The sequence below is a fragment of the Heliconius melpomene genome, chromosome 7, assembly GCF_056956725.1.
Source record: "Heliconius melpomene rosina isolate 202511_hmr_F chromosome 7, ASM5695672v1, whole genome shotgun sequence".
In the NCBI taxonomy this organism is placed as follows: Eukaryota; Metazoa; Arthropoda; class Insecta; order Lepidoptera; family Nymphalidae; genus Heliconius; species Heliconius melpomene.
This window is the reverse complement of record NC_140395.1, coordinates 13123878-13185957: the sequence shown is the minus strand read 5'-3', so window position 1 is coordinate 13185957 and position 62080 is coordinate 13123878. Positions and strand designations below refer to the sequence as shown.

Here is a 62080-nt window from a genome sequence, read left to right as displayed (position 1 = left end):
TTATTAGGGCTTCCTAGTAAAAGTCTAATTGTAATGGCATAAAAATAATTTTAGGAGTTAAGTTATTTATAGTCCTTACGTACTGTAAAGATTGGTCATTGTGGCAAGCGATGTGATAGTTGTGGATCCAATTTAACTAAAGAAATATAGATTTTTTGGCTTCCGCTGTATCCCGCATATAGCAAGGTAGGCAGGCGGAACTGGGATCTTAGTGTTAAGACACAATGTGGGGAACATTATTAAAATATTTCCGTTCCCCACTTTCCACGTAATTCTGCATTCAGCAAGTAAATGGAAATATTAAATACTGATTTCATTTCCCCGAGTAAAAATCTGAACCATAACTTGTCGCGTTTACAGTCGATTTTTAAGATCAAAAATACCCACAATTCGTAATTCAAATATTAGTTAATATACTTAATTATTCTAGGCCAGGCCGCGTTGTAGCCCAGGGGCACAAGTGTGACTGTTAATGCGACTAGTTGTGGGTTAGATCCTCATTCGAGGAAATAAACATTTTATATTGACATTTCTTTGCTCTGGGGTAGAGGGAAAGCAAGGTGTTGAGTTCCGCTATTCAACTTCCAATACCTCCCGATTTCGGCGGAAGATGGGGAACGGAGTGTCTTAACACTACGCTCCTTTTACCTATCCTGCTGTTTGCGGGATACAGCGTGAAACTGAAAAAAAAAACACTTCCAGAATTAGTCTATGAAATTAAGCGATTTTCCGTATTAGCGTTGACACGCATTTATAATTAACTTTTCCTCGGTTGTAAATAATTTAGAACGAAAGGAAGGCCGAGTCCCATAGAGGCCGTCATGGCTCAGGGGCATTAGCGTGCGACTGTGATCACAATGGTCGTGGGTTGAAATTCCACTGGGGAGAAGGAAAAATCTATGTTTCATTTCCTCGCTCTGATAAAGAAGCAAAGGGCGGCGTAGAGTTTTGCCACTCAACGCACAATATCTCGAATTTGGACCGTGAATAAAGAACAGAATGTATTGACTCTAAATTCGCACTTAGAAGTCTGCTATTCAGTAAAAAAAAGAAAAATGATAAAATTAATAAATAAATAATATTAGTGATTTATAAATAAATGTAAGTCGTTTTAGTTCTACTTTTAGTTTGTATCTTTAGAATATTGTCATTTCCTTATTAGTGCCATTTGCAATCCTTTTATATTAAGACGCTTAGTGAACTGGAGCAGATTTACGTTCTAGTTACAAATGTAATAAATGTAATGTAATTTGCTTCTTTGTTTAGATTCTCACAGTATCCCGCATATAGCGGGGTAGGCCGTGGAAACCTAGTTTTAAGTTAACCCACTCTGATCCCTATTTTTCTTATCTCTGTTGAGAGAGGGTAATCAACGCCGTGCTTTGTCTCGACTCAGAGCGAAACATTAAAATTTTAAATACTTATCGATTGGGACTCTAACATAACCTGTCGCGTTTATAGTTATACTCCTGCACCATGGCTGACCTGTTTAATTCTTATAATTAGTTTATTTTGTTATATATTTTTTATTTCCCGTTCATTTTAAAATATATGAAGATGAAATCGTAAGTAGGAGGTATATCATATTATATAATATCAATTTACATTATAATATTAATGATAATAAACCTTTTCTTGGTATTATTAACTTAATTTTCCTTATTTACTGGCAAAACGTGACAAAACACGTGTTTTAAGATTACTATTTTTTTTAATACATATGGATTCCCATACCATAACCAAAACTTAGATAAGTTTACAAAAATAATTAGAAAATTTAGATAAATTTCAATTATGCTATTTTTATAGAATTCTTTTATAAAAAATAAATATTTAAAATTAAATTATTAAATATTTGCAAATTTATATGCATTAAAGAATACATATATTTAAAAACATGACTACAACGTCTGGCTCCGTCCTCTCTGACTATCCCTCTAAGGATAAATGCCTGAAATATGAAAATCAGAAAATCTTAACACAGAATTTCTTCTTTCATCCCGATATAAATACGATATCAGAGACTATTAAAGTATCACGATAAATGTAAGCAGCACGTGTCTCACTGTAGCGCAACGATCGCCTATAAATTTAATTGCGATCGACACGTGCGTCACTAGCGTCAGTGTGATTTAAACCTACAATAATAGATTTTTAACCTTTCGCTCTACCTTTCATATTGCAGAGTAGGCAGAGTGTTAAGACACTTCAGTTACAGTTACTACAGTTTTGGCTTTAATCAACACATTCTTGATTCTCGAGACATTTAATCAACACATATGACTCTATGTTACATTTTTAAAATATTTACTTTATTGAATATTATGCAGCTTTGATTTCGAGAAATAAGTTTTCGAATTAAATATAAATATTTTGTTAAAAGCTACGTAACATTCTTAATCTGCATCCGTATTTATTATTTTATTTGGAGTTCAAGTAGGTGTATCTTTAACACAATGAATAACGTCCAGTCGTCATTTGTATTTAATTTTATTTATTTTTTAATGTCAGATTTTATTAGAATAATACAATAAATAAAAATGTATTTAATTTAAATAAAGCTTTTTCAAAGAGAAACAGAAATACGAAACGTATAAATAGTTATTAAAAAATAACTAGATAATTTATGTTTTTCCTTACTTCTTGTAGAATATAATAAAATTAATTATGTAGGAACACTCACTAATTACTACACCTGTTTTTTTGCCTTACTTAGGCAATATATGCGAATCAGAAAGGGATGTTCTACATTTAACTTAAAAATGTCCCTCTTAGTTAAACGTGGTTAACTATCTATACATGAAAATGCATACAATATTTTATTTATTATAGTAATAATTTGTATAAATTTTAATACATGATAAATGCTACAAGATTTAAGGTTATCAAAAATTATTGAAAGATAACCTAAGATAGTACTTGATGTAACCTCCCGGCTTTTATAAGTATATGCTCAATGCTCATTATAGATATATGGATAGGTAATTTAATATTAGTGTCTAATGGGAATGGAATTTCTTAACACTAATTCCCCAGGTTCCCTCTGCTTACCCTGCTGTGTGCTTAGTAGAATAATTATACACAACTTAAGACTTTAAAAAAATATGTAAAAAAACCTTTAGATAAAATATACTTTTATGCTCAAATTTGAATTAATTTAATTCGAATTTTTATTTTTATGAATTTTCGTTTTGTACGAGTATAGTTTAGTAATGACTATAAATAACATATTCTTAAGTTTTATTATGGAAAAATTACGTTCAAGACGTTAAAAACACATTAAGCATTTTTTTACAATATCATATATATTTACATACATACTTTCTATTTCAACGTGAAATAAAAATAGCGTTTTATAATATAAGTAAATAATTTTGTATAAAGTGGAGAAATAAGTGATTAGTACTGGTCATTTATCAATATATTTTTTTAAACTATCACGGTTTGAAATATGTCTTTTTTATGAATAAAAGAAATGGTAATAAAAGAAATAAAACAAACATCCTTTCGATATATTTTATTCCAATTAAAACTTAACATTACGTTTGGGGCCGCCACTCTCTAGTTACACACTATTACAATAATTATCAAGATGGCATTATAATATCAGTCAACATCACAACTGTTTAACTATCTTTACATTATGTTCATACTATTTTTTAATGATAAAATTAAAAATTATAATATGTAACAGAATATTCATATTTTATAATATAATGTAATATAGATTATGCAATTGATTTATATAGATAAAATAAAAACATGTAAACATATTTTGTTCAAAATTAAAATTTATATGAAATTAAATGTATGAAAAGTCTAAATTAAGCAAATTTTCGTTAGTATTTTCTAATTTTTAATTTAATATTTCTTTTTCTATCTAATTGGTTGACTTATACAGGAATGATTTCTTTATATCTGCTAATTTTGTATCAAAAGCATACTCCACGACACATATTATAAGATGATAATAAAAAGGATATATAATTAAAATTTCAAAATAAAAATATCATAATATGACCATTTGGCAAAAAGCAAATGAGTGTGTGGTATATATATGTATATACCACACACTAACAGTCGACAAGTCATGGCCGCCCTGAAGTCAGGCCTCAATCCTAAGACTAAATCTCTCATTATCTATAGCTCACTTCGTGGCATCCAAGACTCGTCGATTACAGTCTACTTTAGTTTCTCAATAAAAAATAAATAATATGTGCTAAAAATAATAAGTGACAATAAAATATGTATAATAAATTTAATAATATATATGTATGTACGTACATTTCTAACAATAATTCGTTTTCACGTTCAGGTTCTTTCCGCGGCAAGATCTATACTAAGTTGTTAAAGCTGTTCAATTAATAACTAAATAAATTTACACACAGGGCTTCCCTCCGTTGTCGTCTAATATATAGTATGATCGACGAGTCGTGGCCGCATTGAATTTAGGCCTTCTAAACTTTTGCGCACTGTGCCCTCAGGAATAAAATTATTGTAAATTATGAAAATTCCTAAAGCCAATCAACTCCGCGTAGCCATCTAAAGCTAACTTCAGGGCGACCACGATTCGTCAACATTACTGTATTCCTGTTAATTTATTTGACTCTGTAACTCTATCTTTCTGTTTGATATTAAAAGAAAAAGACTTGTCAAGCAAGATATCAAGAACTTATTAGACAGTAAAGCATTGCCAACATATATAGCAAAATGTATTTATCTAAATATTTAATCTGTAATTTTTTACTAATTTATGATCTATGTCAATTGAAAAGTGTATCAAATTTCTGTTAACTAACTTGACAGTTCTAAACTACGCTGTTTATTTTTCATATACATAACTGTAAATTTATTTAAGAGAAATTTGAGTCTAATATTTTTAAAAAACGTACATAAATTTCAAAGTAGCGGGTATCATCTCTTGGAAATCATCTAAGCGCTTAGATCACTAAGCTATACATTCATATCCAAAATAAATAAAGCAGGGTACGCAGAGGGAACCTACTTAATTCATATCCAGGTACGTCGAAATTCTTATACATTTGTTACAACTTATTTAACCCGGTTTCTAATACCGCTACTTTAAGTTTTTTATAAGTTTTCTAAAATTCTCCTATACTTAGTGTGAAAATAACACTTTAAAAATGTCAAAAATAATAACTCAATTAGACAGTACTAAAACAGATCATTAATTTAAAAAAAAAGTACAGATAAATAAACTTTGATATATATAGAATAAAATGATTCTTAATAAATATCTATTATATTATTATTATAAAAGAGACTGCAATAAGTCTTCGTAAACTAACTATTAGGCCGGTGTTACTACTCGTTGTTTTCACACATTAATAATAACATACATTATTTAATTGACAATTTATATAGGAATAATATTTACATTATGTACATTCACTGAATTATTTAAATTTAAATATATTTAATTAAAATATGAAGAGCCGATATTAAGTTTATATAAAAGATAAACGAAAATCGCAATGAATCTATTAATTTCATAATAAAAAATAAACTTGACAGTACTATATAAAAAAAATCTATATTATACTAAAAAAAAAACTAAACAATTATCTACAAAAATTGCAACATAGTGCCTATGATATGTCAATGCCATACTGAATTATATCAGTCACTTTAAAACACTTTAAAATCTAAAATATTTACATATTTTCTTTAAATTCCTGGCAAATACAAAGGAATATACGACTAACGACCAAATATCTTAAACTTTAATATATTTAAAAAATCGAACCTGTACTGACAAAAAAGTCAATGACAGATATAATATTATATAGATATATAGGGGATTAACATTTAAATATTATTTTTATATTTACAATAGTAATGTTAGAACCACATATAAATAAGCTTATTTAAAATTGATAGACCTGATGAACCTTTTGTAAATCAATTTTATTAAAAAATAAAAGCTCTATATAGATCCATACTTATAGAAACAGAGTTTATATTTTATGGTGAAATCAATTGATTGAATAAAAAAAACTAAACTCCTCATTTCAATTCAATTTCTAATAAGCCTAATACAAATACAATAATAATAAATATTTATACAATTATAATTAAGAACCTACATACATAATATAGATTATAGACACAGATTACATAAAATTATTTAGAGATAATTTAATTGGTTAATTTATGTTAATTATTATTTTTTATATTAAATCTCTTCATAATAAGAGAAAGTTCACAACAAGTAAATACTATAAGAATTGTATTTAATGTATTTTTTATTTAATTTGAAAAAATATTATGTATTGTATATTCGGAGAAATTTCATTTCTTATTTGACTATAAATGATATAAGATCGAGACTCAAAAAAGTTTAAGGATATTATTAATTATATTATATCCATATTACTTATATACATTCCATAGTATTTTTAAGAGGTAAAAGACAAGATTTACTATTCATAATTTTAACATCGATTGATTGATTGATTTCTTCATATATGGCATTTCGAGCGTGCCAGTTGAACACAATTCATTTCGCCAATGTCATGTTGTATGGAAAAAACACATGAAGGAAGTTGACCGGTAAATTTTTACACCATTTATAGTTTAATATTAAATTTTCATTCATCTACTTTTATTTAAATATCAACCTCCACTTTTCAGTTCACATTCATATACAGTTTGGATCTTTATTTATTTAATAGAACCAGACAAAATATTCAAATAGAAAATTATAAAAAAAAAATTGATTCCAATTATATATTTTTTGAATGTCAATATATTATTCTTTCTCTTTTTGATCAGTGCATAAAAGTCCTGTATTCAAATCAATTTCAACAAAAAACAAAACTGTAATGTGACTATTTACTGGACTGTGTCTCAAATTTTCTAATATACATACTAATATCATTTGTTTCAGATTGATTCGTTTAATATTTTTTTCGTATCACTTTTAAGCAAAGATTAATATTATACAAGAAGGATAAGTATTAGTTAGGTATATAATATTATATTTCAGATCTTTATTATAACTATTTCTATATAACACAGGTTATTTAGACAAGCTTCAATGATGGTGGATGTAGGTGTAATTATTGATTTTTAATATTGAATTTATTATATGGAATTAAATAAAAAATATATAGTTGATTTCAATTTCTTTAAGTATTGAGTGTTTCTAATTATATTATATGCATTAAGAACAGTCTTAATTTCGAGCACTAAACCATAATGAGAGATACTTAGTAAGTGCTATTCCCAGTTGATAAGCACTGCATTTTTTTACAAAAAATATATAAATTGATACAATTTTATAAATTAATAAATACACAATTAAAAACTAAAATTATTTGCAATTTAAAAAAAAAGAAATTTTCATCACTTTCATGCCCTATATACCAAATCTCCTATAACCGAGCTTACAAAATGTATATCATAACCTGATAGTGATATCGTCATCCAAACTGTTTTCCACCGGGCAGCAGGAGACCAGCTCCTCGAAGGACATGCCGTCCAGGGTCATGGAGACAGAGGAGATGCTTCTGAAGAGTGCTTCCGGGTCCAGGTCCTCGGGCAGCTTGGTAAGGAACTGTGCCGCTGATATAAAATCCATGTCCTTGAGCTCATCTTGGTAGAGGTGAAGGATGCCTGTACAATATATTAAATATTAGTTATTTGGCAATCGTGATTGTTCTTTATTAATTTAAGTTTGTCAAATTTGCTAAGTATTTTTCCCAAAAAGAATATGTTGTTATTCAATAACTTTATTTTTTTATTAATTTATTGAGCTGTTTGTTACAACTGTTGTTAATTTTACCAAAATTAACAAATTGTTTAAATAGATGTATTTTTCTCTCTAAATAAATCCTAAAAAAAATTGAGGTAAATTGTCTATTTTTCTTCATAAAATTTCCTAATTTTATAGTTTGTCTATTAGCAAAAAAATATTATTTTTTAGCTAAATGAAAGTTATATGAGTAAATGGCAAATAAGAGACGTAAGTTTTTGAGTAATAAAAAACTAATAAATTGTAAATGCTACATTTCAAACAAATCGTATTATGACATAACAAATAAAGATGTCACATTACCCAAAGCAGCGTTGAATAGGAAGGTGTCCCCATCCCGCAGGAACACGTCCCACACGCGGCAGGCGGCGTCCAGCGGCATGGCTTTGGCGAAGGCGGTGTAGAGCCACTCTAGCAAGTACAGTTCCGGCGCCAGCGCGTCTGCCAGTGCCGGCAGGTGCCGCTCCAGCAGTCGCGCGTACGCCTTCCACAGCCGCTGTAAGTATAACAATCTTAACTAACATCTGCGACGCTACATGGAACTCGAGATACTGTCCAAAAACACAGACAAAGTCTGTTATCATATTGCTCATATCATACATAACAAGGACTGTACTTTTGCCACTGTAGTGTAGAGCTGTAACAGCTGTATACAGTGCTTTGAAAATTCGACAGGAAGTGGACAATAGAGGTATCTTAATGGGAACGGAGCGTCCTAACACAAAATTCCCAGGTTACCTCTGTCTACCCTCTTTTGTGCCGGACACAGGGAGTGAAGCTATAAAAAAGTCTTATTTTTATAATAAGGCATCGACTTCATAATCCACAAAAACCTGACTGACATTCCCAACGTACATAAGTACTCTCCTGCAGAAACTAGAGACAGGGACTTTGGAACTTTCCTTAGCTTCCTTCCTTAACGAAAGTTATACTGGACTCGACCATGATCAAACGCTGACTGCTATTGATATGATAGATATTGAAGTTTTCAAAACAACAGGCAACTAGGCTAAACATGATAAAATATAAAACAAACCTGCATAGTAGCACCATCCCTAGTGAATGCCGCTCGTAGTACAGGACCGTCTAATAAATTGGCGAAACAAACGAACGCTTGTGGCGCCTCCATATTCAGTATCAACACTGCTGCTATGAATGACATACCCTGGAAATATAATTTTTAGGGTTATTTACGTTAAAATTATTTAAGGTTAATAGTACAGTTGCAGATAATATGCAATGAGTTATTATGCAGAAGGAATCTCTTGATACGGCATTACATGTTGAGTGACGGAATTTAACGTATCGCTTTGTCGTGTTACCAGAGTGAGGAAATAAATAAAACATTCCCCCGAGGCAGAAGCCGGTGCCGAGCGGCACGACGAAATATATATTTATTATGAATTTACTTTCTTATTTATGTTGTATCTGTAAATTCTTACCTGTATATATCCAATGTCTGGTCGGTAACAAACGTACGCCGCCAACAATTCGTGTAGCACATCAAAATAAGGCCCGCTGGGTTGAAATATACACAAATGTGGAAACGTCCGCGCTATGTCCAATTGTATTAATTCCATAGAACATTCGTCACTATAATCTAACAAATTGGGATTAGATTTTGAACAACACTTTTTTGGTCCTGGATCTACATTCAGGGTTTTCAAATTCTGCTCGCTAAAATTCCTTGGCATGCCCAGTCTTGGTTTTTCTGTCTTTTCTTCCAACCGCTCATCAGTATTTGATGCTTTTTCTGATCTTTTGGACGATCTTTCATCGGTTTTAACGAACTCTCCGTTAGTAAGGCCATCTTCTTTGTCATCTTTGGGTTTCTCGTTTTTACAATCACATGTGTTTTTGTTGTTTATTTTTAACCTTTTTCGTCTCAGTTGTGCTTCGTGTAATTTCTGCTTTGCTTTTGCAACGTAGTCCTGGTACATTTCGTGTGTTATTTTTAGCTTGTTTTCAATGGCGAGTTGCCAGACTCGACCTCTAATGGCTGGTGGGAGCCCGCTCCACCAAAGTTCTAGAGTACGCTTTGCATTTTTCCTGTAAATAAAATAATCGAAATAAACCTAAATATCTAATAAATATAAATAATTATTGATCTTGTTGTGGTGCCTAAAATTATCATTTGACTGTACTGCACGATTGTGGCTTTGATACCCATCCGGAGCAATGATTATGTTTAAAAGGATATATGGATATCCGAGAAGGATTATACATACATTATTTTCATTTAAATCATAAACATAGAGTTATATATTAAGAGAACATTTAATAGTTATTATCACAAAACATATTTAACTTCAGATTTAGATGAGCGAATTGTTTGAAAGTATGCCGCTCTCATAACCAGAATAAAGCAAAAAATCATCGATTCATAACGGTTATACAAAGCTAATTCCATGGAATACAACAATAGGTTTTAAGAAGAAAACAACAAAAACAATGGTTTTGTCATATACAATGCATAACTGCCCTCATTACCATTTAGCGGATGGAGTATTGACTGTCTGTCACAGATAAAAATATGTAAAATACGTATATATATTAACACATTATAAATAATTCCAATCATTGAGGCCAGTCGTGGCGCAGGGGCACAAGGTTTGATTGGTTGTGGGTTTGAATCCCAATCTAGGGAATGAAATATTTATTTTTCTCAGTAATAACTAAAAACGAAATAAGTCGCGAAGAGGTCGCTAGTACTCACATGTTCTGCCAGTCAGGCAATATATTCTGGGTCCACTCCCTGGCGTGCCTCGCGAGCCTCTCCTCCATGCGTATGGACTCCTGGAGGCGCGCGTGCCTCGCGGCAGCCTCGCGCTCCACGCGCCGCCTCGCCTCCTCGACCATGCGCGCGTGCTCCGCCTTGTGGCGCAGGGCTTCTTCTGTGCACTTCGCTGGGAGGTTTGATGGTCTGGAATTAACATTTGCATGAAAAATATACTAAAATACAATTAGAATGTATGATAAGGGGGGACCCTTTAGTGGGAAGCCTGTTTAGGTAACTTAACCTTAAATTTATAGTTAACTAGCAATATTTTAAAATGTTATAAGATAAAATAATAATAATGGTATAGATAGAGTCGAATATTTGTCTGTAGTGTTATCAGTTTTAAAATATAAAAATATGCTTTGAAACACAATATACATCATTGTAATTAGTTATTAAGTCTTGGTATATATGTCAACTACCTATTTAACAGCGAAACTTAACGCCGTACTTTGTCATTGTGAACCCATAACCATCGCGACAGCTGCGCCACGATGATATCATGCTGGATCTTTACTGACATTTCAAACCAACCACAACATTAAAATTAAAGTGATTTTTAATACTACATGAACGGCAGTTTAATTAGCGAAACCATTCAGACATTAGCGAGAATACCGATATAATTAACGAGTTGCGAATCGACTGATTGTTCATTAATTTTCATGTGTTAATTAAAGACCTTGTCGACGTAACAACTAATAATACATTTTATAAGGTATCGTATTCTACATAAAGCCATTATTTTGTATTTATAAGTAATTAAATACTTGCATTATTTTCTATTTGACAACCACCAAATGGCTTTAAATAAATTTACTTATATTTTTTATCTAGGAAAGGGTATTTTAATTAAAATTTTATTTGTCCGTTCTATAAGCGCGACGGTTGTCGATTCTATTAAAACTCGGGTAAGGAAATGAATTTAGCAGCGTTTAGTTTCGCCACCCACCACGCAATCTCAAAAAGTTGGGCGGAAAATGGGAGGAAAAGAAGTGTCCTTAACACTAGGTTTCCCGTTCCTTACGATTTGCCTTTACACCAGAGTGGGGATCGAACCCACAACCTATCACGTTTAGTCACACTTTGTGCCCAGGTTATTTTATTATTATTATTATAAGTGGATCGTACTATAATACTCCCTTAAATTTGCTTGGGTAACTCTTATTGAGCTCTTGACCTTTACGATCAATTTGGTGGAGTAATAAGTTCAATCAATTTCACGTCAAGCAATCTGAGTAATGGTGCGTCGTGATGATCTATAGATTATAGGCAAACGTGGGTTATGTGTGTATGACTTTTTTATACGTTTTTAGTATATTGTAGTGTAGTTTTTAGTATATGGTATTTTTATTGACATTACTATTTTAATTAAATGATTTCTAATGTTTTCTTATTTTTCATAGAATTTTGAATTATTAATATAGCCAGCTTCATAAAAAGCGAGCATTTCTCGAACACTTTTCAGAAGTACGTAATACGAATTACTTGTGATAATACAAAACAAAAACGAAGTAAGCACTACGAACTCGAGTGCATATAACCATCGAGGTAATTGTAGGAAATTCCCAACTAACTGCCAACTGCAGCGTTGCTATACTTCGTGACTCGCCTTGCGTTGGACGATTAGGGCCCTAATGGGAATTGAACCTGTAACCCTATGGTTTTAGAGGTCATAATACATTATTTTGACGCTGACAGGGCATCGTAATAATTCAATACTTGATGATGCTTTTACGTATAACGTGAGCTTAGGGTGTCTGTATGTAAGTGTGTAAAATATGATGCATTTGAAAATCCATTTTAATACAGCTTTATAATATGAAATATCGACTATAATAATATTGTTATTTTATTAGTAGCACGTAGCATTATTTAAAACATCACTAAGCACTATGGTCACCTATGGCACCTTAGAAAAAAAATAGTGTTTTTTAGTTTTTTTTAATCACGTTGTAAGAAAACACGTCCATACTAAACTAATTTTCCTGAATAAATTTACTACTACCGTCTTTCCTAATACGTGTCCAATTTTTTAAAACCTTATTTATTCATTTGATATTTTAGCTCTTCTAAAGTAACAATTTATAATAGACCCCTAGAAAATAATGTATATAAATATTCTAGTAGATGGTACGTGAAAAGCTCGAATTGAGATAATAAAAGCTCGGCTTCGTACTGAAAGAGAATTATGAAGTCGAGGTCAGACGATAGAAAGCTGTGCAATTTTCTTTTGAAAACGATAACAAACAATTTCCGTTTTGCTTTCAGGAGAAAAATTCGCACTAAAGCCTTTTTATTATTAAAAAGAAATAAATAAAAGGAGAGGCAAGAACCAGAATTAAGAAAAGATTGCTTTTTATTTTCAAGCATCTTCTTTATTTGACAGTAAATTACGTTATTTTTTTTTTTAAAAAAGTAATGAAATATTTTGTTAATGTACGCGGAAATATTATTTAAAAACTTCAATTGTGGCTCCGGAAATATTTCGAAAATTTAAATATAAAAACTATCAAAACCCGATCAGTAGTTTCTACGTAAAAGTGGAACAAACATGCACATTTATAATATTAGTAGCATTGCGCCAAATGAGGTATACACCAGTCCCATTATCAACAATACCATTTCAGTTAGTTGAAATACAAAAGTAAGTAGTCCAATGCAATACTATAAACAATAAACTTAACGCAAACGCACACCAATACCTACAGGTAGTTTGTCAATATAATGCATTCAAATAAGGCCAATGACACGACACTCAGGCGGGTATTTACGCGCTAATGTCAGCGTATTAAGGAAAGACAACTTGGTCATTTTTCATTTCACAAATCGAAATTTACAGAAAAACTAAAATAATGTTTACAAATATGTATTACTAGCGGCCCGCTCGCGGTTTCACCCGCGTGAACTATGTTATTATTAATTTCTGTCTCCATGACTACGTCCTAGTGACGTCTATGCAAAATTTGAGACTCCTAGCATTTGTAGAAACGAAGTTTCATACAAACTTTCGACCCCAAAAACAATCCCTTAGAAATCGAATATTGCAAATTCCCGTCTTAGCGAGCACCTACGTCCTGTAACTGTTATGCAAAATTTGAGATTCCTAGCACTTGTAGTTTTTGAGATTTCATGATGAGTGAGTGACCTTTCGATTTTATATATATAGATAGATATGTTACGAAATTTGAGTCGTCGTTTTTTGTTATCCTTTACAAATATCATGTACTTATAGGTTATTGTATTACATATTTCATTCAATAATTTTAATCATGGAAGGCAATCAAATCTCTGTTAATACAATAAAGAATTGATTAAATTGATAGATTATCTACTTCTATGAAGTGGACTTTTAAGTGCTTAAATAAAAAACAATGATTTCTTCATACTCTCTCTATGGATTCATCTAAAATGGACTTAAAGTCAAATTACGTCGAGACTTAATGCTAGATTTTCTACAAAAAACAATAAATAACAAAAAACAAAAGAATTTTATATTTAATGGTAATTAAATGCAAAATATCCCAACGGGGATTAGGTAAGCGCAACAATGGTTACAAAGTACAGCTAGAGACTTGTAATTTCATACAAAAGTGTCAGGAACGGAAACGAGCTATAGTAGCTGGTATGCAATTTGTTCAACCGTTTATAGGGCACAATTTGCGTTTCTTGCGCTCGCCTTATACGCTAATGCTAATGCACCTGACATTCACTGCTATTAATATTGAATTAAGTTTTCAAGTCGTAGTAATTGCTTTAATGACTTTAGTATTTTGAATATATAATTAATTCGTAGTTAAATGTAGCTTGTGGTTATGTATTAGTTGACATTTTTAAAATATAGAAGCAATATATGAATAAAACTGATGGGTAATTATCGATGAAAAATGAAAGCTGTAATAATCGTTTATATTAGAGGAAACCTACTAATAAAACACCTCGTTCTCCTCGCACCTCGTAATTAGAAACGAAACATGCAACGGGATATTTCGTGTTGTGTGGAGAAACTCAACGCCGCGTTTTATCTACAAGAGTGAGAAAAAAATTATAATTTAAACATAGGCACAGAGATTTAATCCAGAACCATCACGTTTACTGTCAACGATGTTCCAACTCCCACTGCGCTACAACCTATCGAGCCTTTCTATTAAAATCTTTCTTTAGCTGAGTAAAAAAATACTTTGCTATATTACTCCAACTCAGTATTTTGTAATATACATGTAATGTATTACAAACTAAATTAAACGCTGACCTCGAAAACATTCAATAGTTATACAATTTATTCTTTACATCTTATCAATTAAAGCCTTCACCTAATAATTGCAACTAGACATAAAAAATAAACTATCGTATATACTAAAGTAAAGGTACTATCAATGGAATAAAATAAATATATCTATTTATTAATATCACAATCGACATTGAAAATATTAGTATAAAATCATATTTTAATATAGTATAACCTATATTTGTTCTTATATAAGTTTCCTCTGTTTATTTTGTATCTTCAGTACTTCAGTTCAGACCGTAGTCTATATGTTTCAAACACAAATATCGCTCCAAGTCGAAATTGAACCCGCAACACTCTCGTATAATGAGTTATAACATACATACATGAAGATACAAACTGCACGAAATATCTATCTATATATATAAAAGGACTTGTCCTCACTGACTGAGGTAAGACGCACGCACAGCCGTAACCGCTGATGATAGAAACGTGAAATTTGGACAGATGTTTACTTTTGTAATCTGGACATCCACTAAGAAGGGATTTCGAAAAATTTTAACTCTAAAGGGGTGAAATAGGGGTTCAAAGTTTGTATGGAAAATTTTTTAAATCGGCACCGATTTTTATAAAATTTAGATTTTTAGAAGTATTTAATTGAACACGTGTTTCATGGTTTTCTAGAATTCACCCCCTAAGGGAAAATAAGGAATTGAAAGTTTGTTTGGAAAAATCTTTAATAAGCCACTGATTTTTATAAAATTTGAAATTTAAACTCTTAAAAATATTTCATTGAACACATGTTTTATGGTTTATTAGAATTCACCCCTAAATACGCAAGCGAAGCTGCGAGCGTCCGCTTGTATAATAATAAAAAAAATAAAAACAACTGTATGAAACGATTCAATGGACAATGGAAAAGCGGTTTAAAAAAAGTTACATTCAATGCAAATATATTTTTTATTTCTGTTTCTAGTCATTAGGCATTACTTTTTTCTTATGGCGTGCATATAAATAACCGTTGGAATTATACTGTAGATACTGTTATCATAACCGTAATATAGTTTCTATTCATTGTAACATAAAGGTTAGTTCTTATGTGTGTGGTTGAGTACCGCACCTCAACACGCAGTGCCTCTAGAATTCGGCGAAAAGTGGGGAGCAGAGTGTCTTTACACTAGATTCACTCTGTTATATGCGAATCTAAATAAATAATAACAATAAAAAAAACACATTTTTATTTATTTAATTCTAAAAAAATATTCCTTAAGTCACTAATCTAGAGCAGTCACTGCGGCGTTATTTTACTAGTTAAATAGTAAACACAAAAATACATTTGTACAACAAGTTATACCTACACGCAATATCAATCCAGGCTAAGGATTAATACTACTTTTTTGTACAATTAACGGAATCACGAAAGCAATTAACTTATATTTGCACGAATAACTCTTGCAGAAGCTGCGACCGCAATTTTAAATGGTTGTTGAATTGCACTGCAGTTAAATTCTTTACTTTTATATTAAAATTATCTTTTACCATTCGTGGCGCAGGGGCACAAGCGTGTGTCTGTAGGCCCGACAGGTTGTGGGTACGATTCTCATTTGACGAAATAATTACATTTCTTTGAGTTCCGCCACTCAACACGTAATGCCTCCAGAAACGGAGGAAATTGAGGTACAGTGTCATATCACTAGGTTCCCTCTGCCTACTCTGCTGTATCCCACACGCAGCAGGGTAGCCAGTGAGAACTGTCCAGAGACCGTTCAAGATGTAAAAAATAATTTCAATTATTTTATGCTATTAATGATAAATCACAAAAACGTGCTCAATAAAAGGAAGCTCGTTAATCCCCGCATAGGTATTATGGGTATAAAAGGCTTACCCTAAGCCTATTTATACCTACAATCACTGGCTACACGTAAATATCATATTAGTTAGTTGAAATGCTTAACAACAATATAATTATATTAAAACTCAATTTATTAGCAACATAAATCTTATAAGCGCTATACCGCTTGCACTAAGTAAATTACAGTTTGATAGAGACGTTGCCGGTCGAAGATCGATTAAATTCCTTGCAACTAACGATCCATTTAAAAACCACATCCGATGTTTTTTTACACAGAAAGTTAATTAAAAAACACTGTTTTACTCAAAAAACTGAGTGTGGCATTTTTTCATCCCTGAATACATGAACAAAGTTGTGGAATAACGCTTTAAAAATGTCAAAAATATTAAGAATTTTGTGTATTAACACAGTCAGTCATGTTATGTACACTTTAATTATGTATAATATATAGAAAGTAACAAATATGTTGTAAGAGAAAAAGCAACTTACAACTTAAGTAATTTTTAGAAATAGACTAAGCATAAAAAAATACTAGAAAAAGAAAAACTGTGATTTTTTAATTTTGCGAAATCTTAATTTTGACTGCGTTTCTGTTATTAATGATTGAATTAAAAGACCCAAGTATGAATAATAGAATTAGAAGGTATAATCAGATAATAGCTAACCTATTATCAAATTCATCTAGCTATCAAAAAACCTGTGGATCTGTGGCCTGACTTGTGGCCGCTGAATTTCAACACACTCTTACTATAAAGGCTATTAAGGCCAAAAACTCTTACAAAAGACCAGCCACAATGAGGTCATTACAGGCAACCATATTTTTCAAATAAAACCATGTCCGATGGGGACTTGGTGAAGCGTATTGGGGCATGGATGTCGGTCAAACGTATCGCCGTTCCCAGGCTATGGTGTGAGTGGCAGTGATCCATGGTGGAAGTTAGTAGCGAGGTTAATAAACCATTTAAAGCCTTAAAATAACTTTTACTATATTTTTTTTACTTTAAATGATTATACAGTAGAAAGAAATTCAACATTAAGAATTTATTTCAGTTACAAGAAATATTATATGTATGTCAGGCATTGATAAAGTAAAATATTTTTGTTGGAATTGTGATGTTGATGAATTATTTAAGTGTTAATCAGTAAAGCTCACTTTGCCTAAGAATAATTAAAGTTTAAAGATGTGTGAAATTAAAACAAGAAACTGTTATGTTTGTTAAGGTTCAAAAGTGCTAATGAAAGTCTAATTGTATAAGGAATATTTTTAATTTGAATTCAATCAATTTTAATGCGACAGGACGATATATCAATTTCAATCACCTTAAAAAATATAAATGTCAAAACGTTAAAATCTAAATCATTAAAATAAATATTATAATGAAACTTTCAAAATTTCCACTTAACACATTTACGATAAGACTATCCAATTAATAATATTTTTAGTCTGTATAATAAAATGTATATACATACATATTTACCTACTTTAGATATAATCAACCCGATAGTATTAATTTTAACGGTCGCTAACACCTATTGTGACCTCATATGCCATACAACTTGGGTCAGGCCGGGCTGTTGAACTACCCACGCTTGGAGTTTTTCAAAGTAATTTATTATCATTATATTCGTATTGAGGTTATATCGATATATCAAATATTTATATTTAAGAAAGGTTATACCCCAAATTTTCTTATAAAAAGATTATTTTTTCAAGAAAGTAGGTATATTTATTTCCTATCTTTACAGATATTCAAATTTCAATGTTAAGAGGCTTGTCGTGGCGCAAGAACATAAACGCAACGGCTGTAAGTTCGATTTCCATTCGTAAGAATTATTTTCATTAAAAATTCGAGGTAAAAGTGAGGAACGACGTGTCCTAAAACAAGGTTCCCTCTGTCTACCCGGCTGTATGCGGGACACATAGGGAAATAAAAATAAACTTCTATATTTTTAGATTTATAGTACAGAGCTGCCACCACCACTTATTTACTAGACTTTCCTCAATCAACAGCGTAAAATGTATTAACTAATTCTTTATAGAATGCAATTTCACATATTTATTAATACAGTTTCATATTTATTAAATTATTACTATATTTAAAATAAAGAAATCACATATAATTGCAAAAAAGTGAAACGTTAAACTGTAAAAACGCTTCATAAATTACCTGCCACTTCAAAGTTAATTCATTTTAATTGACACCAAATTGACGTATATGCCAATAAGTGAAGAATATAAACAGATAACAAAATACAGCGAAAAATATTAATTTAGTAATTTAGATGATAATTTATAATGGCTCTTAGAAGAGTATCTTTTTTCTCACTTCAAAGATGTGGTATGTACTGAATGAATAAAACAAATAATAAAAATCATCACTTTTATCGATCACAGTACCTCCCCAGACACACTTGAAATAAATTATTTTTTAACAAAAAGAAAAACCGACTTCTAACAAGGAAGGAAAAGGAAAAGTAAATATGAAAAATAATTTTACAAAGATTTTATAATTTTGAAGTCGGTGCCAAGTAAAACAGACAGGCTTAGTAATTAGATATTGTAGTAAAGGTGTTGTAGCATTAGTTTGACACCGACTTCAAAATTATAAAATCTTTATATAATTATTTTTCACTTTTTAGTTCGTTGTTAGAAGTCGGTTTTTGTTTTTGTTAAAAATTAATTTATTTTACGATTTTTAGTGATGGGTAGATCTTAAAATGATGCTTCTTGAACGAGTGGTGATGGTGGTGGTAGTGGTTGTCAACGAGTGGTTGTGATTGTTCTAAGTAAAACTTCATTTAATTAGCTATTATTTTTGTGCAAAGTTACATTTTGGTATATTAACCATTCACCGGATTCCATAATCGGAACCTAACCAAACTTTCAGCAAATTATCCTTGAAGTGTATCCTTTCAAAAAGAATCATCAAAATCGGTTAGCGCGACATCGAGTTATTCGGCTATTTGTCAAATTTAAGACTTATGTGATTTTCTCATAGATACCATTGTATTGGGACCATTCGGGAAGGTTCACCTTTCAAATAAAAAAAAAATTTTCAAAATCGGTTCACCCAGTCAAAAGTTATGAGGTAACAAACATTAACACAAAAAAAAAAAAAACATACAGTCGAATTGATTACCTCCTTTTCTTACAGAAGTCGGTTAAAATGGACGAGCTATTGCGTTGTTTTTTATACATATTTTTAGAAACCAGAAGTTACTCAGAGTAGCTTATATTACATTAATTTAAATTATCAAACAATTATTTACAAAATAGATAATCACCTCCTATACAAACGTCAATTCTAATCTCCATTTTTAATTGTTTTACTTTGACAAACACTGACAACGTATATTTTCAAGATGAGTCGACGCTCATCAAGGAGACCGCCAAATGTACATTTTTAATTAATATTTCAATTGGTTACTATATCACATATTGTTTTTACCAAGAGCCTTTAAAAGGCACAAAAACAAACTTTTAACATTAATTAAACGAATAAAGTGAGGCCAGATGTGGCGCAGGGGCAAAAAGTGCGAGTGTACACACGTACACGAGTGTAATACGACAGGTTGTGGGTTCGATTCCCACTCGAGGAAATGATATTTTCATTTCTTCGCTCCTGTATCGAGGCAAAGAGCGGCGTTGAGTTCCGCCAGTCGTCACACAATGCCTCCAGAATTCGGCGGAAAATAAGGAACGGAGTGTATGTTAAGACTAAGAGACTAATAGTGTTAAGACACTAGGTTCCCTCTGCCTACCCTGCTGTGTGCGGGATAGCGTGACGCTAAAACATAATATACGAAACCCTCAATACACGACTTTATTAAATTGAACTAGTAAAGGATATAAGGCAGACAGGAAAAATTTAATCAACATTGTAAGGAGGTTTGCGCAATTTGCTATATTATACCTAAGTATTTATGTCAACGTGTTACAAATATTCATTATTCAAAACGTGAGCAGAACGTGTGACGTTACTGATGGAATTACATACCTATATGAATATTGAAAATATAATATAAATATGGAATTACTAATACTTGTTTTTTTGATAACGAGGTAGTTGTGGGTTCAGTTTACTTTCAAAAAAATGTTTATAAAAAAAATGTTTTATCGATCGAGTTACGTTATAGTTCGGTGCAGTGCAGTGCGGCGTTGGGTTACGTCGTCAGTATTCCATGTTCACAAAATATACGATTAGTGGATAAAAAAAAAAACTTAAGTTTATCCCTCTTAAACGTACTACAATGTAATATACCGTATATACAAAGATATTTTAAAAACAATGACAAAACTAAAATAAAACACCATATATCTCTGTCCGCTTCATATCAGTGAAAAGATAAAACTTTGGGCTACCAAACTTGTTAGAGAACTAGTAGTTCTCTATTTATGAGAAAAGTTTTATTTGTCGAGATAAGAGTTCAAAGTTCAAATTTGTGACGCATAACTACGGAAAGAAGCAGTTACCAAACTCTTATACATACAAATGTGTTATATTGCAAGAGATTATAATATATTTTTTAGGTGTAAGCCATTTACATTAAGGCCATTTTCGTGTACACGTAATCTATAATTTTGATAAAGATGCAATATGTATTATCTTTTAATCGGTCAAAGTCAGACGGTTAATAATAATCATCATATTTTTTACAAGTACACACCTGTTTAATAACTTTTTAAAGTTTTTTTTTGTGTTTCATTTTAAAAAAAGACAAATGTTATTTATTTCTTTTTTGACAGTCACACTTTAATTTGAGCAAATTTAATTAGAAAGCGTAGCGTTATAAACAAGTACTCGTCATATTAAGCTTTCTTGTGATAAACAATGCATGAAGAAGTGAATAAATACCTATAATATGTATTGTATAATTTTTTCAAGTATTTTATTGATACTTTTACCAATTCCATCTTGAGACCAGCTCGATGGTATCATAATATTGTATTGTTATATAATCTACATGTAATTGCCAAGTTTTAGGATGATACAACAATTACAAGTCCGTGTAATTCTAATTCTTATATTTTCTTACATATTTACATAGTTTTACTTGTTTAAAGAGAAAAAAATGAAAATAAAACAGGAAAATTGCACTCACCTATCATGTTGTATAAGCGCAATTGAACTAGCAACGAGATCTTCAAACTGTTTTTCACTGGCCGAACTGCCTTGCCTTTTGTGATGATGAGGAGTGTTAGCAGCTGAAGATGCAGGAGTTAGTGTCTTTTGCACTTCAGTGCTCAAACTCTTCGTGAGGTTCCCATTAGGTTTACTGCCGAATAAACGCCATGTTGAACCTGTTGTAGAATCTTGACTTTTAGTCGAACTACTCTTCCACGGGAATACGCCTCTGTAACAAATAAAAGATTATATGTAAAATATGCACTATTAACTTTTTTATGTTAATATATTATTAATAATTATGGGAAAATCTAGAATAATCACTATTTGTTTAGTAATAATTTTTTTATTATTTATATGTCATTATAACGCAGTTACCTATCATGAGTCCACTTAACCATATCAGACGGGTATCCGGAATGTTATTGTGTGATAATTTGCTCTCGGGTCTGTCGTGGGCGTTGTTTATAACAAATTCCACGCGAATTAAATACTAAGTACGTATTTAGATAAAGATTTATAGTGTACCTATTACAAAAAATATTTTTTTTAGCAGTCTTAATTAATTCACATTTTAGAGGTGTCAGATTGTGCATATCACAAAGATTGTTAATAATTGTGTAGTCCAAATAAATATTGAAATTATATGAACTTAATAAGAAGAACAAATCGGTAAGTAAATAATTAACTTCTCCTTAGAGTATTGTAAGAGAACAAAAAGCAGCGAAATCTGTGTTTTCACCCAATTAACCCAACATAAATGAGCGAAAGTACCCACTCAACAAGAATTATAGTCACATAAGTATAATGTAAGTAATTACATAAATGAGAAAACTCATATTTATTAACGCTAACATTTACATAATAACCAGTACACGTTAAACGGTAGAGACGTGATGTACTAGAATTTCTTTATTTAGAAACTGGGTATGCAAAATGACGAGAAATTTTCATTAGACTGACATAACGTGTATGTAAGAATTCTTGTAATCAATGAAGCATTATAAACTGTATTTTGTAAGTGTATATGAAATATGTACAGGATGTTTTAATTTTAGTAAAGAAATGCTCTATTCTCTATGATGCAGAAAATTGAAATTCACTATTATTATTGTGTGCACACACCGTAACTGCTCTACGATAGCGTAATTCATAATAACAGACAAATATTGTTATTTGAGGTGTACCGTAGCGCCGTGGCACGAGCGTGCGAATGTTAACGCAACGTTTGTGGGTTCGATCCCCATTCGGGGGAATGAAATATTTGATATTTTCATTTCCTTGATCTGGTAACGAGGCAAAGGTTGAGTCCCGTTACTCGACGCGCAATACGTTACGGGAACGGAACTCTTAATCCGCAAGGAAATGTTACAACACTATGTTCCCAGGTCCCCTTTGCCTACAACGTTATAAAAAATATTATTAGCAAAATATAACGCTCCCTTAAACAAATGAACAATGGTACTTTTACCCACACATTATTATACGTTTTTGGAAACCCGACGACGTTTCGAATACTTTTCAGCAGTCAGTGGTCACTGGTAGACTCTACCCGGTAGAATCAGTCAGTCAGTCAATACCTACTCACTATTTATACAGCACGTAATGTGGTGCATATGTGAAGATAAGAAACGCGTAATAACTTCTACCCGTTCATAATCTAAGAACAAAGCAAAGCTAGGTCACTTCGATATAAGTATTTATAGCAGTAATAACTACATTTATTAACAACTAACAAACGCGATATAACGTCAATGCGCGTATCCTTCTTACTATTTACGTAGAACGCGATAAATATTAACTTAGAGCGAATAATGGAATAAAATAAATTATTATTAAGAAATTATTTTCAATTTCAAATGAAGTAGAAAAGTAATAGAATTAAACCCAATGTTGGACGGCATGCAACCATCACCATTTTTTAAATTTAGATATTAATGTTTCTTCATTTTTGTTAACCGACTTCCGTAAGAAAATGAGGTTATCATTTCATATCATTTGTATTTTTTTAGATAAATCGTAGAGTCAGTCGTCACTCTCTACATATGCGGAGAATTTAGAAAAGTTTCCAATATTATATTATGTGTATAGGTGTTAATAATTAATCTATGTTTAACAACTGACTTAAGCAAAACATAAAAAACACTTTTCATTAAAAGAATTATTTTAAAAGGTTGTGGCAGAGAAAATATAAAGTGCCTATCACTTACCTACAAAAACTTTTCTTTCATCTCAAACTCGTTTATACACGAGCTAACTCTACCAGAGGAATATTTTAAATTTTCAACTTAAATTACTTTACAAAATAACTCGGCCTACATCTCGGCCTAGATTCTGAAATATTAACATAATCGCTATGCCGATACCACATATGTCAAATAGAATTATAACTTTTGAATTTCATTTCAGGTTTCCTATAGTTTAATTTTGTGAATGACATAGTAGAGCAATCGAGATTAGTCCGATTATCGTCGATTACAGTAGATTGCAATGAATCCAAATGTAATCCGTCTAAAACTATTTTATTATTAGAAAAATATCGTAACTTTATTATAACAAATTTTATATATACAAAAATATATTTATATTATGTTTAACTGGGTTTATTATTATGATCTATTTCTGTTCTTGAGAATGCATTGGTATTATTATATATTGCGAAAATGCGTACATAGGAAATTGTAGAACGAATGGAAAGTCCCGCTGCACTAGCAATTAAAATTAACTATTTAATTATTTATCCATCGAGGCCGTCCTGGCGGAGGGACAGAAGCGTGTGACTGTAAACGCGATAGGTTGTGGGTTCGATTCCTACTTGAGGAAATTAAATATTAAATTTTCATTTCTTCGCTCTGGTACCAAGACAAAAGCGCGTTGAGTTCCGCTACTCAACACGAAAAGTTAGGATTGGAGTGTCTTAACATTAGGTTTGCCTCTGCCTACCCTGCTATATGCGGGATACAGCTTGAAGTTGAAGAAATTTTTTTTCTTGTTATTTTTTCAAACTTCACACATGCATATAGACAGTAGTAGTCATATATAGAGAATAAGACTACATATATAAACCTATACATATTCTCAAGTGGAATTTGAACCTATAACCATAACTTCATCATTCATTCTCCAGAATGAAGGAAGGAATTATAATAAACTGTGTGGTCAGAAGTAATTTAAGCCGTCCGCAGGTAATGCACACGTGCAACGGAAGCTATGAGATTCCGCGTCAATGGCTGGTTAAATATGTAATTATGCTTTTGAGATGATAATTCGAGCTTACAGTATGTTGTCGAAATACATACCCAACCTACTAAATACTCACAACTGAGTTAAGAATATATTTATTTAATTTATTTTAATACGTACTAGTTATTTATTAAGTTGATAAAAATAACGTCGTAAAAAACATTTGTACGTAGCGGGACTCGTACCAGCGACAATTGGAAACCGAAAAAAAAAAAAATAATAAACCCTTATACGTTTGTTTCAACTTGTTTCGTGTTGGGTAGCGGAACTCAACGCCGCGCTTAGATTATGTAAAATATAAGGAAATCATAAGCTTTCTTTTTGCAATTGTGGTATGTTAATAAGATTACTTTTGTTTTTGATATGATATAGTATATTGTTACATTAATAAATTAATCATCCTATCCTATATCTTATAAAACAAAGTCGCTTTTCGTGTCTGTCTGTTGTTTCTAACTCTTCTTCTTCTAAACCACCCAACGGATTTTGATGCGGTCTTCACCATTAAGTCGAGTGTTTTTCGTAGAAGGTTTATATATAGTTTATTATTTGTACATTCTTATGTAAATTAACAAAAATATGATAAATGTGTATAAACTCCTACCCCTTGAGACACTTTCGCGCATGCGCTGCTCTAATGGTAAGTACTACATGAAAAAAATGTACTGGAGTATTGTTCCTCTTAATAAGATCAACAAAAAAATCCGCGAGAGCATATTTTTATCTTTTAAGGATAACGTGTAGTGATCATATTTCTGTCTAAAAATAGTAATTTCAATATATTTTTTATTGTGAGGGATATTTTTCCATAATGGTATTAATCCTTATCCTTTAAAATACTTTATTAATTTTCTACGTTAAACGAAGATAAAGTTTGCTTTTTACACTATATCGAAATTGCGAATAGTTTTAGAGAAAAACGCATTTAATTGTTGACACATCACGCCGTTGACTCATCAGCTGTGCCGACTTAAGTTTTACTTATCCCTTACTCTAAGCATATAAATAAGTATATTAGTTACGTTGGCCATTTAATGTAGATCAAAACTGTCTTTTACTGTTTTTTCATTTTAATAAGTACTTTAGAAGTTGTTACAATATCAAAACATCCTTGCTGCGAAACGCGCCCCGCGACGTTTTGCTTATACAAGCGCGTCATGAGCAGTCATCGGTGGTTCCGTGGTAGAATGCTCGCCTGCCACGCGGGCGGCCCTGGTTCGATTCCCAGCCAATGCATTCTATTTAATTTTCCTCACAGGCAGCCACGTAGTGCTTGCTTTTCATCAGGGACAGAATACCCTCTTCAGCATTAACCACAAGCTCGAAAAACCCGCCTGCCTCTATAGCAACGAAGATTTAGATGCGTTTGCACGTATTGGATAATTCGAGTTGAATGTATTATTTAATGTCATTTGACTATCTAAAAATTGTAATTTAAATATATTTTATTAATAAGTACTTGAAAAGATTAGTAGCACAGATTTAAAATTACGGTGCCTACTAAAAAATCCTTGCTGTGTAAAACAATTGGAAAATCCTTATTGAAACTACGAAAATGCGGGTTGCATTGGGGTTTAATTAATTTTCACATTATCTTAAGTGCTTTGCAAACATACATTATATGAATAATCCAGTAGTAAAAGCGGGCGAAGCCGCAATAGGGTCGCTAGTTATATAATAAAAAAAATCCGCAACTCTATTCCTAAAAACTAATATAGTAGATTAACTGTGAATAGATAGAAAATAAAAAAAATATTTAATGCCAGACATTAAGGCGTCGCTAAATCTACACATTTTAACAATCTCATAATACCTTAATAGGATAGGAATATATTATACATTTAAATACTCAATCCGATTATACTAAACATATTATAAGTATTTAGCTTTCTATTATGTGTTGAAGACAGCACGTGCTGGGTGACACCTGACGGACCTAACGTAATCACAAGTTTCTATAACCATTGATTTAATTTTAAAACGTCAGAATATGAAACATAAAGAAAAAAAATATAAAACACCAAAAGATTAAATCAGAAAATATGAATGCTAAAAGTTGTTTAATTTAATATGTATCAAGATATTACATAATTGAAGGTATTAAACTAATATAAACATCAAATTTTTAAAAAATACAAAAACCCACGTAATACAGAGACGAACCTGCCTGCCATCATCACCATTCCGCTATGATCGTCATCTATCATCACATTTGAGTTTGTTGGACTGAACGCGTTAATCTTAGGAACTACAATTTCTAATTGAAAAAATCTTTTGTATTGTATAGTTCATGTATCGGGAAAGGCTACACTTATTAGTTATTACATCACATTAATCATCACTACGAGAACTTAGAAAGTCCCTCATAATATAACATACACAACTTTTAGTTATTTACATTCTAACTCAGGTAAAGCCGAATGTAACAACTAAGTATAATAATCATAATAAAAATAATTTCTATAATACCTAAACAAAAAAAAATAAAGATAATTCTAAAAAAAGAGCAATAACATTATTATGCAAGTACAAAAGTCAGATAAAGCTAATGCGACGCGACGCAACAAAAACACGGAGCGCTGCGCTCGTGCCGCGCCGCGCCTGGCACGGCCGACCTGTTGACTGTGATGTTATGTTATGATGACTATATTGTAGAGTAAATATGTTATATGTTTGAAAAGACTGTTTCAAGGTATTTGATTGTAAATACGTTGGTCGTGGGTTCAATCTCCACTCGGACGGAATAAATTATTTTTGTTATTGTTCCGTTTTTCAACGCGTCAGACGGGAAGTGGAGAACGGAGTACCTTAATATTGGGTTGTATTTTCGTCCCTGCTTTGTGATGAACATACTATATTATAGAGCAGAACATATATTTAATTTTGTTAATAATCTTTGCTTTCTTTTCAAATATCATCAAATGTATACCACATTTACAGCTATAAGTGCCTACCTCTACATTAAAAAATTAAAATATTCTTTATTCAATTGGGACATTGCAAACATTTTTAAATCCTCAAATTACATAAATGTCAGTAGAGTCAATCCTACAGGAAGCTACAACCAACCCGGAAGGCAATTTCCGCAGAATTTTTAATATGATTTACTATAAAATAACAACAACAAGAGTCATTAGTTTCCCGGGTATTTTTCCCGCGATATGAAAAATATTAGATTTTTATACCTATTAACGTTTAGATAGTTAAGTTGTAATAAGTAAGTCATAAAAATATTAACGTAACTCTACCACCTGGCCACTGCGCGGCACTAATCTTTTGAAACAATGCACTTAAAAATTTCTTCTTAGAAACTGTTTGATAACAGTGGAAAGCGCAGGTGTTCATATTTCTTCTCTATCAACACTAATTTTAATTAGTCAGTAGATAAGGAATATTAACACAGTAGTACTATATCTAGTATATCTAAATTAATAACTGCACGCAAAGTTGAGACATTGCGTGTTGAGAGACGAAATGAACGCCGCACTTCGTCTTGTTACTAGAGCTAGAAAAAAATAATAATTAATTTCCCTGTATGTAAATCGAACCCACAATCCTCGTGTTTACAGTCGGTCTGTGCCGCTGATCTACGATGGCCTCAAGTAAAAATAATTGGTCTCAGTCAGTTCATTGCGTGTAACACAAAAGAACTTATACCTATTTAGACAAATACAAAGTAAAATATCATATGCACGATGAATTTAAAGTAGGCTGTTGCGTTGTCTTGAATTTTTATACCATATTACCTTATATTAAGACTGGCCTTTTTGTTTAAGTGGTTAGCGACGCGAACTGCTGAGCTGAAGGTCGTGAGTTCAAGTTATTTCCGTGACAGATATTTATATAATTAACTAGAATATCTGTTTCGTTTTTTGGAAATTAATTTGTCTAATTAGATACATTTTTTAGCTTTAGGCATCTATATCTTCACCATATAGCAAGGTAGACAGCCGTTTCATTCTATGCCATTCTCTACTTTTCACTGAATTTTGCAAGTTTTGCATGTTTTGCGGCGGAACTTAACGCTGTGCTTCTTCCTACTACAGCAAAAATATTGTACAATTACCCCCATGAGTCGGGATTGAAACCACGACGGTTCTACTTTGATTAAGATCGAATTGAAGTAAGTAAACAATTAAGTTAAAAACTGGTTCTCACGAGAAGTACGTAGAACACTTTAATGATGTACCTATTACGCGTATCCTACTATTATATATATTTGTGGTCTTGTCATGGAGTCACGATATAATGTAAGGTCGTGATTTTATAATAAAGTTAACTTTGCATATAGTAGAAATGAAACCACAGTTTAACTTCTCTATAGAAGCCTAATATAAAAAATTATAAGATTTTAACAATAAATTTATAAAAATTTTAAATTTCTGGAAAGCGTAAAAGACATTAGGTAATAACCGAATAGAAAACAAAAAAAAGGTGTTAAACAAGTACCTACTTACTTATATCACATTTCAATTCAACTAAAGTCGCTTACGAAAGTATACGAAAGGCTCGGTGTCGGTGCGTGAGCTGTAATGGTAGAAACTTGGCAACTAGAAGTAGAAACTAAGTGAAATTCGATTGGACTCTTTGCAAAACTGCGAAAGGAAATTACGTACGATCGAGTGAAAACAAATTGACTGGCGAATGGTATTTTAGCATTAAATATACAGTAATTATATGAATTTATTATATTTTTTAGCTCTACGCTGTATACCGCATCTAGGCATAGGGAATCTCCAATTGTTGTGGAAAGTTATGACGTCGATAGTTTTAATGTAACCCCGCATGGGTTATAGTCAGAGTCATCTCATGTAGGTTCGGTTCAAATTTGAGAAAATGAAATAATTAATATTTTCATTTCCTCGCTCTACAAACCGCGGCATTCACATGCGCTACTCAGCACACCTCCAGAATTCGGCGGAAAGTGGGGAACGGGAAGTTTTTAATTGGAACAGAGTGACTTAACAATAGATTTCCAGGGTCCTTTCTACCTACTCTGCTATCCCAGAAACTAAAAAAAATACGAAGGTTAAGTAAACCATACAAATAAAAATACAAAAATAACAACGAAAAACTCCTATACGCTAACAAAAGTGTGTTCTTCTAAACATTATAAGTACATCATTTGCCGCATGAAGGTGGCCTCGCGCGACATGCGATAATGTGAGGTCAGGGAATAGCTACGGTGACCCCGGACCATACTTTTCTTCATTTTATATCATACTTTGAGTAACAATCTATACTAATATAATAATGATGAAGAGTTTGCTAAGAATCACAGAAACTGAAACAGATCCTCACTCAAGGGAATAATTATATTTCAATTATTTTCGTTTTGCCGTTCTGGTAGTCATAGGGCGGCGTTCAGTTCCGCCACTCAACACAAAATGTACCAAAAAGTGGGAACCATAACAAGTATCGGGAACCCGGTATCCGGATCTACTATCCCTCCCATGCACGTACAAAAAACGAGAAACTCAACTGTATAAACAAATTGCGGGAAACCAATACATAAACAGCATATAACCATATACAAGATAATAACAAAATAAAATAACATTGTTTTGCAACTTATAATTCTATACATAAATCGTTAACCCGTACACAAACGCATGCGCCATACTAAGTTTCATCATATTCATTCCGTACTATAGGTACAAAGGTAACAGCGTGAGTTGATCGACTGATATTGTATATTATTCTTCATTGTGAATCGCTATAAACGTGTTTGAAGTTCTTTTGTTTATTTTCATACAAAATCGACGTTTATTTTATTTTATACAGTTAGAGAATATATTGGGTTTTGGTAAAACTAGTGTGTTAATTTAAACTAATAATATTTTCATTGTAATTGTATTTTGATTCTTATAGTCTAAAATTGTTAAGAGAATATTACAATCAGGTGAGACAAAAATGGATTTAAAAAAACAATTAATATACGTAGGTATATCATCAGAAGATTTTTATAATAACGATAATGGATTTATATTCTCTACTGTATGAAATAAAATAAAGGTCGATTTCGTATTTTTTTACACTTTCGAACGGTATAAAAATGTACGAGTACCTACATAACAACAAAAACTAATTTAGTAGGTGTACACCTAAGCCGGCGTTATATTTTTTTATAATAACTTGAAACATATATATTTTTACCTTTATATACTTTTTATATGTATAATCTAAAAAATAACCATTTTATAAGTTACGAAGTAAATTATTTGCACCTTTGCGCATTTCCTACATTTCTCGCAACACGACCAAAACATAAACTAAAACTGCCGCTTGCCTGGATTAAATTGCCTCAGTTATTAAACAATATTTATAATGAAGTAAAACCGCGTATCAACATTTATATAATAAGCGATACAACTGTTCAATGTTTTGTATTCCGACCACGCCTGACGTCGAGTGTCACATTCCAGTTGTGACCTTCTGAACGTTGCACGTTATATGTACAGTACGACCGACAAGTCTTGGCCGCTGTGACAATAAGTTTTATGAACATATGCGCATTGTTAACTCAAGATGAAAGTGTTCAAGTACTTATTTTTTATTTGCGCCACCGTCTACAGCGAACTCCAGGGCGGCCACAACTTGTTGACCGTATTGTACGATGTCAATACATACATAAACAGCTATCGAGTGGGTGTCAACCCGGACTTTAAAATTCGCGAATGTCAGGAACATAGGAAGTGCTTAAATAAGAGAAACTACTAATGCCGGAGTGATGTTCCCCACTTTCAACTTAATTATCGAGACAAATCAAAACAAGAAAATTATTTTTTCATCTCCATTTGGAAAGCCAACTCACAAACCTCACTTTAACAGTTAGACGAAATGAGGAGATATATTTATTCAAAAATTAATAACCCGCAATTTCTTTATACAATTTTGATTTGTATCAAGAAAAGCATTGAGATTGAACTCACTTTGAACGAAATAAACAAACAAAAGGTTATTACCGTGATCGCTTCGCTAAAATATTTGCAATATTTTATGAAGCGTGAAGGCGGACGGGGATATTTAAGACTCTATGTCGAATTGGCAAATTATTATTGTAAGAGTGGAAGTCATTGAGTGGATCGTGAGACTTTTGATGTAATGTAATAGTTAGGTACTTTTTGCCACTAGAAATTGATGTTTTTTGTCCAGAATTAGCGGTTTACGATTATATAATTTTAAATAATTATATTAAACCAGGTATTTTAATATTACATTGATGCTATCCTGGCGGAGTTTGGAGATTTCTGATTATACACTATAATCTTGGGTTCGTGGTATGTATGGGATTTTTTAGCCTCACGCTGTATCCCGTACATAGCTTGCTATGCCGGCCGAGAACAAGGGAACATTGTTAAGACAGTCAGCTTCTTATGAAAACACTTTCGTTTCCTACTTTCCCCTGATGCTTGAGCCATTGCGTGTTGAGTGGCGGATTTTACCACTGCACTTTGCCACATTACCAGAGCGAGTACCTCGAGTGAGAAACAGTCACAGGCTTGTGTCTCTGCGCCATGACGGCCTCATGTCTGGGATAATGTTTTTACCAAGTGCAACTATCCTGCTTATATTATAAATAGTGTCTAATTGGACGTGTAGTGGAGATTGTTTTTTTTTTATGAAAAATGGACAAGGCAAACGAGGTGGAGATAGACGCGCTTTTTGAAGAATTATATAATTATAGTAATACACTAGATTTACTCAATCTATCCTATTAAATATGAAAGAACGCAAATAATTATATACTTAAATTAATACTAGTGCTTAAAATTGTAAAAAAATATATATATAAAATTAACTACACTCAAAAAAGAAAAAAGAAAAAACAACCAACTCCCTTAAAAACGCACATAATAACTTACAAAAGGCAATAATAATTAACTTTACTCACAAAAACATTCAACGCACGATCTCAAAGGAATTTTTTCTCTTCCCATACAAGTCGTGGCACTAAAATTTATTACACGTGACTGCACTTTAATATGTATTAATAAAACCAAACCCAAACGCTCACATATTTCATTGTACTACATTTGGAAACGTAACAATAACATGTTTATAGCATATCTGTTTGGGAATTCCGAGAATGCATAATAATAATAACAACACAACAGGGGAACCTAATTCAATAATATTCAACTTGTATTTATATTTAGTACATTTATAATTATTAATAGTGTAACCTGACGTTAACAATAGGTCTCTAATATATTAGGCAGTTACTATCTAAGAACTTAAAGTTGAAAAATGTTAACAAGTTAATATAAAATTTTAGCCAATCCAAAAATAAATAGAGCTATGGAGATTAGATACATGACTCATAAAACCCTTCTAAAATACATACATAATTATATATATGATATCTATACTCGTTAATGATGAAGAAACATTAGAGATCAGTCGTGACGCAGGAGTGCAAGGGTGCGACTGTAAAAACTCGACAGGTTATGAGTTCGACTCCTGTTCAAAGTAATTAAATATTTAATATTTTCAATTAACGTGTTCAAATTCACGTCGTGAAAACTGGGAAGCTATCTAATTTGCGGGAAATATGGTAATGGTTTTTTTTTAATTGACATAAATGTAACAAAAAACTGATTACTGTAATTATTAACCAATATTTGATTGCATTACCGTGTTACATACTTGTGGCGTTAAGTTTCACAGTCACAGTCCTTGATGTCGGTTCCAAGCGGATGCTCGTTTTAGGATACCGTCACCGTACCACGAGGACGGTTACGTTAGCCAAGTTAAAGTTTTGCAATGCTTTACCAATCTCCGGTTGGGGACGAGGCTGAGCGTGAGAAATTACTAGAATTGAGTATCTGGCGAAGATTCGTTGCGTTGGTAGTGACGCTAATTAAATAAAATGATTGACGTTTTTATGCAAGAACCATGGAAAAACTGTAACCACATGATTTTCATAGAAATTTATCTTAATGGAATCCTAAATAATTTACATTTATTTAGTTCGCCTTCGTTGTGATAAGGAACAATTAGAGTTGTGAATTATATATGATGATAACTACACAAGGAAAAATTAACTTGGCAAAGCATATTTGTGCCAACTACCAACATGTACGTCTGTATATGTAGATACATTATCTCATAAGTTATTAATAGAACGCTCTCAGAACCGCACGCGGAGCAGGACCAAGACCTATTTACTCACGCTCAATCTTTCGCAAATGGAACAAACATTTGCCCTTTAAACGGTATTAAAAATATTTGTATTACATCATCTAGAGCATATGTTTATAGCTAGCTTAGCTTTTAGTATTTAAATGGGTGAATACAAGTTTTTATAATGGCCAAATAGCTTTATACTTTTTAGCGTGGTAGGCAGAGGTTGTGGTTGTATAGACTTAAATTTGGCATTTCTATGTTATCCTATATCTTATAAAACAAAGTCGCTTTTTGTGTCTGTCTGAACTTTCTAACTCTTCTTCTTCTAAACCACCCAACGGATTTGGATACGGTTTTTACCATTAGGTCGAGTATTTCTCAGGGAAGGTTTATATATAGTTTATTATTTGTACATTCTTATGTAAATTAACATAAATACGATAAATGTGTATAAAGTCCTACCCGCTGAGACACTTTGGCGCATGCGCTGCTTTAATGGTAAGTACTATATGAAAAAAATGTACTGGAGTATTGTTCCTCTTAATAAGATCTACAAAAAAGTCCGCGATGGCATATTCGTATCTTCTAAGAATAACGTGTAGTGATCATATTTCTGTCTAAAAATAGTAATTTCAATATATTTTTTATTGTGAGGGATATTTTTCCATAATGGTATTAATCCTTATCCTTTAAAATACTTTATTAAATTTCTACGTTAAACGAAGATAAAATTTGCTTTTTAAACTATTTCGAAATTGCGAATAGTTTCAGAGAAAAACGCATTTAATTATTGACACATTACGCCGTTCACACATCAACTGTATCGAGTCAAGTTTCACTTATCCCTTACTCTCAGCATATAAATAAGTATATCAGTTACGTTGGCCATTTAATGTAGATCAAAACTGTCTTTTCTGTTTTTCATTTTAATAAGTACTTTAGAAGTTGTTACAATATCAAAAATTCCTTGCTGCGAAACGCGCCTCGCGACGTTATGCTTATACAAGTGAGTCCACCGCGCCCGCCTGCCTTACACGCATCGGTGGTTCAGTGGTAGAATGCTCGCCTGCCAAGCGGGCAGCCCGGGTTCAATTCCCGGCCGATGCATTCTATTTAATTTTCGTCACAGGCAGCCACGTAGTGCTTGCTTTTCATCAGGGACAGAATACCCTCTTCAGCATTAACCACAAGCTCAAAAAAAAAAGCCCGCCTGCCTTTATAGCAACGAAGATTTAGATGCCAATGTCATTTAACTATCTAAAAGTACTAATTTAAATATATTTTCATAAGTACTTGAAAAGATTAGTAGCACAGATTTAAAATTACGGTACCTACAAAAAAATCCTTGCTGTGTAAAACAATTGGAAAATCCTTATTGAAACTACGAAAATGCGGGTTGCATTAGGGTTTAATTAATTTTCACATTATCTTAAGTGCTTTGCAAACATACATTATATGAATAATCCAGTAGTAAAAGCGGGCGAAGCCGCAATAGGGTCGCTAGTATGAATATAAATTTTCATTAGTCTTATACTAAACCATTCGGTTTTTTGTTAATATTAATAATTTTACAGTACAGAAAAGTAAAAATCATTATGTGAAGTATGCTATTTGTAAATTTATAACTTTTAAAAATTTCAAAATTACTAAAATCTTACCTCCCATGACGTGCCGTCCGAAAGCGCTATAAAACCACTTATAAAGTAACAACTAAACGATTTTGAGCTAATTTGATAATACACATTACTATAACAGAGCCATCTACATTCTACAAGTTATAAAAATCTTCTCTAGTTATAGCATAACATTTTTCTTCTTTTGTTTCTTCAGTCTCACGATATATCCCCCATAAAGCAGGGTAGCCGGAGGGAACCTAGTGTTAAGATACTCCGTTCCCCACTTTACGCCGAAATGGAGAGAACTTTTAACATATTAAAAGTTCCCCCACGTAGTAATATAAAAAAATAGGTCAAAATAATTTAAAAAACCAACTCACAGCGCGTCTGAAGACATTCCAGAGACAATAATAAACTTGTAAGTACGTAAGCACAAACAATAAGACAAATTAAATAGCATTCAACGAGAATGAAACTAAGACGACAGTGTGTGACACTGCCATTATATACAAAACAAAAATATGAGTGCACAGGTGGCGATAACACCATGTTTATACAACTTCATACATTTAAATATTATTTCTCACATATTAAGTATGATAACACTGTGAACATATTTTTATATGGATGATCATAGCGTCATCAAGACTGTTCAAAAGGTAGATTTCGTAATGTAATATATTTAATTGAATATTTTAATAACACTTCTAAGCGTTTAAATTAGAGCATATGGGTACCTATATAGAATTCAATGCTAACTTTGTTTTAAATAAAAGTTATGTCATAATAATTCGTAAAATCTTTTAAATAATTCTATTTGTATAGATACATTTCGTTCTTTCGATGTCTCATTGCATTAATTCCTATAAATTTGCGCCATACAAAAATTTTAAAATTCAAAACGTCGTTTCTGGTTATAAAATTAAATTACCGATTTAGATGTATTTTTTGTCATTGTTACTCATTTCACCATTCTTATCTAAAAGCACTTTGAATTTTAAACAATAAGCAAGTGTAGTTGTGTTATACACATATCAGTTCAATATTGTGATAGTTATAATTAATAGTTAAAATTTCAAGTAGCACTCAAGTCCGCTATGAGTGAAACACAATTTGATAAAATATAACCTTGTAAGTTTTCCCAAGGCACTTAATGCCTTATCCAATATATAGCGATAAAGGCAATTAAATGTATACTTAAGGAGATTATTAAGTAATATTATTGCTATATTTATCGTATGATTGTAATTGTTGTTGTGATTCATATATAGAGACAAGAACTAGATAGGTTATTTATCTATAGATAGAAAGATCCTAGTAAAATATCAGTCGGTTCCTTTTTTTTCTCTTAACTGTAACCTATAGTCATACATTCAAATCCGAATTCTAGACATCGAGTGTGTATCGGCGTAAATCCGCGTAAACTCCATTCTAACAAACTAGTGGGAACCATCACAACTGCACCACTTTATGTAAGAAAAACAACATACATAATATGTAAGTATGAAAAGCAGTATATTTTGAAATAAAACCACGTTTTTCCTCGCCATTTTGTATGCTTTTGCTTACAATTTTGACGCATAACCGAGTTTGATTCGTTTCTTTCTTTTATTCAGAGACAGCACTGGTTACGGTAACTACGGTTTCATTCATTGTACTATTGCGTCAGCCACGTTGCGATGGACCTTTTTATACTATTTATAATCAGTAACTGCAAATTTTTCTTAAAACTAAAGTCATATTCCGTATAATTACAATAAAAAATCAGTATAGATTTTGAATGGTAAACAAGACATATATATATTAAAAATAATTCATTAAAATTTTACCCTCTTAATCAAATTCAATATTTTCCTTTTCTTCTCTTCTAAATTATCTTCCTTTTCATTATAACAAAACTAAATGAACCCTAAATCTAAAGCAATAAATACTTATTAAATAACAGCTTTCTATATTTACAATACTAATATCGACCTTGTACTTCCACTTTCCGATATACCAGGTGGTATTGTATTTGTGTCGTACAGTCGGGTCTGTGACGTCGGTTTTCGTCAGCACTTGTTTATTTATAAATGGTTATCATGAGAACTCGCGGTCAGTGTGGTGTTGGGTACGGCAAGGTCATAATTTTGAATGTCATCTTTTGAAATTAAAATAGTACAGTTTATAATTGATTTTTATTTTACGTTAAAATGATAAAAATGGTAAAATAAAGTTTGAAAGAAGCTAATTATTGTAGAAAATATTCATATGTTAAAATGTTAAAAAACTCGATCCAATCAGTTTTTAGAAATAAATGAAAAATAAATATAAGAGATCAAACTAACTGCCCTAGCTAATAAACTGAAAGCAAGCAGAATATTTTAAACAGTTTTTAAATACTAAGAACCGAAACAAGTGAACCTGACATCCTACAATTTCACGTGCGACCAGACAGAAACAATTACCTACCGGACTTTCGGCCACCTGCTCTCAGTTACGGTCTATGAAATATAATAAAAAAATCTGTCATAGACTTAAATTTAACAGAGTTGAAACAGACAAATATAAATAGTTTTCTTTAATATAGACAATTAAAACAACAATTTGTTGATTTCTACGACTCACACAAGATTTAGGTGAAAACTTAATAGCAAAATATTAAACATCCTACATTTAAAATAAATTGAAAATAATACAAAATAATTCTCGTCAAACGTTAATTATGTACTTTAAAGTTCTAACTAAATTGAATTAACTATTTCCGTGTAAATTTTCTTTGTATATAAAATCGTTTAAGCTTTGTACTTAATTGTAAATCACTTAATTAGTATCAGACAAAAGAAGACCGAACAAAGAGAACGATAATGACTTACTAGTCGTATTTCAAAGTTTGCCAGAATGACATGAACGTTATTCTAAGAAGAGGTTAAGTGACGCTTTTATGATAATAATAAAAATCACCTAGTACCAACAAGACATATTCCTTTTTTTTTGTTTCTTATTGTATTATGTAGGCAGAGGGAACCTAGTAATAAGATTCTCCGCTCCCTACTTTGCTAAGTGACGGAACTAGGAAATAAAAACATGACGAGATTTCATTTCCTCGAGTGAAAATTGAACCTGTTGCGTGCCCCTGTGCCACTACTGGCTCCTCGTAGATATATTCTTAGATACAAATATATCACTAAAAAGACTTTTATTACGTATTATATCAATATAAAAATCTCCAAAAAACTCTACATTTCACAGTCAATCTATTCTTAGAGCAGAACGTCAGTAATGTACTCTACTTCCGGAGCTCATATTTTTTATGTGTTTAATACGATCAATATCAATTAGAATGTTTGGTTTGGCTTTAAATATCAAAAGATCTTATTTTTACAGCTTGGAAGCCATTAAGTGGATAAATAAACACGTTAACAAGAAATTCCTAAGACGCTTCATTAAAATAAAGTGGTGGGGTCGCTCTAATGACTGTACCTACTCCTGTGTATAAAAATATTCTTAACTACGACTACGTTAACGCGAAAGATTTATAATGATTTATGGAAAGTAACTGTATATATATTATATGTATTTAAGTATATTTATATTAAGGGATATAATTTGAACGCAGCCTATTATATATTTTTGTTTAAATTGTTGCAAAAAAAGTCAACCTTTTTACAAGAAAATGCACATTTCCATACGGACAAAATCCCGCATATCTCTAGTCTCGTCTCACGATATATTCATGTATTTAAAGCGTTTTCGAATAGGTGAGGACGGTTCAGTGCACTGGGCGTCTTACACAACTACAAGTATAATTGACTCCCATTACTCCATGTAACTTCCGTGAAAGAAAACGGCTTAATCGTAACACTTTCACTTGAATCTTTAAAATTTCACATCGGTCCGCTACAGATTGTCGATATTTTAGTAATAAATATAAATCGATTACATTTTTTAAATTTTTTAAGTAATATTTGTGAATTAGTATTGTGGCTCAGTGAGTACTCACTGACCAAAATGGCTCTTGGAGTTTAAATTCTCATATTGTTGTACTTTTAAATATGTGGTTTTGATAAGGCTATTCAACTTTTCCCAATATAAAAATAAACATAAGCGGCAGAGAAGCATAATATAGTCTGATGTTCTAGTAACGTTACAAATATTCGTGGTTATCTAATAAACATTGTAATTAACTTTAACATTACAAAGGTTATATAAAAGTCAAAGGTGCAAAAAACATTGTTTTTAAAATCTTCACAATCAGACTTCACGGTAAATTAGTTGATTAAGGAACATTAAAATCAAATAATCAATGAATTCTCATTCTAATGAGAAATGTGGACTCTTTTAGGACATATTACTTAAAATAATACATAAAGTAATATTTAAAGACACGAAAGAACCATGAGTCTGTAGGGTAAGAAATGATAATAATAAAGAAAGTCTAAGGACTGCCCAAAAAAAAAATAATAGACATAATATTACAGAGAAACAAAAAAGAAAATGCCAGTACAAATAGAATACAGTTTCAGATAGACATTTTCAAAATCACTGACAAAAACACATACATAAAATGAACTACTTCGTAATATCGTGAAAAGGCTTCATATATTACAGATGTAAGTTATATTTTAAACCTATTATGCACCTTTACGTAACATAGTACTACACAAAAGTAAATAATATTCTATGTAAATATAACTATTACTATAGGAGGGCCCTCCAGCAATCCAGCAGACACTGTAATTGGTCCAATTGATATAGTCGACATGAATGGTTGAAATCAGACCTTGTGAGACGACATCTTTGATGTGAGCGTAGCTGATGATGCCATCATATAATAAAGGTTATATTCGTTATTTTTTTTATGATTGTAGGTTAGTGGCTGTGATATACATAAGACTAATTTTAATGGTAGGAACACGGTGAAAGAAGCAATTGACCACTGGGACGAAGTAAATAGACTAAATACTTTTCATGATATAAAAAAAACATTTCTATTAATAACATATTTATTAATCATAATATAAAATAAGTTAGACTACCTAACTATATTTGAATGGATAATTATTTAACTACTTTTCATTTAGTAGTATTAGTTATATTAATTCACGTAATAAATCCACATATCAATTAAATCTTAAAAACAACAAGTAGAAAAAGAATACTTCCAAAGAGAGATTCAAATTGCGGTACATCATCGATTCCGTTTCCCGTATATAACAGCGTGCAAGGCAAAAACTAAAACGTTAGATAAGATTTCTCACGCGAGAAAACGACTTACTGCAAAGTATAATATATGACGACTATGACGAAACTGCAAATGATTTTTGTCCTCGTCTATAGAGCCAACCATATGCTGTAATCATTATCGTTGTTTCGTAATTCTCTTATCAGTTACGTATTGTGATAAGATTTTTGATAAGCGCTTTTTAAAATATTTCAAATATATGTAGGTATTACATTTATTTTTATTTATTATAGACTTGCGCATTATGAGAATAGTTTTAAAAAAGTTGCGACAGTTAACTAAAACGTTTTAATTGCTACAATAATTGCAGGTTCAAACCCCATTTGGGAATATAGGTACATATATATATATTTAAAAATTTCATTTTTTAATTTTTTTTTATTGGAAAACACAATACGAAGTGCCTTGTCACTAAAGATTACAAGGCTTACAGTGACGATAGCAAAATTAATGGAAGCATTTCTTCTGTACGGGCATAGCAGTAAGTCTATTTTTTTATCTATACAGGCTTATAGAGGTCGTCCATCAATAGTTGTGGATTTGATTCTCATAAAGGGGAATGAACCCTAAAATATGAAAAAAAAAAACAATGAAATATGTACAAATCCGTGTCCAAGTTAACATATTAGGTATATATAGGTATACTTATGGCTATATAATCTGTTAACTCGGACACGCGTCAGTCGGTACGTGTTTAATAACGCTTCTAATGTGAGAGCCGACGCCGACAGGGCAGTGAATACAAGTCCCGCACGTGAGAATGTTCGTATCTTATTGATCGTAAAGAACTCTACAGACATACATATCTATATATATATTTCTTTGTTATTTTTACATATTATAATGTATGGGCGGGACAACGGACTGTTTTAACCACGTTTAATTTTGTATATGATTTAGCGTGAGAGAATCTAGTGAAATAACAAAGTGGCACTAAACTTACTTTTCGCCTATTTAGAGGCACTCTGTTTGGTAATCTATTGGTACTTAAAATCTAATATTACATGTTAAGAATAACCGTTCATAATATCGATAATTTTAACATTTCCCAAATGTCATTTGAATCCACAACCATCACCCAAAGTTTACTACGATACAATGTCGTCTAATAATTAAGATTATCTACAAAAAAATTACGACTTAATTAATTTCAATTAAAAGTAACATCAAAATCGTTATAGCAAATCTATGATAGACAATTACCATAAGATTATTATCAAATAAGGTTCGACCACCGAATCGACTCAGATATTAGTATGACTCAACACAAACTCTTAGCGACCACCATATTAATACAGCCTACTTCCGATTACTCACAATCGACTAATGGATTACATTACAAGGCAAGAAAATATTATATTTCAAATATTTTTTCCTTCATATAGTAGACTATTAATTCTATATAGGGCATAGAACCTCATGTTAAGACACATGGTTTTTCCACTTTCGCCTCAATTTACCTCAATATAAGGTGTTATGTTGTGAAACTTAATGTCACGCTATAACTGAGAAAAAATAATTAAATGAAAATAAAAATAATTAAACTGTTTTCATTCCTCCATGACGACATTAATAGTGAGAAATAATAATGAAAATAAATCGATTATAATAGAATTGCACAAATAAGTGAATCATAAATTAATTCTTTTTATTCCACACAATAACAGAAAAAAATGTTACATCAGCAAAATGTCTGTATGAATAATGCAGTGTTTATTATTAGATATTAAATGCACAAAACCATTCCAACCAACCAAAACCACCAACACATAATAACATATTAACATTATAGTGAATTAAAATGATATACTAATCTAAATAATTATATATTTCTGAGAAAACGGTGAACGTAAGCGTAAATATTAGGCTTACCACCCACTTAACAAACATGACGAATATTAATATACTTAAATAAGGAAACACACGCTAATTTTATCTTTTTTTAAGCGTTTAAAGATAAAAAATGGAACCTAAAAAATCAGCAATATAATATACATATTACAAAACTTTCAACAAAATTGAATACAATACCAGCTCTTACTGGTTCCAGGTCTTACTATATAAGGTTAATAAATGTATTTCTTTGTTAGCTCTCGACTATCGACTTGCCTCCTCGAAGATAAATCTGAAACGACGAGCTTGTTTTTCTTAGAGGCGCCTTTAAAGTACATTGGTATATATCTTGTGTACGCAGTACTTCTACAAACATTATTTATCGCTGCAGCAGTATAATATAAACAAGTTTAGTGCTATGATAGTTGCCAGACATATATTTTAATATACAGAAATTTCTTTAAGTAGGTATATACAAAAGTAAATTACTGTATAATATCTGAACAGATGATACCTACGTTGAGTTCCACCACTAAACACGCAATGCCTCAACCGGCTTAAAATAGGGAACGGAGTGCCTTAACACTAAGTTTCCTCTACCTATTGTAGTATGGGCGGGATACAGCGTAAAGCTGTAAGAAAAATATTACCTTTATTTTCTATTCAAAGTTTGGTCTACAAAATTTAACGTAACCCACAAACACATTTTAGGCCAGACGTATCGCTATCGCTACCTATTTCGATAAGGTTATGAGCAATATTTGTATTGTTATAATTTGTTATTGCCTTTTTTATCTTCATGCATTTCCTATAGTTTTTAAATCATAAAAAATCTAGTGAAAAGTCACTATTATGTTAATTTTTAATCATAAATAAAACCGTTGGGCATGAAGATCGAGCTAAGTGCTCTAGTGCCCTATACGGGATCTCTCCGTGTCCAGCAATGGACGAAGACAGACTGATAATGATGACGATAAAGAAATAATGCCTGTTGGTCAGGAGGCCAACGACACGCCCTGTCTAACTAGACGTATGAATCTATAACCTAACTAGACCGAAAAGCTATTTTACATTGAACTGAAATTAGAACCCACAGTTTCAGTTACTTTATTCAGTTAAGAACGTCTCGACTGCGCCACAACGCTGTTCTCTACTACTTTACTCTATTATATCATAAAAAAAGAATGCGGGTATTGTAGTGATAAGTGCATGCACAAAAGAATGCTCGCCATTGTTTAGCTTGTACAATGGGAACTAGAAGCGATGCAATATTTAGTAGAATAGAAGGTACCTAGTTTCGGATCAATGTTAGAAGCTTATTTTTAAAAGGTCTAACATATTATGTCAGGCATAGGAGAAAAATCGTGCGACTGTAAACGCGACAGGTTGTACAGGTTCGATTCCCACTCAAATTTGAAGTATTGAATTTCTCATTTCCTCGCTCTGGTAACGAGGCAACGCGGGGCGTTGAGTCCCACCACAATCTTAAAAATGGTAAACAAGACATTACGCTTCCAAAATGAGGTCATCTTGAAGATATATTAAGGATAGTTCCGTAAGAAAATTGATACAAAAAAAATGTAAGCCAGAAAATATTGGGACCACGATCGTCTATCTCGATTGAGCTATACATTTCTAATAGAGTCGTGAGTAAAAGCTTTTGGCTTATCAAACTTTTGATTAAAAACGACATGGCGTTCCTTATTTATTGTATCAAGATACACTTACTAACAGTGGCCTAAAAAACAACTATCGTTAAAATGAAACAGCATTACAGTTGTACTTAGAGATGGAATTTAATATTTAGATAATATTATATATAATATTTTTTCGTCTCTAAGTAATTGCAAATTAAAAAGTTACTAGTTACTTTTTGTTACTTATTTTTTAGGTTCATGCTGTATTCCACATGTAGCACAATCTATTGTAAAGACACTCCACTCCCCACTATCCACCCAATTCTGGAGGCTTGTTGAGTAGAAAAAAACACGAGTCTTACTTTAATTACTTTGTCCAAAGCAAAGATAAAAGCAGACATCATGTCATCCTATACAAATATAAAGAAAAATGAGTCAGAATCATCATCACTCACGTGTGTTTCTGGTAAATTCAAAATAAAGTACAGACGGACACTCATGACATAATTGCTTGGAATGACGACTGCGGTGTTCGTAAGCAAATGAGGCATAAAGTATGAGACATTAGTCATAACTTCGACAACAATGGTACTAATTACTGTATTTAAACTGGAGCATTAATTAAACTCTTATCTAATTTGAATTACATAGATATTTTGTACTAAAGAACGATTATTTTAGTCAATTCGGATATTTATACAGTTGGAAAAGCTTTTACAAATGGATTATAATATCTGTAACCTATCTCCCAATAAGTACAAGTACACGACCAAACAGGACGAAAAATACATGAAGAAATAACCTATATAAAGTTATTAAGTCCAGCTAAACCCATAGAAAATGGAGCATAATGTAGACCATTGACAATTTTCCAATTGGCTCGAAGACAACTTTTAGATGTGAATGAAAGGGAACCTTGGTCGCAATTAGCAGCTGAGCCGAGGCTTAATGGCCAATGTGACAATGTTGCATCGCCAAGGCGAAACCGCTACATTGCTTGTATACTCCATTGATAGAATATTAGCTTTTTATTTATTAATAAATTTAATTTGGAAGGGAGAAAATATATTTATTACAATTTTGTGTGAAATTAAAAAAAATAATAATAATAATAATTTATTCTTTAACTTTTTCTTTTATTTTTACATTTAAATTAAATGATTCTTTAGTTGCCTAAATTACGGTACTTTTAAGAAAATAAGTCACTATTATAAGAAAATAGTATACTCACTACATAAAATGAAATAATTACTCTATTTTATAATAACAAATATCTCAAAGAAAGTTTCATAAAATATTACAGCTACACTTACCCAGAAAAACTTTCAGTGACGTCATTGTAACCAACATAAACCCATATTTATCGTCTTAATAGGCCAGAAACGTAAGTATGCTTCGACTTTATGTTCTTGTAACACTATAAAAAAAATCTTATAAATTTTCTGTATAATTTTACGTTAAATACTTATTATTTAAATGAAATATATATTTACCAACTTTAGAATCTCAAAGTTGTTTAAGATAAACAAGTGTCCAGAAAAAAATAACAAAAAAAAGCTGTTGCTGTAAAACTGGTAGCATCAAAACATCTTATCCCTAAGAACTTTAGTTGAGAGCTATCAAATTTCAAGTTTTTACGACGCCTCCAAAATGAACATATCAGGTGACAGTCTGTCACTAATGTTTTTCAGTCAAGTGTACTTAACGTCGTGAAGTCTATATATAAAACTAGAGGACGCGCGCAGCTTCGCCCGCTTATTTGCACTTTTAGGGGTGAATCCTAATAAACCATGAAACACGTGTTCAATGAAATAATTTTAAGAGTTTAAATTTCAAATCTTATAAAAATTGGTGGCGATTTAAAAAAAAATCCATACAAACTTTCAACCCCTATTTCATCCCCTTAGGAGTCGAATATTGCAATTTCCCGTCTTAGCGAGCACCTACGTCCTATAAGTAACTCCTATGCTAAATTTGAGATTCCTAGCACATGTAGTTTCAGAGATTTCGTGACCTTTCGATTTTATATATATAGAAGAACCTACAGTTACACAAATAAACTCTATTAGAATCTAGAAATTATTTAGAAACCAATAATAAATGTAACGTAGCGGGACTTGAACTCGCTCTTATTGGAAACCGTTCAGCGCTCAGGCCAATTAAGCCATACGTTTTTAACAAACCGTTCAAATTTTTATGCGTTTGTTACAATCTATTTTTACTTAAGTAAAATTTAATTTTTATCTTTGGTACACGAAAAGCCTTTAAAAATATAATTGATTAAAAAGTTAAATCTTGTCCTTGAACAGAACACCAACCACCTCCATAAAAAGAGGTTTTATTTTCGCTAGAACATCTGCAATATTATTTATTCAGCAGGCGCATCCTGTTCCATATTTATACGGGCAAAAACGTCGATACGTCCGAGAACGGAGCCAAACTATCCGCATCATTTTTTTACAGACAAAGTCCTTTAACTGAAATATCCTTGAAACACAGAATACACTATATCGAATATCTATAAGGCCATCAGATTGTGGGTTCGATTCCAACTCGAGGAATTATTATATAAGTATATATATTATATATATAATATTTTCATTTACTCGCTTATGTAATTCTCAATGCTTTCAAAATTCTGCGGAAAGGGAATGGTCGAAGTGTCGAAAGATTATTTTTGTTATATCCAAAAATTTATTAATGAGTTCCATCATTTCTACTTAATATTTCTAGGTTAAAACTACTTTATCTACAGCGTTTAGAAAAAATATATCATTTAGACAGGTCCGAGAAACGAAAATATTTTTTAAACATAAACTGCATAAAGATCAAACATACAAGTACAGCCATTGCATATGAAGGTATATTATATTAATTATTATTACGTCACCATATAAACAATTATTCAGCACATTTAACGTAAACACTTGCATTCAGTGTATAGTACTGTAAACAAATTGTGGCCAACCTGAAAGCTAAGTCCAAAGCGGCCGCGGCTCGTAGGTCGCACTATAGTAAACATTTGTGCAAGCCATGAAAGAAAGGTTGCGAGTCGCGTCAGTTGGGTAGCGTTGTCTCAGCGAGCAGGTTTTACCAGTACAAGTATAAAGCTTAGGTTATCCATTCTACGTTACGTATACTCGTATTCGCTTTAATTTTATAGCACATTGTTCCAAGAAACTCGTTCTTGTTGGATTTATTTTTATTTTCCACGCGGCCAATTACGTCGCCTTCGAATTTATGGTGGTGTATAGTAAAAGAAAGTCTTTATTGTTAGGGCTTTGGTCGTAATTTGACTTTGGTGTTATTACCTCGGGCTTTTTTTTTATGAAATGCAGTGTGTAAAAAGAGCCTAGCTCATAATTGCATTTTTAAAAGTTGAATTAACCTACACTTACATTTAATTAACATGAATAATAACTCCCTTATGTAATTTTAATTTTCTTTTTAACAAATTAAATAATTTTGATTCTTAGTTGAGTCAAATATTTTTGTCAAGAATAGGTATATGTATAATAAAAAAAAATTGTACAAAGTCATTAAAAAATATGAATACTAAAAACATCACGAGTCATCTTTCCAGCAAAAACGTTTCATAAACGAATATTTAGTAACTATATTCTCACAAGATAATTATAAATAATTTTATATATTATACATATATTACTGGGAAACAATGAAAATCTGTTTTTAATGCTTACTTAAGGATCCTGACCTAGACATAAACGCCAGTATTTAAACAAAGCATAAGTTTGTCATTAATTGTAATTCAAGACATTGTGTGTTGAATAGCGTAACTCAACGCTGCATTTTATCTTAGTAAGCGGTAAGGGAACAATTAATTTCCTGGAACTATTATCGAACCTTCAACTAGTTACATTTACATTTAGACTCAGTACCACGAAGGCGTTAATTTCAAATCATTTGAATTAAAAAAAAATATAAATAAAATTAAGTAAAACAATATTTTATTTTAGTATTTCCATCAATATTTTAGTATTGAATCACGACTGGCCTTTAGATATGATCAATATTTTTTATCTATAGGTATTTCATTTTTTTTTTTCACGATGCCTAAAACAGGAAACAAAAAGAAACAAGAAAACACTTTTTCTTCTTCCTGTAATATTAAGTAATTCTTCTAAAGGCATCAAATGAAAATTTTATATAACTTGTAAAGATTTAAAATTTTCAATAAATTCTATCCTATCCATCTGCTCTCGAACGTCACGCGCCACTGCTAAGGTAGCGTAATAGGGTTGCCAAATAATTTAAAATATTTTTATTAAAATCCCAAAGTGTTAAATACGCACAATTCTTTAAAAAAATTATTGCACACTTGGGATTCGAAAAACATTTCTACTAAAAATTCATGCGTTTTTTATTTTTAGTAAAAGAACGATTCAAAAAAGTAGTTATTTATGAAAACCGTGAGCAATATAAACATTATACGAGAACATAAAACTTACACAACAAAATTATACTAAAAATGTTATAAACTTATGTTATTATCATTTTTTTTATTATACATACTTTAAATTTTTAGTGTATATAATTAATACTTATATTTTACACACGTGTTTCACTATTTACAGGGTGTTCAAAGCGTTATTTTATAAATATAATAATCATATAAACACATAAAATAAATAAATATTGAGAGTACGGAGAGCTTGCTTAACTAAAGCAAACTCTCCGTACTCTCAATATTTTTTGTAAAAATAGTTTAATAATTAAAACTTGTGACGCAGCATCACAAGCCTCTGCCTGTAAACGCGACGATTGTGAGTTCGATTCTCACTTGGGGCAATTAATGATTTTCAATCCTCTGTTTTAGAAACAAGACAAAGCCTCGTGCAAATTGGGCTCAATCCTAGGAACACAAGATTCAACACAAGATGGATACTTTGTGATTAAAAATAGAAAAATGCAACAATACACAATTTTAACATTGTTTGTAAATTTGACATCGTTTGTTAACCCTAACACAGATCAAAGACCCTTAATTAATGCGTCAGTAGCGGCGGACCGAACTTGTATACAAAATGTGAGATGTAAACAGTTATATAGATAGGTATATTTACCCCACCTACCTATACTTAGCTCACTCCCCTTAAATTAATTAAAAAAACTAAAATAAAAAAACTGATGAATGAAGAACTCCTTTCATCTCCTCATGAAGATGTCCTGCATATTAAAGATACTAAAAAAATCCCTATTAATAATGCAAAACATTGAATTAGAAATATTTTCATTTCCTCCCTCTGATAACAAGAAAAAGCATTGAGTTCCACTTAACACGAAATGTCTTACAAATTGGACGTTAATTTAGTGAACGGAGTGTCTTAACACTACCACTCTATATTAGGCATGGGCGTTATCGTTTTTTTTCGATAACGGTTATGTAACCGATATATGGTTTTCATAACGATATCAAAAACGGTTTTCAGATATCGATATTGACAATACAGTTTACAAACGTTAAATCATTTTTAACGATATAAAATGAAGGCAAATTGACATTAAACGCTGGTGGCGTTTTTTAAAAGTATTATGAATATAAAATAAATCACCAAGTATACAGAGAGATGAGAGACTTTACGCGACATTTTTAAGAAAAAAATTATGTCTATATACACTAATATATTTAAGCTATACACTAACACTAATTAACTTTAAACTATATAGAAATTGTTGTTAAAAAAAAGTATATACACACACTGAAATGCACAATTTTTAAGGAAACCTCGTCCGCAATACGTATCGCAAAGGACTAAATACAATACTAAACTATTTCTAAAATATTAAAAATTTGAAAATAAATTTCAAATAAGCATTTGTCACTTAAAAACAAACGTTTAGAATTTAAAAGTCGAATCCACTCAAGTGTGAAAATAATATGAATATTTTAACCAAATTTCAACCTTATTCCCATTATATAGAAGTTCTTTTTTGTAACGTAAAGTAATAATATCTTATAGATGCAAGTTATCGGATATTCGCTTCATTTCTTTTACACTCGTGAGAAACATATAGTTAGAAAGAGAGGTAGTTACTTAGTTCGTGTTATGCGAAGTTTTCGTTTTTACGTTTTCGTTGCGATAGTTGCTGTGTGTGATTTTAAGTTTTAATACGCATCTGATAGTAGACAAGTTTCTATGATAACGGTTTTTTTAGAAACAGATATCGATATGGTATGGTTTCGGCATCGTATCGGTTACAAGTTACGTTTTGTTATATCGAACTCATCCCTACTCTATATATGCTTACCCTGCTATATTTAAGATACAGAGTAAAGTTAAAAAAAAATTAATAACTATTCATCAGTATCGGCGAAATGAACTAAGTAGTCTAAGAAATATGTGATGCAAGCCGTTATATTAGCTTATCTCATTCTTGCTTACGTAAGCTAAGCTATGATGTTGGTGGTTTTTTGTATTGAGATTTGAAAACTGGTTCGAGGAATAAGTAACGAAGTTCAAATGGTATAGGAATGTTTTAAATATTTTCAAGGATGTTTTTACATTTATTTATTATCTAATTACTTAAATATTGGATCTTACCTGCGATCAAGAAGCTGAACGTATACATACATATAACAATTATAAAAGAGCATTAGCATTAATCAATATTCATTACATAAACATCCGTATTTGATGTTTCTAATTTATATATTGAAGCTAGTCGTGGCGCAGGGGCACAAAGTGGGAGTGTAAACGCAACTGGTCGTGGGTTCGATCCCCACTCGATATGAAATATTAAAACTTATATTTCCATTTCTTGGTGTCGAGGCAAAGCGCGGCGTTGAGTACAATGCTTCCAGAATTCGGCGGAAAGTGGGGTACGGAGTGTCTTAACACTAGGTTCCCTCTGACTACCCTGCTGAGTGCGGGATAAAAGACAGTTGTACTTCTGTCGTGTTATCGCATTTAATATAGCATAACAACGTAAACAAATATAATAATACACTGATAGTCTACTTAACATATGTATAACATATATGTATTTATGTACACTTTGATATGAGAGGCCTAACTCAATATTCAAAACATATAAAGGACTATAGGAAATCATACTGTAGACATGACGTAATGCGCATGCGAAACAATTTGCGAGTCACTTAGTAGGCAGTCAGTTACATTCCTCGCCTCTAAACAATCGGTAGACGATAACAAAAAAATATTAAAGAAGACATATTTTTACTGTTTTATTTATTATTTTTTAGAGGAAAAATATTCAAAGACTGGTTCTCACAAGTTAATCTGCAATTAGCCTGCATTTCATCTGTTTTTTCTAATAAAAACAGTTAATATTTGCTGCCATACACAGGACTAACGGTACACCGGCGAGCGAGAGAAAGCGTAGAGGATTCCATTCGAGTGAAAGCACGACGCCAGTGTAGACGTGATATCGATATAACCTCGAAATGTTTCTGATAACGTCAATAACATTACTATCAGTGACTTTTGGCGTTTACTGGTACATGAATAGACAGAAGAAGTTCAAATATATGTTGAGTGATTTGATAGTCTCTTTGGACATGCAGGGAGCTGGAGCCGGTGGATTGATAGACGACTGGGTAAGCGTTTGGAAAAACAAGATAACATTGCCAGATGCACGGAACAAAGTTGCCGTTATAACGGGTGGTGCTCGCGGCATCGGCTTAGAAGTGGTTAGAGGACTTTTAAAGGCAAATGTGACTGTTGTCATGGGTGTGAGAAATCCAAATGCTGTGAAATCCATGAAGGAAACAATGGAGAATGGTGATAAAATACATGCATTTCCGTTAGATTTAATGTCGTTGAAATCTGTTAAGGAATTCTCTGAAAAAGTTTTAAAGGAATTTCCAGAAATACATCTTGTAGTGAACAATGCTGGCATTATGTTCGGAGATTATAAACTAACTGAGGATGGAATTGAAATGCAATTAGCTGTCAATCACTTAAGCCACTTTTATTTGACACATTTATTGTTGCCAGCATTAAAAAATACTGGGAAGGTGTCAGAGCCAGCAAGAATAGTGAATGTTTCCTCTTGTGCACATTATGCTGGGAAAATTTACTTTGATGATATTAATATGAAGGAGCATTATGACACTACAGCTGCATATGCACAATCAAAACTTGCTCAGGTAAAAAAATTAAACTAATAAAAGACAAATTAAATTGTTTTTAATTTTTCTTTTAATAAAATAAATTAACATAAATTTAATGTTTTTTCTTATTTTTTTACTAAGAATATACTACTTAGTCACTTTATTTAATTTGGTTACAGGTAATGACAGCTAGATACATTAACAAAATTTTAGAAGACAAGGAAGTCCCGGTGAAATCTTACTCAGTTCATCCAGGAATTGTTGACACCGATCTATTTGAGAAATCAAACTTTAGAAAATTCCCCTGGGTAAAGAAAATGTTCTTTAAATCACCAGAGAAGGGAGCTATTTCCATATTACATGCATGTTTTAACCAGGACATACTATCGAAAGGTGGATTGTACATTAGCAATTGCAAAGAAGGAATTAGTAATAGATTTTCAAAAAATGAGGTATACCAAGAAAAATTATTTAAGCTATCTTGCAGCTTAATTGGCATTGAAACTGAAAAATTTGGTAGAAACTAACTATAATAATTAAAATGTAATGACAAGACTATATTATAGCATAACTGTATTGGACATGATGAATTTATTTTCAAAGCTTAGGGGTCTTTTGACTATTAAAAATGTTATTTAATCTATTTATTCAACATATACTAACATTTTTTACCTCGGTAGGATAACATATTTATTCAATAAATTTTTTATATTAAATTTTTGTTTCAATTTTCTTTCCTTTTTGGTATAAGTCACAAGTTCACATTCTAAAAAAAGTATGAAATGAATGAAATTTATTTAACTTAGATGTCTTAAGAAGTTTTTGTTTATGTTAGACTGTTGTGGCTCAATCTTGTTGTAAATTTAACAGTTGTAGGTTTGATATCCAATTAGGGTATGATATTTAAATTATGTTTATTTCCAACTCTGGTAGTCGAACTTAGTGTATTCAACAAAGAACAATCTGAAGCATGAAACTGTTTTTTTTCTTACTTGAATATTATCAAATATACACTAAAGTAAATAACTAAAGAGCATATTATTTAACTTTTGTTTAACGGAAACATGTTAAGTATTTGATGTGTATTACAAAACAAAAATATGTACCTAATTAAAATATAAATATTAAAATTAGTATAACTTGTTAACAAAAGTATAAATTAATAAACAAAATATACAGTCATACATGGCAACAACAGGCTCTAATTATGTATGGACTATAGATATTAATTATAATTCATATAGAGTTTCTCAAATCCAAGTGAAAGTTTATTTTATGCAAAATGTAAAATGTGTATTAAAATGTAACTACAGCTGTCTGCAATACATTGAAATTTATGTTTATATAAATATTAACTGACCTGCTAAAAAATCCTGACAATCCTTTTTTCTTTAGTTTTGCATGTTCTTGTACTGTTTCCACATCACCTTGCTCATCATCTCTTGAAGCACTAGATCCCAGAGAACATTCCGAAAGGCTTGAAACAGTACTTGAAAAAGACCCTCCATCCTTCCCTCTTTGATGACCATTCACACTGCCACCCCACTGAAGGGTACTCTTGGGAGAATCACTAGTATCACTTTTCTCACATAAAGATATAGAATAATTTCCTTCATCACTAAAACTACTCTTTTTAGATAGTTTATCAATTTCGTCCGAAGTGTCCTCCGATGGCTTTTCGACCTTGGGACTCACAAAATGTAGTTGTTTGGTAATAGGATTATAAGCTAGTTGTATATTGTCTAGGGCTTCGCTAAGGCGCATCCCGCCTTTTTGGCACGGCGACGACATTCCAAAGGTTCCAAAATCAAACTGCGTTTAAAAATTCCATCCATTTTTCAATAATATCCTTTTAACTGTTTCCTCATTAATGCCTTCATTATAAATCATTATTATAATTAATTGCAAAGTTAGCACTATAGCTCGTTATCTTAATTTGATATTTGTAATTCACATCACAAATGAAAACAATCGATGTAAATATCTTGTTATAGAAATCTAAATTATTATCTTATTGAACATGTACACAATGAAACACTAAAATGTTATAATAAATATTTATCACTAAGAATTTTTACACAATTATTAAAAATCAATAGTATCTATAACACTATGTTTTTATTACAATAAATCATACGGAACTAAAACATAAAGCAAAGCAACACACCCACCACCTTTTCCCTTCCACTCTAAATAAATTGACATTGGCATTTTGCGTTGTTTAGTTCGAAAACAGAAATCACGAGACCCAACATTATTCGACTAAATGCAGTAGACACTTTTGTACTAAACAGAATATAGGCAGTGCATTATATTATCACTCCGTTGGCTTATACAAGCGCTACAAACATTTTCGGACGAAAAAAATGTTGTCTTGCCTTATAACATTCTTAATAAATTAAATAAGCAGTTATATTAATTTACACGAACTAGTGTTAATGTTTTATTAATATTCAATGTTATATTTTTAATAAATAACTGGAAGTAAAATAATGACATAAGACGACTATAATGGCTATTATTTATCTACAAAATAAAGCAGAAAGCGTCGAATCGAAAGTGACACTAGAAATTATGTCAATATCAATAATCTGTGCAAGAAGTGAACAAACTTTGTTGTTTTTCCGTTTATTAATATTGTAAGTGTAACAATATTAATTAAGATTATAAGCTTTGTTACAAACCAGCCTAACTTATGAATTAATTAATCAATGAAAACGATAAATACACTACATTAAATTTTTAAACATGTCTGAGAAAAGTGGATTTGACGAATTGCGAGTGAAATATAAGGTAAATTTTATAACCTTATACATACATTTTACATGAATAAGTAATTTTTGTAACTGAAATATGAATTATGCTGATAAAAAATCGTATTTTGCAGGATGTTCTATCAAAAGCTTTCACAACCAATAATATTGACTTATTGGATTCATTTTCAAAAAATGCCAATGAAACCGATAGAAAAATTGCAATGGATCAGGCGTTTAGAGACAAACTCTTGGAATTACTTGTAGAAGAACCAGATACTTTAGAAAACTACATTTCCTTTTGTATCGAATCATGTCGGCGACACATGGTGACACCCACGATGCCAGTAGTCCTACTAGGCGACATATTTGACGCGCTTACTTTGAACAAATGCGAAAAGTTATTCACATATGTTGAGAATGGTGTAAATATATGGCGAGAAGAATTATTTTTTATAGCTTGTAAGAACAATTTGCTAAGAATGTGTAATGATTTATTGAGACGTCTCTCACGTTCACAGAACACAGTATTTTGTGGCAGGATACTATTATTCTTAGCCAAATTCTTTCCTTTCTCTGAGAGATCTGGATTAAATATAGTGTCGGAATTTAACCTCGAAAATATAACAGAATTTGGTGGTGACAACTCCAGTACACTAAAAGATTCTCTTGACGAAGAAATGGTTATTGATGATGATAAAAATAAATTGGCTATAGATTATAATCTGTACTGTAGATTTTGGAGTTTACAGGATTTCTTTAGGAATCCAAATACCTGTTATAATAAAATTCAGTGGAAAACATTTGTTGCTGTAAGTTATTAACTAGTTCTATGATCTAGAAAATTGCCTTTTTAGTTATATTATTATACTTTTAGGCCTGTATGGTACAATATTCTGTGACAATGAACACATCAGATGTTAATTTATTTTTCTATGTGGATTGAGTGAATTGAATTATTTCCATTTTATCATTCTGATATTACAAAGTGCATAATGAATTCCACCAACAGGAAAGTAAGAACAAATGTCTTAACACTTTCTTTCTCTCTGCCTACTTCACTTTATTGCAGAAATTGTGTGAAGTTAAATAAGAATTATATTATTAGTATTATTTTTAAAGTTTAAAACTGTCAAATTGAGTCTCCTAGAAGGACTCCTTATATAATATTTTTTTTTAGAAAATATTAAATTTAATAAAACTGTTGACAAAGGCTTAAAGAGGTTTTTTTTTTATTATATAATAAATTTATAATTTTACTTTCAGCATTCAGGGAGTGTACTCTCAGCATTTTCATCATACAAATTAGAAGCCATTGAATTACAAAAATCTAAATTAAACAGATTAAAACCAGTCAATGCTGATATAGAAATGCAAGAGAACAAAGAGCAACACTACTTTGCAAAGTTTTTAACAAATCAAAAACTTTTAGAGCTGCAGTTATCAGATTCTAATTTTAGACGATGTGTCCTTATACAGTTTTTGATCTTATTTCAATATTTGACTTCTACTGTTAAGTTTAAAATGTAAGTAATTTATAGGCATTAACATATTTAGAGATATTTTCAGAGGGGATGTGCTTATTATGAGTGAGGAAAGTGCTTATTATAAGTTTATTTGAATAAAGAATATTTTGAATTTGAATTTGATGCTGGACTTAAGCTGTGAATAGATATGTTCATGTAAAGTAAAATTTCTGGGGTGGGCACCATACTATTTTGGAGTAAGGTGGCTCCCCTACCCTTCACATGCCCATGTTTATAGGTATTGAAAATACTTTGTTGATATCATTTTGATACCCACTGTATCAATGGTTATGGGATTGATACACATTTTGGGAAAATAATTAAGGTTTACGGTGGTCTGATAGATTTCCTCTGCCTACTCTGCTATTTGCGGGATACATCTTGAAGCTAAATAAATTCAAATTCAAATATTTTTATTCAAAATAAAAAGTTACAAGCTTTATTTTTTAACATCAAATAATTTACCACCAGTTCACTAAAGTTAGTGCCTCAGACCTGAGAAGAAGCGACCCAAAATAAAATGTATTATACGTTTTGTTGTATTGTATTGTAATTTTTTATGATCTTTGACACTCTGCTATATTCAGGATACAGTGTGAAGCTGAAAAAAAACTGTCCGTCTAAAAAATGGAAAATATTACTTTTTTTTAACTTACCTGTCATCCATTCTTGAACACGAGCCAAGTTGTTTACCCTCGTGTACCCCAAGTTTACCCTCCCAACTTGTAAAAAGTCTTGTGTACATTCATAATTACTATATTAAAAAAACATTTTTCAGGGAATCTCAAGAATTAAAATTGGAACAATTAGATTGGGTTAAAGAAACAACAACACTAGTATTCAAACTATTGAGTGAAACACCTCCAGACGGTAAGAGCTTTGCCAGTTGCGTCAAAAGTATTCTGAAGAGAGAGGAACATTGGAATAACTGGAAAAATGATGGTTGTCCAGGTTTGTTTTATTTGATAATAAAAAATATGTTTATTTAATTCTGTAGAATCTCACCAATATATTATATTAATAAAGGCCAGAGGTTGCCAAAGCATTTTAATAGGAAAGTTAAGGAATATTGAATAATGACAATTGTATATCCTAATTGTATCTTTCTTTTTGTAATGCATAGTTATCATAACTTAATTTCACCTTTTATCCCTAGCGGTATAGTTGAGAGAATGGAGTGCCAAACGCTACATACCTCTTTCACCTCGTCCATCATCACCAACCTCTTCATCCAAAAAAAGTTAAAAAGACAGTAAATCATTTCATAGGAAGAAAACAATATTCAACAACTTTTTTTATAACTGCAAAAAATTACGTGAGGAGTGTTATAGTGTAACACATAGTCTTTATTTAAAAATTTCAAATTATATTTTAAGGAATTCTAAAGGCGATTTTAAAATTTATTTTTAAAAATCGAAAATTTGGACCTGTATACGGTATACAGCGAAATAGGCGAAAAGAATGTAATGTTTAAAAACTGTTACCCATGCACTGCGAATTTCCGATTTTTAAAATAAATTTACATATATTAAATAATTTTAGAATTTCCGAAACCCAAGCCACCTGTTCAATCGGAGTCCACGGAGGAAGTGAAGAGAGCCAAAAAACGTCGTCGACCTGTCGGCGATATCATAAAAGAATATGAAAGCCAAGACAAGTTCTTTATGGGAAAGTTAGTAGATAATGATATTATATTATGTTGTTTTTTTTTCTCACAAGCACCACCCTATTTAAGATACATTGCGTATTGAATACGTGAAGTTGCAACTGGGAATTGAAGCCACAGCCGTCATGTTTACAGACACCCGCTGTCCTACTGCGCCACAAATGCGATCTTTAAAAAATAATAAAATATATCCAATTTAAACATGTTATGATTTAATTAATTTCAGTAATGACTTAACTAAACTGTGGAACCTATGCCCTGATAATTTAGAAGCTTGTCGCACCAAGGAGAGAGACTTTATGCCATCTTTGGGTAAGTACTATTTACTATGATTTTTTCTTATTGAACTGGTGGTAAATTATTTGATGCTTACAAAATAAAATATGTCACTTCTTATTTTGAATAAAATGATTTGACTTCAATTTCATTATAAAATATTTCACAGTAATTCACATACTTATAATATGGGGAGAAGGTGGTCATGGGGGCCACAATTTGTTTTTGAGGTAGAATCTATAACAAATTTATAAATTAGTAATGCTGATATTTCATCTCAAAAATGAAATTTCTTGGGAAGATATAAATTAAAGTATTGTGTATTTGTAATTGGCGTTTTTATAGGTTTACAACGAGGAACCAAAGGTATTTAATTATACCATTATTTTTCAGAATCATACATGCTCAGCGGTGGGGGAGTAGGGGGTAGCTGGGGGGGAGGTTGGGGTTGGCGCGCCCTACGTTTGCTCGCTCGACGGTCCCCGCACTTCTTTGTGCACACGAACAACCCTATTGGGAAGTTGCCCGACTATTTGGATGATATGGTATGTTTTCTTTTGTCAGCGGTGAGGGTGTTTGTTGGAGGTGTATGTAACTGGAGCGGTGGTTGGGGGTCTTTATGCATTCTTGTAACGGTGTTGGGAAGTAGCGTAACTATTTCGATAGCGATTAGGGGGGGATCTATTGTTGATTAAATATTAATTATACGCGCTAAAATTCTTATGCACGCGCTTACAATGTTTTTATGTTGTTAAATATTTTTATATAACTCGGACAATTATAATATTTTTCCATCTAAGGATAAAACATTATTGTGTAAAAAATAATTCTAAAACCTATTCATAATATGATGAAATCAGTTTATAAATATTTTCTTATTTATTAGGTAAAGAGAATAAGTAGAGAAGTGGCGGCCAATGCAGCATCCAGCAATGTTAACGGAGATTCCAGTAACAGTGATAAAGCTATTAAACAGGTAACATTATAAATTATTTAACTTCACATATATCTCTATATCAGTCCTATTTTTATTTAGTTTCACGCTATATCCCGTACATAGCAGCGTGGAGGTAACCTGGAAACCTAGTACTTAGAAAATCCGTTGCCTCTATCCGCCGGATTCTTGAGACATTGCGTGTGGTGACTCTGTGTCTGAGTGGCAGAACTCAACGCCGCGTTTTGTCTCGTTACTAAAGCGAGGAAATTAAAATATTGAATATTTTATTTCCTCTAGTGGGAATCGAACCCACAACCTGTCGCATTTACAGACGCACGCCAATACCCCTGCGCCATAATAGGCCTCCGTGAATATCGATTAATTTCTCTTCATAAAATAATTAATATAATAATTAATCGTACTTATATATCCCTATGTGGTCGCGGGAGCGACGTAATAAATTAAGATTTTTTATCTGTACTATGGATAAAATAATAATTTTATTTAACATTTTATTTGTGACAAATTTTTTTACAAGTATACTACTACTTTGTCATTTTATTTTTTTGTCTGTCAGTAATAAAATAATAATTTATTTGTAATAACAGGAACAAGTTGAAGAGGAAATGGCGGAAGAACAGATAGAAACTGATATTATTAAAGAAGAAGACACTACTGATATTGAACAGGTGAATGAGTTTTTGATTGATTTGTTTGCCATTAAAACGATTGCTTTGCAGGGCTCGTCAATTTGTGTCAATTGGAGTTTCTCAACACCTATCAATATATATTTTAACAGGTACCAGATTCAACACACGGTGAGGAAGATGAAAAAACAACAAGATCGCGAGTTACAATGATAACTCCCACACAATTGGACCAACTTGCGGCTAAATTAACGGACTGGAAGAAGTTAGCAGCAAAACTTGGATATAAAGTCGATGAAATACAGTTCTTTGAAACTGAGAATGCTACGGAAGTTTCTAGAGCTAAAAATATGTTGCAATTGTGGTTTGATGATGATGAAGACGCTTCGGTGGAGAATTTATTGTACATAATGGAGGGACTCAAGATGGCGGACGCGTGCGAAGCGCTGAGAAGCGACAAATGACGACTGCTCAAACGTAAATGGAACCTAGTGAATAAATGATATGTTAAAATAAGGATTGAATAATTTAGTGTCTAAAAATATATATTTTTTAATCTGTATGTCGTTGTTTTATTTTATTATTTTAAGTTAAAAAAAATCATTTAGTGTATTCTAACTAAAGTATTTGCATTTTGCTTGACAAAAGCTTTAATGATATATATGATATATTTATGTTTGTTAATATATATCAATGTATGAAGTTTCTAGAGCCATGAATATATTGCAGTTGTGGTTCGATGATGACGAAGATACCTCAGTGGAGAATTTATTCTACAGTAGTGACCTGCTTGCGGCTTCGCCCGCTAGAGATACACAATTACCCTTTCTACTAATCTGAATAACTTACGTAAAACAATTATAAAAAAAAAACTATATAAAATAATTATATAGTTACAAGCTTATTTTATTTATATGTATAGATAAAGAGAGGAGTCAAGATGGTGAACGCTTGCGAAGCGCTAAATGACGTCTGCTAAAACGTAAGTAGCATATAGTGAAACAATGATTTGCAAAATAAGAAAACAGTGGTTAGGTCATAGGTGTACGAAAAAAAAATGTTTATTTTACATAAACGTGGTTGTTTGTTTTTGATCATTAGCTTAATACTATTAATTAAAGAACACTCGAGGAAATGAAATATTTATTCACGTTTATATTTCCATTTCTTCACTCTGGTGTCGAAGCAAAGCGCGGCGTTGAGTTCTGCCACTTAACACGCAATGGCTCCAGAATTCGGTAGAAAGTGGGGATCGGAGTCTTAACACTGGGTTTCCTCTGCCTACCCTGCCTACCCTGATTAGATTTTTGATTTTCTTGATTTCCGCAGAGGGAACCGATCCCCAAGCATTGCCGCAATATTTTTTCTAGAAAGTGAAAAAAAAAAAGATTTTTATAATTTAAAAAATACCTAACGCATTTACAGGTTTTTATAAGGATTGAATCACAGCCATCGCGCTTTTTGTAAGACGCCAAAGCTATAAAAGCCTCCGATATAACAAAATTTTATATAAAGAGTGCTGGAAACTAATGTGTTATTCTAACTAGCTTCAAAAAAGTTACGATATTGATTTAATGTTTTAGAAGTTATGTGAAGTGTGATCCTTGCTAGGAAGTTTTCTATTTGCGTCTTCAGTAAATAGCAAGTTCGGTAAAAACCTACTCAAGAGTTTAGGCTCTCTGCTATACGTCACTTGTAGAGATATTGCGTGTTGGGTGGCAGAACTCCATACCATG

At 31.6% G+C, this 62080-nt stretch overlaps 3 protein-coding genes across 3 annotated transcripts; 2 read left to right on the top strand and 1 right to left on the bottom strand.

The window, feature by feature from the left end:
- Window positions 1-3504: 3504 nt before the first annotated feature.
- On the bottom strand, window positions 3505-54745 carry LOC146537928 (TBC1 domain family member 12-like). The gene is made up of 7 exons (XM_085187684.1): window positions 53900-54745; window positions 21740-21991; window positions 10494-10700; window positions 9220-9826; window positions 8814-8942; window positions 8081-8273; window positions 3505-7638 (listed from the first exon to the last, which is right to left on the bottom strand). Exons 1-7 carry the CDS (start codon window positions 54328-54330, stop codon window positions 7424-7426), a joined length of 2034 nt encoding a protein of 677 aa, XP_085043810.1. The 5' UTR covers window positions 54331-54745; the 3' UTR covers window positions 3505-7423.
- On the top strand, window positions 51566-53255 carry LOC146537929 (polyprenol dehydrogenase-like). Its single transcript, XM_085188265.1, has 2 exons — window positions 51566-52575; window positions 52719-53255. The coding sequence occupies exons 1-2, from the start codon at window positions 51871-51873 to the stop codon at window positions 53064-53066; spliced, it is 1053 nt and encodes a 350-aa protein (XP_085044391.1). The 5' UTR covers window positions 51566-51870; the 3' UTR covers window positions 53067-53255.
- Window positions 54746-55109: 364 nt separating the features above from the next.
- Hpr1 (THO complex 1-like protein Hpr1) lies at window positions 55110-60906 on the top strand. Its single transcript, XM_085187685.1, has 10 exons — window positions 55110-55332; window positions 55427-56104; window positions 56559-56818; window positions 57597-57769; window positions 58361-58490; window positions 58711-58796; window positions 59154-59305; window positions 59647-59736; window positions 60306-60386; window positions 60497-60906. Exons 1-10 carry the CDS (start codon window positions 55288-55290, stop codon window positions 60806-60808), a joined length of 2007 nt encoding a protein of 668 aa, XP_085043811.1. The 5' UTR covers window positions 55110-55287; the 3' UTR covers window positions 60809-60906.
- Window positions 60907-62080: the final 1174 nt, after the last annotated feature.

Bases quoted from the DNA above. Each gene is read 5' to 3' on its own strand.
- LOC146537928 (XM_085187684.1), bottom strand. From the start codon at position 54,330: ATGTCGTCGCCGTGCCAAAAAGGCGGGATGCGCCTTAGCGAAGCCCTA. The intron at 8,274-8,813 runs GTTTGTTTTATA...TTATACTTACAG, and splicing joins GGGATGGTGCTACTATGCAG to CGGCTGTGGAAGGCGTACGC. The intron at 7,639-8,080 runs GTAATGTGACAT...TATATTGTACAG, and splicing joins CCTATTCAACGCTGCTTTGG to GCATCCTTCACCTCTACCAA.
- LOC146537929 (XM_085188265.1), top strand. From the start codon at position 51,871: ATGTTTCTGATAACGTCAATAACATTACTATCAGTGACTTTTGGCGTT. The intron at 52,576-52,718 runs GTAAAAAAATTA...ATTTGGTTACAG, and splicing joins CACAATCAAAACTTGCTCAG to GTAATGACAGCTAGATACAT.
- Hpr1 (XM_085187685.1), top strand. From the start codon at position 55,288: ATGTCTGAGAAAAGTGGATTTGACGAATTGCGAGTGAAATATAAG. The intron at 56,819-57,596 runs GTAAGTAATTTA...AACATTTTTCAG, and splicing joins TCTACTGTTAAGTTTAAAAT to GGAATCTCAAGAATTAAAAT. The intron at 60,387-60,496 runs GTGAATGAGTTT...ATATTTTAACAG, and splicing joins ACACTACTGATATTGAACAG to GTACCAGATTCAACACACGG.